Source organism: Bufo bufo, chromosome 2 (assembly GCF_905171765.1).
Source record: "Bufo bufo chromosome 2, aBufBuf1.1, whole genome shotgun sequence".
Taxonomy (NCBI): Eukaryota; Metazoa; Chordata; class Amphibia; order Anura; family Bufonidae; genus Bufo; species Bufo bufo.
This window is the reverse complement of record NC_053390.1, coordinates 618,533,948-618,606,036: the sequence shown is the minus strand read 5'-3', so window position 1 is coordinate 618,606,036 and position 72,089 is coordinate 618,533,948. Positions and strand designations below refer to the sequence as shown.

Genomic DNA, 72,089 nt, shown 5'->3' with positions numbered 1-72,089 from the left:
GCAGCCAGGAAATAGCTGTTTTTAACGTAATTAGCCGCAAATTTATTCAAATCAAACCGAATTTTTTTTAAAAAATCAGCAAACCGGCGAATCAAATTTTTGAAAAATTCGCTCATCTCTAATTATCATGCTAAAAATTTACATCAATGTGCAGCAAATAACATACATTTTTGGGATGGGAGAATAAATTCAATTCTAGAGTAAATTGCAAAGTTACATTACACTATAGAAAGATGTATCGGGATAGTTTGAGAAAGGCATATGCATATTGATGATTTCAAAATTATCCGACTCTCATTTCTTAAAAAAACTTATTTTCTGATTTTTAACTTTCAAAGCATTTATATCCTTACATGAATAGCAAAGAATGAAACATATAGTTACATATTGACATAAGGGAAAAAAAAATATCAATGGGGGTACATAATGTCACACTTTTTGTACAGACCATTAGGGTGCAAAATATTTAAGAAGTAAGAAGTCCAAATAAGAATCCAAAAGAATTCTCAATTTAAAAGGAATCTTTAATCACCTTCTCTTGATGGCTGGTTAAGGCCATTTGCACACGAACGTGTGCGCCCCGTGGTCATGCTGCGGCCCGCAAAATGTGGGCCGCAATGCACAAACACCCTCCGGGGGCAGCGGATTGCGGACCCATTCACTTTAATGGGTCCGCGATCCGGCCATTCCACAAAAAGATAGGACATGTTCTATCTTTTTGCAGAACGGAAGTACGGGACTAAAACTCACGGAAGCACTCCGTAGTGCTTCCGTAGTGTTCCGTTCCGTGCTTCCGTTCCGCATTTCCAGAGTTTCCAGACCCATTCAAGTGAATGGGTCCGCATCCGTGATGCGGAATGCCCACGGAACGGCACCCGTGTATTGCGGATCCGCAAATGCGATCTGCAATACGTCAACGGGGCACACACTTTCTTGTGCAAGAGGCCTAACCCTTCCAATGCCCTAACACAGAAAGTGTCTAGTGTCCCCATGATGGACTTTAGCATAACATTTAGATACAGAATCAGACTTTTTAGCAAATATCTTTAAATTTGTTTTGAAAGGTCAAACGTGCCCAATTGACCTGGTTTATGGCACTCTGAAGTCTCCTGTGACTCATATTTTTTTTCTCTTGTATTTCTCACCCCACCCCTTGGGTTCTTTAATGCAATGACAGCAATTGAAAATAATGTCACAGTGACACGGACATATATAGCGGTGGGTAAACGCATTGTTGACAGTGCTAACAATTAGCCTGTTTAAAAACACACTGTGCTTATTGCCTTTTTATGCTTTTTAAAATTTTAAAAGTTCCAAAAATCATATTATTAGGGGCAGATGCCTGTCGGTGTTTCTACACACATATTAGTATTTACTTTTTTTGAACAGCCCCCAAAAATTCTTACTTTTTTGGGAGCAGCAATGCATTGTGGAACCTGATGGACAAGGCAGCAAATATGAATCTATTTAGGAGTAGTAGTAGTGGCACCAAAGGGAGTAGCAGCTGCAGCAGCAGTATCTGTAGTACAGTATGGAACACTATGAACAAGCAGATAGTGGCAGTTGCATCATTGGCCACCATCAGCAGTTTTCAGATTGATTCATTGTCATCAGGTGGAGATGTGTTGAAATCCTTTGGACATTGGTAATGTTTCTGATAATTACACAGGTCAATTTTGCTTGCTTGGGTGTGAGAATGCCATCTGCCTTGCTACAAATTTTCTCAAGTACGCTGGAGACTGGACAAGACAGTCCAGTGATAGCAAAGTGGGCAAGTACAAGCCACTGTTCCAATCTGACTCTCCAGAGGACCATGGGATCAGGGAACAGGGTATGTGATGAGAAAGGGGACAGTCATTTAGAAAACAAGACATTGTAATAGACAGCTACCCAGAATTACTACTGCCTGATAAATAAAAATTGTGTAAAGGTGTAGAACTGCACTATACTTTGAGAACAATGAGAGAAGTTTTACAGACAGCTGGCAAAAAGTATGAATGCCACAGAGGAGAATTAAGTTTGAGGGAAGTGCGAACTGCGTTACATTAGCAGAACGACAAGACAATTCTTGCAGACAGCTGGCCAAAGTTACAAATGCCTGCTGAATGAAATTTGGGTGAACATTTCAGAGAGAGCAATGCAGTGCTGTACTCGTGTATAGAAGCTGTGGAATAGACTTCCTTTGGACGTGTTCACAGCAGGAACAGTGAACAGTTTTAAAAAGGGTTTAGATGAATTCTTAAAAGTAAACAAGATTAATGCTTATAAAACGTGTATAAATCTGAGTCTTAATTCTTTCTGGGATTTGCGTCCCCATCTATCCCTTGGTTGAACTTGATGGACTTATGTCTTTTTTTAACAGTATTAACTATGTAACTATGTAACAGGAGCACTGTACATGCAGTAGCACACATCGCTGCCCCTGCCCATGCCTCCTCAACTTGGCTATATACCCTGTACAGATGTGCTATGCCAGGATTTAGCTTAGCTGAGCAAACTCCTACCTTAGCCTGCTTCGCTCAGTTGAAAGCACATCGGTAAAGGAGACCCTGCACAGATGGCTTTCAGCTAAGTGAAGCAGGCATGTATGCAATGTGTGCTCCTGCTTATACAGTGCTCCTGTGGCCCCAGTGGAATTTGTACACCATACACGGTTTTATTCAGCGATGGACTGGCCATCGGGAGTACCGGGAGAATCCCGGTGGGCCGATCGAATTATGGGCCGCCGGGCCGGCCATCAGGGGCAGGGGGGTAAAGCTCCAGTAACAGCAGGGTAGTGTGGGGGCGGCGGCGCGGCGCTCACTCACTGACGTCACACGCCTGCTCCTCCCACTAGGCGGCGCAGGCGCGTGACGTCAGTGAGTGAGCGCTGCCGCCCGCACTTGTTACTGGAGAGGCTCAGGCTGGAGGCGGGAGCTGAATGAATGTAAGCCTGTAAGGTACTGTCTGTAGTAAAGACTAAAGAGATGAGATGAGCGCTGCCTGTGTTAAAATTAAAGTTACTGTCTGCAGCCTGCACTGCAGCCGGATCGGATACCGATTTATTAATGTTATACTACTGTGATGTGAGTGGCGGGGAGGGGGATCTATGGATGACGGCACTGTTATAGGGAGGGGGATCCGTGGATGGCACTGTTATGGGGGGGGGTCTGTCATGTGGATGACACTTATGGGGGGGGGGTCTGTGGATGACACTTATGGGGGGGATCTGTGGATGGCACTGTTATGGAGGGTATCTGACTGTGAATGGCACTGTTATGGAGGGGTATCTGTGGATGACACATAGCATAAGATGCTATATACGGTATGTGTCATCCACAGATCCCCCTCTATAACAGTGCCATCCACAGATCCCCCCATAACAGTGCCATCCACAGATCCCCTCCATAACAGTGCCATCCACAGATCCTCTCCATAACAGTGCCATCCACAGATCCCCTCCATAACAGTGCCATCCACAGATCCCCTCCATAACAGTGCTATCCACAGATCCCCTCCATAAAAGTGCCATTCACAGATCCCCTCCATAACAGTGCCATCCACAGATCCTCTCCATAACAGTGCCATCCACAGATCCTCTCCATAACAGTGCCATCCACAGATCCCCTCCATAACAGTGCCATCCACAGATCCCCTCCATAACAGTGCTATCCACAGATCCCCTCCATAAAAGTGCCATTCACAGATCCCCTCCATAACAGTGCCATTCACAGATCCCCTCCATAACAGCGCCATTCACATGTTTTTTTTTTAGTGTGTTTGGGAAAAATAAAGTGGGCCGGTCTGGCTGAAGTCCAGGGCCACTTTATTGTCCCAGTCCATCCCTGGTTTTATTTCAGGTGCTTATTGTGCTATGAAAATAGCTAAATCTTTTCTTAAAGTATATTACAACATCATGAAAACCAAGGAACACCAGACAGGTCAAGGATAAAGTTGTGGAGAAGTGTAAAGCAGGTTGAGGTTTTAAAAAAATATTGCAAGCTCTGAACACCTTACAAAGCACTGTGCAATCCATCATCCGAAAATGGAAAGAGTATGGCACAACTGCAAACCTACCAAGACATGCCATCTCCCAAAACTGACAGCACAGGTAAGGATAGCACTAGATGGAAGCAGTCAAGAGGCCCATGGTCATTCTGGAGGAGCTGCAAAGATCTAAAGCTCAGGTGGGAGAATCTGTCCACATGACAACTATTAGTTGTCTAATCCACAAATCTGACCTTTATGGAAGAGTGGCAAAGCAAGTCATCAGAAGTCCCATTTGCAGTTTGCCGCTAGCCATGTAGGGGCCACAGCAAACATGTAAAAGACAGTGCTCTGGTCAGATGAGACCAAAGTTGAACTCTTTGACCTAAATGCACAACGTGATGTGTGGTGGAAAACTAAAACACTGCACATCACCCTGAAAACACCATCACCATTGTAAATCACAGTGGTGGCAGCATCATGCTCTGGGGATGCTTTTCTTCAGAAAGGACAGGGAAGCTGGTCAAAATTGATGGGAGGTGGGTGGAGCTAAACATAGGGCAATCCTGGAGGAAAACCTGGTAGAGGCTGCAAAAGACTTGAGACTGGGGCGGCAGTTCACCTTCCAGCAGGACAACGACTCTAAACATACAGTACAGCCAGAACTACAAAGGAATTGTTTAGATCAAAGCATATTCAAGTGTTACAATGGTCCAGTCAAAGTCCAGACCTAAATCTCATTGAGAATCTTTGACTTGAAAATTGCTGTTCCCACCTCTCTCCATCCAATCTCACTGAGCATGAGCTATTTTTCAAAGAATAATGGGTAAATCGTTTAGCCTCTATATGTGCAAAGCTGGTAGAGACATACCGCAAAAGACTTGCAGCTGTAATTGGAGAGAAAGGTGGTCATACAAAGTATTTACTCAGGGGGGGCTGAATACAAATGCATGCCATACTTTTCAGAATTTTATATATAAAATAAAAATTAAAAAAAATGTATCATTTTCTTTTTACTTCACACATACTTGCAACTTTGTGTTGTTCTATCACATAAAATCCCCCAAAAATACATTTAAGGGCTCTTTCCCACTTGCGTTGTTCTTTTCCGGCATAGAGTTCCGTCGTCGGGGCTCTATGCTGGAAAAATCCTGATCAGGATTATCCCAATGCATTCTGAATGGAGAGAAATCCGTTCAGGATGCATCAGGATGTCTTCAGTTCAGGAACGGAACGTTTTTTGGCCGGAGAAAATACCGCAGCATGCTGCGCTTTTTGCTCCGGCCAAAAATCCTGAACACTTGCCGCAAGGCCGGATCCGGAATTAATGCCCATTGAAAGGCATTAATCCGGACCGGGCCTTAAGCTATACGTCGTTTCGGCGCATTACCGGATCCGACGTTTAGCTTTTTCTAAATGGTTACCATGGCTGCCATACACTAAAGTCCTGTTTGCCATGGTAAAGTGTAGTGGGGAGCGGGGGAGCAGTATACTTACCGTCCGTGCGGCTCCCGGGGCGCTTCAGAGTGACTTCAGGGCGCCCCACGCGCATGGATGACGTGATCGCATGGATCACGTCATCCATGCGCATGGGGCACGCTGACGTCATTCTGGAGCGCCCCGGGAGCCGCACGGACGGTAAGTATACTGCTCCCCCGCTCCTTACTACTACTATGGCAACCAGGACTTTAATAGCGTCCTGGCTGCCATAGTAACACTGAAAGCATTTTGAAGACGGATCCGTCTTCAAATGCTTTCAGTTCACTTGTGGTGTTACGGATCAGGCGGGCACTTCCGGCAAATGGAGTACAAGGCGGATCCGGACAACGCAAGTGTGAAAGAGGCCTAAGTTTGTGGATATAATATGAAAAAAATTGGAAAAGTAAGGGTGCATTCACATCACCGATTAGCTTTCTGTTCTTCTAATCTGTCAGAAGAAGAGAGAGGAAAAAAAAGGATCCTGTAAAAAATGGACCATGTTGAATCAGTTAGTACTCATGCAGACGAATGTATTTTCTTTCCGTGTCTCTTCCGTTTTTTTGGCGGACCGTATATTGAACCATTCATTTCAATGGGTCCGCAAAAAAAACGGAAGGTACTCCGTGTGCATTCCATTTCCGTATGTCCGTATTTCCGTTCCGCAAAAAAATAGAACATGTCCTATTATTGTCCGCATTATGGACAAGGATAGTACTATTCTATTAGGGGCCAGCTGTTCTGAAAAATACGGAATGCACACGGACGTCATCCGTATTTTTTGTGGATACGTTTTTTGCGGACCGCAAAATACATACGGTCATGTGCTTGAGGCCTTATGCATAGGATTGCCATACAGGATACATAAAAAAAACGGATCCTGTTGCATCAGTTGTCATCTGCTTGAGCCATTTCTGTCTGAGATACATTTTTTTTATGAAAACACAAGTGCTGCATGCATGACTTTTTTTCCCCGTCTATAAAATGGATCTCAGACGGAAATGGCTCAAACAGATGACAACTGATGCAATAGGATCCGTTTTTTTTTTCCTCTCTCTCTCTCTCTCTTTTTCTGACAGATCAGAAGAACGGAAAGCTAAACGGTGATGTGAATGCACCCTTAAAGGGGTATGAATACTTTTTCAAGGCAAAAAGTAGTTAAAAAAACATTAGTGATTTGAAAAGAAATCCTGCCAGTAGTCCACCAGAATTAGGAGTACAAAATCTGTCAGTTCCTAAATTGCAATAGTAAAGCAATTTCTGGGTAGTAGCCTACTATCAAAAGAGAATAGGGGCCTCCCGAGCAGATGTTGAGGCAGATAAGCATCGGGTGGTTGGTCTTCAACAGCCAAATCATTTTGTTCTCGGGTAGAAAAGTCACTGCCATAAGAGTCTGGCAGCAACTTTCTCGCTTTCTACCTACTGAGAACACATGCTTGCTTGGCCAAGACGAGCATGTATGCACATCGGGAATGATAGTTGTTGACCAACCAGTTGTTATTATTTTATGTCTCCACTATGTTGGCTGTACTATCAGAGAGGATATTTGGGCAAAGTTCAGGTGCTAGGAATTGTAGTACTAGAAATTCCGCATCTTTTTCCAAATATTTTGCTGAATTCCAGTGGAGATACTAGACATTTTATATATTAGGGCATTGAAAGTGTTTAACAGCCATCAATACTAGGCTCCTAACTGTAAATATAATGGAACTTATGGTCTGGGCAAGCGAGTGACTTTATACATCACAGTTGAACTTCTTTTATTGTATTGACACTTCTGCATGAATATCTAACTGTGTAACTAAGTTACACAGTCTGTGAAAATGTTCTTTAATCACTGGAAGATCCAGAAATGATAACTCGAGCCATGTGGTAACCTGGCAAATTTAGAAAATGGGTGACTCTTTACTATTGTATTGTAGTATATTAAAAATGTTCATACTCCACAATCATGAAGATTCTGTTCCTTACTGAAAAATAGATGTTGCTGATATTTTTATCAGCTGAGGGTAGCGGTAACTAGATTATTATAATTATCACCATGAAGAGAAAAGTATTTTTGAATATTCACTTTCACTCATTAATAAAATATGGAAGAATGAATTTGACAGGGTAATGGTTTGGTATGAACCTGGCTTATACACATACAAGATTGTTAAAAATAAGTCGACCATGTTTGGGATAATGTGATGAATTAGCCCAGAGATGGCTGGCTACATGCAGTTTGGAAAATAAAAAAATCTGTCATTCAGGGAAATCAAACATGGGAGCAAATAAAATCGTCAAAATCAGCAGAAGAGGGTCATCTATTTTCTGGTATGTGGATAATCGTGGGTGTTCTAACCCACTGATAGCCTGATATAAGAAAAATATGAAATGTATATGTTGTTATGGTTGTTATACTCTGTACGGTTTGCTGATCAATCAGTCCTGGCTAAGAGATGGAGCATTAGTTTGCAAGTCAAAGAAACCGCTGCAGTGTGAATGAATATGCTAGAGGTGTTTCGGAGTACTCTCTGCCCTCTCCTCAGTGGCTAACCACTAACTAACCACTGGGCTATACTATTTAAGATATCAAGCTATATAAGTGGATATATAAGTTGAGGGGAACAAAATAAGTTAAATTGCATACAAGGACTCTCTTCACAACATAAATGAGCGATAATACACTGCCTGTCCAAAAAAAAAATTGCCACCAAAAAAAAAAGGTCACACACTATTTTGTTTGACCGCCTTTAGCTTTCATTACGGCATGTATTCATTGTGGCACTGTTTCGATAAGCTTCTACAATGTCACAAGATTTATTGCCATCCAGTGTTGCATTAAGTTTTCACATAGATCTTGCATTGATGATGGTAGAGTCTGACCGCTGAGCAAAGACTTCTCCAGCACATCCCAAAGATTCTCAATGGGGTTAAGGTCTGGACTCTGTGGTGGCCAATCCATGTGTGAAAATTATGTCAAATGCTCACTGAACCACACTTTCACAATTTGAGCCTGATTAATCCTGGCATTGTCATCTTGGAATATGCCCGTGCCAACAGGGAAGAAAAAAATCCATTGATGGAATAACCTGGTCATTCAGTATGTTCAGGTAGTCAGCTGACCTCATTCTTGGAGCACATACTGTTGCTGAACCTAGACCTGACCAACTGCAGCAACCCCAGATCATAGCACTTCCCCACACAGGCTTGTACAGTAGGCACTAGGCATGATGGGTGCATCACTTCATCTGCCTCTCTTCTTACCCTGATGCGCCCATCACTCTGGAACAGGGTAAATCTTGACTCATCAGACCACATGACCTTCTTCCATTGCTCCAGAGTCCAAACTTTATGCTACCTAGCAGAAAATCCTTTTTTTCTGGTTTGCCTCACTGATTAGTGGTTTTCTTACGGCTACACAGCTGTTCAGTGCCAATCCCTTGAGTTCCCTTCGCATTGTGCGTGTGGAAATGCTCTTACTTTCACTATTAAACATAGCCCTGAGTTCTACTGTTGTTTTTCTTCAATTTGATTTCACCAAACGTTTAAGTGATCGCCGATCACAATCATTCAGGATTTTTTTCCCGCCACATTTCTTCCTCGAATACGATGGGTCCCCACTATCCTTCCAGTTTTTAATAATGCGTTGGACAGTTCTTAATCCAATTTCAGTAGTTTCGGCAATCTCTTTAGATGTTTTCTCTGCTTAATGCATGCCAATGATTTGACCCTTCCCAAACAGACTAACATATTTTCCACGACCACGAGATGTGTCTTTCGACATGGTTGTTTAGAAAATGAGAAGCAACTCATTGCACCAGTTGGGGTTAAATAACTTGTTGTCAGCTGTAAGATAATCGCCCATCCAGTAATTATCCAATAGGAGGCTCATAACTATTTGCTGATCATGCACAATGATAGTGATTGTGCAAGAAATAGTTTTTCAATATAATAATTACAATATTCTTTAGAGATTAGAGAATTAAAATTTGATTTGTCCAGTTTGCCCAATTTTTCCGAAAAATTTGCTTTGATCCGAAATGTATTTCTGCAGCCCAGAAAAACAGCTATTTCTGGGCTGCATTTAGCCTTTATAGGGGTGTAGAACACTGTGCCTTGTAGTAACAGCATTGGAAGTCTGCTATGGTAGTGAAACAATACTGTGAATCAGTGTGACAAGTACTTGACAGGCGTTGCTCTTATAATCACTGCACACTTCACCAAATAACTCAAGTATGAACTCAGCCTTACAGGTTGAGGTTAGTGTCAAGAAGAAGCGCACTCCTTTTACACCAGTGCCAGCTGATTCCACATAGATGTTATCTGAACCTGTTCTATTAAACAGGACAGAGTCACTGATTAATTTGCCCTTCCTCTGATCCGTCAGAACTATAACCCACAAAAAAAGGATCCTGTCTGTGGAGCATACGGCTTCACTCGGTCAGCATTTCCTTAATAATCCATCAGTATTGCTAATGCCAAAAAAAACAGGAGTGGATGTAAAACAGTTGTTAGGTGAATGGAATATTTGCATGTCTTCTGTGTTTTGTACCCACTCCTGATTTTGGCTACCAAATCATAAGCCAATTCTGATGGAACCATACAGGCCTTACAGTTGCTACACAGACAGAGGATCCATTGTGCGTCTCATTTTTCCTTCCTTCTGACAGATCGGAAGAAGGGTCAAATTAATGATGGAGTCAACCAGACCAAAAAGGCAAAATAGTGGCCCAGTCATGGAGTGGGGAGGGTGGTAACAGCATGAGAAGTGCACAGAGTGACCCTATGACATAGTGGTGGGGTGGAAGTAGCATGAGGAGGCCACAGAGTGACACAATGACAAGTCTGAAGGTGGCAGCAGCATCAGGAGGCCACAGAGTGGCACAATAACCGAGTCTGGAGGTGGCGACAGTAACAGCATCAGGAGGATACCACAGAGTGTGGAGATGGCAGCAGAATGAGGAGACCACATAGTGGCAAGGTGACATAGTTTGGAGGTGGCGGCAGCAACCGAATACCGCAGAGTGGCAAGGTGACATAGTGTGGAGATGGCAGTAGCAGCAGCAGCATCAGGAGACCACAGAGTAGCAAGGTGATATAATGTGGAGATGGCTGTAGCAGAAGCATGAGGAGACCACAGAGTGGCAATGTGATGTATTGTGGAGATGGCAGCAGCAGGATACCACAGAGTGGCAAGGTGACATAGAGTGGAGATGGCAGCAGCATGAGGATACCACAGAGTGGCAAGGTGACATAGTGTGGATATGGCAGCAGCATGAAGAGACTACAGAGTGGCAAGGTGACATAGTGTGGAGATGGCAGTAGCAGCAGCAGCATCAGGAGACCACAGAGTGGCAAGGTGACATAGTGTGGAGATGGCAGCAGCATGAGGATACCACAGAGTGGCAAGGTGACATAGTGTGGATAGTGCAGCAGCATGAGGAGACTACAGAGTGGCAAGGTGACATAGTGTGGAGATGGCAGTAGCAGCAGCATAATCAGGATCAAATTTTTATTCTGGCCACAAATCTAATGTGCCAAATAAGACTGGAATAAAGCAACCAATTGAACATATCAACCTTATTGGTAATGATAATTAGCCGACAAATAAGTTGATCACTGCTGCCCTATAAATATCACAGTATCCATCATAATCCTCCACTTACTGATGAAGGGACAGACTCCCGAAACGCGTTTAGGAAGCTGAGGATTACTGGAACATTCACCACTCGAAACAGGGCAGGAGGAACACTGTGAACAAGCTTGGAAAGGTTCGCGATCACGTGACCGCTTGCGTCATCCTCCAGATGCGTGAACCACGCCCCCCGGCGTCCTAAGCAACACGAGGCACGCCGCAGACTCCTGTGAACTGGACTGAATTGAAACAGCCTCCCAGGAACAGCCGATCACTACCAGAGGATCCAACACAATCAGCGCTGGGAAGGGTAAGTGACCTCTGTAGCCAGGGACGCCGCACTCAGGCACAGAGCATCCCTTTCCTCCACAGCTTGGCATATGGAATACAACAATTAACAGTTACATATTGTCATAAGCTTTGAATTGCAACTATATGTACATGCCTGCTGTTTTATCAAAAACATATTGAAAAGGCGCAATATCTATCCTCTGCTGAGCGGCGATTGATATCTATAAAATACCGTACAAACGGAGCCACAAGTACACAAAGGGGCACCATTCAATATTAATCCTCTGTTCAGCGATTATTTCCTTATGAAGGACTATCCTACTCATGGATTTTCAATCTTATAAGGCACATCTTTTACTCGATTTTATCCTCTGACCAGTGGCCACTATTATATGAAAAACTGTTTATGAAAGACTTTATGAACATTTTTATCTAGGTATTTTTTCAGGGTATCCATCACTTTCTACCTAGTGGTGATCACCTATTATTCTACATTTTTTACATTTTTATTACTATTTATTAAAAAGGACTTATAAAAAAATATACAATATACAATTATATTTTTTGCTCATATATATTTTTTGCTCATTTTATTATTTCTCAATTTATTATACAATATCCATCTATCAGATCTCACAATCACTAGAATACAAATAAATTAATAGATTGTACCCACATTAGAGTGTGCCTGCTTATCCTTTTCCTTTCAATCATCAATAAATCATTGATGGGGTTTCTCTGTTCGTATAGTCGGTCCAACATATGGAGGGTGGAATTCCAAAGGGTGGAAACGTCACATAGCCTATGTTGGGGAACGCCATTCTGCCGCTGCATCTCAAGGAGGGTGTGCTTTGCGATGTACGAGTGGCTGAAGTGCATGCAAAGTTTTCTGCCCAATTTTAGGATGTCTTGCAGATGGGTGGAAGACTTCAAGAACCGCTTGACATCCAGATTGAACACTAGTGCCATGTGGGGTGCATGGCTCAGCCTTCCTTGACGCAGCGCAGACACCATGTTCTTCCCATTGTCGGACAGCATGGTTCTGATTTTCGGTTAACGCAGAGAAAGCCAGGATTCAATTTCTTGATGCATGACACGGATCAGTTCCTCCCCTGTGTGACTTCATTCGCCAAGGCAAACCAGATACAGAACAGCGTGACACCACCGAGCCCTGCACATGTGGTATGCTGGAGGGGCACTGTGACTTGTCAGTGAAGTGGAGGCTGAGGATACGGTGGAGGATGAAGAGGCAGAGGTGGACATTGTCGCAAGACCTAGGCCTGACCGTAGTTACAGCTCCACACATCGGCGCTGCCGTGCACTTTGGCAGACACCGACAGGCTCAAGGACTGACCCACCTTTTGTTCTAAATATTTGTGCAGGGCTGGTATTGCCTTTTTTGCAAAGAAATGATGGCTTGGGACTCTCCAACTCGGCTCGGCACAAGTCATCAGTTCTCTGAAAGATGCAGAGTTCACCACTTGGAAAGGGAGGGACTTCCCGGCCAGTCACAGACATCGCAGGTAAGTATAATGCTTCTATTGCAAAGTAACCATGGCAGCCAGGACTGCAGTAGCGTCTTGCCTGCCATGGTAACCGATCGGAGCCCCAGCGATTAAACTGGTACTCCGATCGGAACTCTCTGCTGCCACAAATGATGGGGGAAGGTGATTTTAATTAGGGGGGGGAGAGGGGAGGCCGCACTGGACACCAATGATGGGGGGGGGTGATTTTATTTAGGGTGGGGGGGAGAGGGGAGGCCGCACTGGCCACCAATGATGGGGGAAGGTGATTTTAATTAGGGGGGGAGAGGGGAGGCCGCACTGGCCACCAATGAATATAATACTGGGGAGGGAGGAAGGGGGGCCGCACTGTCCACCAATGAGTTAAATACAGGGGAGGGAGGGGGGGCCGCACTGGCCACCAATGAATTTAAAACTGGAGAGGGAGGGGGTATGCCCCCTCCTGCCTGGCAGCACCTGATCTCTTACAGGGGGCTATGATACGCACAATTAACCCCTCAGGTGTAGCACCTGAGGGGTAAATTGTGCGGATCACAGCCCCCTGTAAGAGATCGGGTGCTGCCAGGCAGCAGGGGGCAGTCATGTACACAGTTCGTAGTATATTCTAACTTGAAGCGTCCCCATCACCATGGGAATGCCTCTGTGTTAGAATATGCTGTCGGATCTGAGTTTTCACGAAGTGAAAACTCAGATCTAAAAAGCTTTTATGCAGACGGATCAGCGGATCCGTCTGTGTGAAAGTAGCCTACGGACACGGATGACGGACGCGGATGACAATCTTGTGTGCATCCATGTTTTTTCACGGACCCATTGACTTGAATGGGTCCGTGAACCGTTGTCCGTCATAAAAATAGGACAGGTCATATTTTTTGGACGGACAGCAAACACAGATCACGGACGCGGATGTACAACGGTGCATTTTCAGAGTTTTCAACGGACATATTGAAAGTCAATGGGTCCGCAGAAACGGAACAATGGACACGGATGCACACAACGGTCGTGTGCATGATGCCTTACCCAGTAGAGTTGAGCGGACACCTGGATGTTCGGGTTCGGCCGAACTTTAGAAAAAAGTTCGAGTTCGGGACCCGAACTTGACCCAAACTTGACCCCGAACCCAAACCTCATTGAAGTCAATGGGGACCCGAACTTTTGAGCACTAAAATGGCTGTAAAAATGTCATGGAAAGGGCTAGAAGGCTGCAAATTGCATCAAAATGTGGTTAAAAGCATGGCAAGTACTCTGCAAAAAAATGGATACGGAAATGACTTTAAATAATATAAAATATCTAAAAATAAAAAATAATAATCTTGATCTAGGAGGACGAGGTCCATATGGAGTAGGATGTTGAGGAGGCGGTGGATTTGGCGGTGTAGGTGGAAGCGGCGGTGGAGGAGGAGGTAGCCTACACTGCTTTTTGGTTTTAATTTTTTTATTTTTTTTTAATTCGGGTACACCCCAAAACATTGGGAAATATAACCTGTGATAATCCCCTGCAGCCATGCTAAACACACGTTCAGACAATACACTGGCTACAGGGCAGGCCAGCACCTCCAAGGGGTAAAGGGCAAGCTCAGGCCATGTGTCCAATTTGGAGACCCAGAAGTTGCAGGGGCTGACCCCTGTCAGTCAGTTCGTTTAGGCGTGTGCAAACTTACTGCCCCACCATATCGCACGTCCCCGTGATGTTCACGATCCTATTTAATATATGCTCTATCAACTTTCGATGTTCTTTTCTGCGCCTACCATGGTGATCACGGGAGGCAGGGAATGAGGGTTCCACGCCGGAGAGGGAGCGTGAGAAAGAGAGACCACATCCAAGTGAGGATTAATTTTTTCAAATTTAAAATTATAGAGTTGAATTATGAGACAAATTATTAAATCATAAAAGTGTGACAACTTTTTAAAGTTTAAGCATTGAATGAAAGGATGTGGCGCGCATTAATTACTGAAGAATTTATTAAATTTTATTCCCTGTCAACTATGCAGAGCAGGGGTTTCTATCCGGCAAAATTTCAAAAATGTCACCTGACAATGTAATTGACGATTTATTTAAATTTATGTTCCTGTCACCTATGTAGGGGTGCCCCAGTGACATCCATCATCCATTTGGATATCTTCTCTATCAACTTTCGATGTTCTCTTCTGAGCCTACCATGTTGATCACGGTTATCGGCGAATAAGGGTTCTACGCCGGAGAGGGAGATAAATTTATTTTAAAAAATTGGGATCGAGCGGAAATGTGGGAAAAGCTGTTAAAGTGAAAATGTGGGACAAATTACAGAAGCCCAAATGTGGGCCAAAAGAGTAAAGCGGAAATGTGGGACAAAGTATTGAAGTGAAAATATTGGCCAAAAGAGTAAAGCGGAAATGTGGGACAAATTATTAAAGCACAAATGTGGTAAAACTTGTTAAAGTTTAAGCATTGAATCAAAGGAGGTGGCGGCCATCAATTAAAGAAGAATTTCTAAAATTTTCTTCCCTGTCACCTATGCAGAGCAGGGGTTTATTCACGTCTAAAATTGTATAATGTCAACCCAAGAATGTAACTGAAAAATTAGTGAAATGTATTAACCTGTCTACTTGGTAGAGCAGGGGTCTATGACGGAAAAAAATAGTTTATTGTCACCCGAAAATGTTAAAGAAAAATTATTGATATTTATTAAGCTGTCAACTAGGTAGAGGAGGAGTATATTACACCCAAAAATTGGTGAATTTCACCAAAAAATGTAACAGACAATATATATTTTTTTTTTTTACCTGTCTACTCGGTATAGCAGTTGGTACATCACACCCCAAAAATTTATGAATTTCAACTGAAAATGTAACTGACAATTTTTTTCTTTTTTTTTACCTGTCTACTAGGTATAGCAGTGGTACATCACACCCAAAAATTGGTTAATTTCACTGTAAAATGTAACTGACAAATTATATATATTTTTTACCTGTCTACTAGGTATAGCAGTGGTACATAACACCCAAAAGTTGGTGAATTTCACCAGAAAATGTAACTGACAAATTATATATATACTGTATATATATATATTTTTTTGTTTTAAAATATTTATTTTCATTTTCAATGAAACATAACAAAAGGTCGTAGACCAGAATGTAACTTGTTACAAGGTACAAGATATTGGTTGACAATGATAATCAACATCTGAGAAAAGAATGGTGACAAGTAGTGATGAGATTCTATTGAATCTAAGTAGAAGCAATATGAAAACAGGTCAAAGACTATAGTATGTAGTCAAGTAATCACTTCAGACATATTTATAAAGAGCAAGCACATATCTAGATGTATAGGTATATTAGTATGGTGTAGCAGGTGGGAACAGCAGGAGCCCAAATAGCAGAAGTATGACTACGTGTTAGTCTAGGGCTGTAGAGGTCTAGAAAATCTATATCTTGACCAAAGGATCCAGCGCTTAAGAAAGGCTGGACGTGAGCGGGATTCCCAAGAGGAAAGTTCTTCAAATCTATAAAGCTGGTCTACCTTGAGCTTCCACTGTTCCATGGAGGGTAGAGTGGTCTGGAGACAACACTTGGGGACCAAGAGACGAGCTGCAATTAGTAATTGTTTGAATAGGTAGGGAGGAGAGGGAGAACTTCCCTCATTAAAATTAGAAAGAATGGCTCCGTATGGGGACATCTTCACTGAAGACAAACAAATCTGGTTACTGATTCGAAAGATATCGGAACACCATTTGTTTATTAATGGGCAGGACCACCAGATATGGAGGAAAGTTCCCCTTTCCCTAAGGCACCTCCAGCACATGTCCGAAGAAGCATTGGCAAAGAGCGAGGATCTGACGGGGGTGATATACCACTGGGTTGGGTTTTTGTATCCATTTTCCTGAATGCGGACACAACGTGACGCTTTGTGTGGTGGGTTGAAGATTTCAGGGAGTATTGAGATTGGCAGTTCAATCCCTGTGTCTTTTTCCCAGTAACTTATGAAAGCTGGTTTGATGGTGAGAGGGGGAGAGCGTAATTTATTGTATAGTTGTGAGATAAATTTTTTGGGGTGGATTTTGATTTGTGATTAGGGCTTCAAACCAGACTAGGGGTCGAAAGAGTCCCCCCTGTGTGTTATACCTGACCACAAAGGATTTAATGTGTGGTATTAAGGTGGAGTCGCATGGGTGAGGGTTTAGCAAGTCCCGCAAAATGTCTGAGTTAACCAGGGTACCAGGCGTATCGAGTAGGTGGTTGATGGGGAGAGAGGATGATCTAACCTCTTTGGAAGAAGACTCGAGCATGGTTGGGGAAGATGTGCCTAAGATATCTCTGACCGTTAGTAATGGGGAAGGAAAGGGTACCGAACAGTGAGAGGAACCCATCCACCTCCAGGCGTCTAATGTCGCTTTTATGATTGGGTAAGGGGATAGTGGAATATGGGGTAGGGCTTGATGACCAAGTAGGAGGGTTCTTGTAGGTAGACCTAATATGCTTTGTTCCAGAGCCACCCAGGGTTTATGGCTTGAATTTCGTAGCCAGTCTACAGTTCTGGCTAGCAATATGGCTTTTCCATATAGTTCCGGGTCAGGAAGTCCTATACCCCCTGACTGGCGCAAATGGGATAGGAGCATGTAAGAGAGTCTTGCTTTTTTCCCAATCCAAATAAAATCTCTAAATTTTTGTTTAAGGGAGGTGTAGTAGGGCTTGGGTATATGGATTGGTAGCACCTGTTGAAGGTATGTAAGACGGGGGAGAATTAGGGAGGTAAGGAGATCTTTACGACCGAACCATAAGAGCGTTGGGGCAGAGATTTGTAGTTTATCGATTGCTTTGAATATTGATTCCTTAAGAGGGGTATAGTTAAGAGAAAAGAAGTCTGGGATGTAGGGGCTAATTTTAACTCCTAAGTATGTGATGGTTGGGGAGGACCAATTGAAAGTCTTTCATCAGTAAGTGTTTTATATGGAGAGGTATCCCAGTACTAAGTATTAAGGATTTACTAGCATTAATCTTAAAATTGGAAAGGGTGCTATATTGGTGTAGGTGTTTTTGTATATTAGTGAGAGATTCCTTTGGATTTGTAGCCATTATCATTACGTCATCAGCAAATGCTGCTATCTTGTGTTCTTTGCCTCCCAGGATCATGCCCCTAATACCTTGGTCTGCACGTAGAGTAGCTAGTAGAGGTTGCATTGCTAAAATAAAGAGGAGAGGGGATAGGGGGCATCCTTGGCGAGTGTCATTGTGTATGTGGAATGGTACTGACAGACCTCCATTGACCATGACTAAGGCTGTGGCTTGGGCATACATAGCGAAGACAGCTTGAACAAAGGGATCAGGTAGGCCAAAGTTTACTAGCACTTGTTTCAGATAGATCCAATTAATTCTATCAAATGCTTTCTCAGAATCGGTACTAAGGAGGAGAAGTCGAGAGGAGGTATGTTTTGCATGGCACAACACATTGATTACTCTGGTTGTGTTGTCCCTGCCCTCTCTCTTGCGAACAAATCCTACCTGATCCCCATGTACCAAGAGAGGGAAAAAATTTGCTAAGCGGTTAGCTAACATTTTGGCTAGTAGTTTAAAGGGGTTATCCCACTTTGCGTTTTTATACTTACCTGCTGCCACCGCGCGTTCACTTCCTGGATTCTGGCTGGGGGCGGGCTTCATCTTGATTGAAGTCTTTTCCCGGCCGGGCCGCGCGCTGGACTGAACGCGCACGCTGCCGCGCATGCGCAATGTGACTTATTTCTGGCCAGTATAGTACAGAGCCGGCGTGCGCGTTCGCAGCTCTGTACTATTCTGGCCGGGAAGAAGTCACCGTCGCGCATGCGCGGCAGCGTGCGCGTTCAGGACAGCGAGTGGCCCGGCCGGGAGAAAAGAAGAAGTCTTCTGGGCAAGCGCGACCATCGGGATTTTGCGGAAGAGCGGTGGTCGTAACCAGGGGAGACCGAGTCACAACAATAAGGTAAGTTGGGATGAATTTTCTCCTAATCGGTGGGAATTTGTTAATAAAGTATATTTACAAAAATGATCACTGTCAAATCATTAACAGATTTAACAGTGATCATTATGATGGGATAACCCCTTTAAGGTCAATATTTAGGAGGGAGATAGGCCTGTAATTTGAACATAGTTTAGAGTATTTTCCCTCTTTGGGTATCAGCGCTATGTGTCCCGTTGTCATGTCTCTGGAGAGTGTACTGCCCTGTAGGGATAGATTACAGACATTGAGGAGATGAGGTAAGAGTTGTTTTTTAAATGTTCTATAGTAAGAAGCTGGAAGGCCATCGGGGCCAGGGCTTTTGCCCAAAGGCATCTGAGAGAGGGCAGAAGAGAGTTCCTCAATGGGAAAATGAAAGGGACTGACAGCGAGCTTTTTTGGGGATTAGTAAGTGAGGGGAGGGTGATATATTCAAGGAAAGAAGCAATAAGGGCGAGGTGAGAATCAGGGGAGGGAGGTGGGAGAAGGTTATATAATTTTTCGTAAAAGTCCTTGAATCGATTGGCTATTTGGGTAGTGGAAAAGAGGGGATCTCCATTAGATGAAGATATCTGGTGTATGTAGTTGTTCGCTCTTCTGGCTTTGATTTTACTCATCAGGAACTTACAGTGGGATGCGAAAGTTTGGGCAACCTTGTTAATCGTCATGATTTTCCTGTATAAATCGTTGGTTGTTACGATAAAAAATGTAAGTTAAATATATCATATAGGACACACACACAGTGATATTCACTTCATTTCACTTCTCAAATATCACTGTGTGTGTCTCCTATATGATATATTTAACTGACATTTTTTATCATAACAACCAACGATTTATACAGGAAAATCATGACGATTAACAAGGTTGCCCAAACTTTCGCATCCCACTGTAGTTGTTTTATCCCCATGCGCAAAAAATTTGTGTTGCGAGTTGAGGTAATATTTGGCGGATTTAACTTGTAGCAAAGCTTTTAGTTCCGCTCTTAGATTAGAGAGATCCTGAAGTTGTGAATCAGCCAAGGAGCGTTTGTGTGTTGTCTCAAGATTTTTTATTTTTGAGAGAAGGGTTTCAACATTTTTCTCTCTAAGTTTTTTCAGGTGGGAACCTATACTAATAAATTGGCCCCTTATGAAGGATTTGTGTGCATCCAATAGTGTCTGGGGTGAAAGGGAGGGGTGGTAATTTAACTCAAAGTATTCGTCCAGTAGAGAGGCAACTTTGTCAATGGTGTTAGGGTCTCCTTGAATAGATTCATTGAGGCGCCAGTTAAAACGTGGGGTTGCGTCAAGGGGCTAGAATCGAGAGGAATATAGGGGCATGGTCAGAAATATGAATGGACATAGCTGGAGGTGCTCTCTGGAAATAAAAATGTAGTCTATGCGGTGGTACGTATTATGTACATGGGAAAAGAAGGTATAGTCTATGGCGTCTGGGTGTAGAGTGCGCCAAGAGTCTACCAAGTGAAGGTTCCAAAATGTGTCTATTATAATTCTTAGGGCACGTAATGAATGGATCGACTTGTGGGAAGATGAGTCAACTTGAGGATTAAGAGCGACATTCAAATCTCCTCCCACAATCACTATGCCCTCTTTAAATGATTCAATAGCCTGGGAGATATCAGCAAGCCAGGAGGCTTGTTTAGCATTTGGAACATATAGATTTATAAAGGTGTAAATTTGGGGGCCTATATTCCCTTTGACCATAAGGAATCTCCCTTCTGGATCTTGGATATGGCTCGTGTATTTAAAAAGGTATCTTTCTCTTAAACCCTATGCTTACTCCCCCAGATGCCGACGAGCCCCCCCTCCACCTACAGTGGAACCATAGAGGGTATTGTGAGAATTTCAATTTGGGGTAATGATTAAAGCTGAAGTGTGTCTCCTGGAGGAGCAGCACATCCAAGCTCTCTTTTTGCAGCATTGCAAAAATATGACTTCTCTTGGATGGGGAGTTGAAACCCTTTACATTGTAAGTGGCAACATGAAGATCAGCCATGGATCTGGGTCAGGCTAAAGATATAACGCTGCAGTGTGCTGGTCCCCCAAAAGAGAACACTTACAAATTGGATGGTAATCATCAGATCCGGAGGAGAAGCCAGGGTCCAGAGATCACTGTGCCACCTTCCATGGTTAAGGAATAGAAGCATCCTGTACCTTAAACCAAACAAGGCAAAAGGGGAAAACATGAGAACAAAAAACAAAACCAAATAATAAAAAACATGTGTGCGTGTCAAACCTACAACAAGCATGAGGGGGTTTTGGTCACTAGACCTGATTGTGAGCCGTCAGGCACATTATATAACAGCTAGTATGGTGAAATAGACATACTACAATGAGGGAGAACATTTGTGGCTCAAGGAGGGGGACATTAGGTAAGGCAGGAGTAGAGGGGTAGGTGAAAATGCTAGAATCAAGCAAACAAGGAAGACATATAGACATATAGGCTTGAAGACTGGGAGACAAGGAAAAGAAAGTGGAAACAATGGGAAGTCTGGAAATATTCAGTGTGGAACAGGTAAGTAACGCAGCAGAGAGACAGAGAAAGAGTTTTAAGCGCCATGTAGCTTTCTTCACGTGTCTGTTAAAGTCTCTTCTTGATCTTTCTGCATTGGTGGAATATGCTGGTGTGTTGGTGATCAACGGATCCGGAGTATTAATGGTATTCTGAAGAAAAGTTCACAGGAAGCGAATAGCAGTGAGATAATTCCAGTTTGAGAGAGACCTATGGATCTTGAGCAAGTCTCTTTGGAGTTAACTGGCGTCCCCTTTTGCCAGTTTTTTGGGCTTTAGGAGTGTGCTGCAGTGTGAAAGGTACTATATATGGAACCTCTGGAAGAGCAGCGAGGTCTTGGAATAAGTCCCAGTTGTCTATCTTCAAAGGTGGTATTTGTAAAAAGTCATACATATCCTCCAGGTCAGAGTGGGCTGAGATGTTGAAGCTGCGCCCAGCCTGAGAAAAAGAGAGGCCGAACGGAAAGTTCCATTTATATTGGATCCTGTTGGCCCGTAGCCATTCTGTCAGGGGTTTCAGGGTTCTACGTTTCCTGAGAGTGGAAGGGCCCAGGTCTTGGTATATAGAGACCTGTGTTCCCTCGTATTGTATGTAGGGCCGGTTCCTAGCAGCTTTTTGGACTGCCACTTTTACTTGAAAGTTGAGAAATTTGCAAATCACGTCCCTGGGAGGGTCTTCCGGCCTAGGTTTAGGGCGCAGTGCTCTGTGAGCCCTCTCAATAACAATGTCAAGGGCATAATCTGGGCACAAAAGTGAGGTACAGAGTGATTTTACCGCCGCCGGGATATCCCCAGGTGCAACAGATTCTGGGATCCCTCTAAGGCACAATTTGTTGCGGTGCCCTCTGTTTTCCTGATCCTCCAAGGCGTTATGAAGCTCATTAAGGTACATGGTGCATTTCTGGAATGAGCTGGTAGTGGCCCTCTGATGGTTCAGGAACGACGTCTGGTGGGTTTGAAGGGTTTCTACCCGGTCTCCCACCTGCCTCATGTCCTTGCGTAAGGCTGCAATTTTGCCCAGCACCGGCTCCATGGCCTTACAGAGGGCTTGTTTCAAATAGTGCCTGGTTATGGGAAGGGCCCCTTTACCTTGCGGCTCTTCAGCGTCGCTGTCTTCCTCCGATCTGTCTGGCTCACTGGCTTTGTGCTGATGAGAGGGCGCCATCTTGGAGTCTCGGGCGACGAACGAGGAGGCCGCTTTCTTCATTAATTTGTCCATTTCACCCCCAGTAAGCTGGGTCTTGTTAGAGCTCGGGTGTTCTCCTGACTTGGGGTTTCACCATTTTTGAGCAGATAGCTGCAGTTATCAGGTGCTATTGACGGTCTGTGTAACGGAGCGTAGAAACAAGCAGCTATCTCTGACTGGCGCAAGCTCCGCCCACCCACAAATTATATATTATTTTTTTTCGGTCTACTAGGTATAGCAGTGGAACATCACCCCAAAATTGGTGAATTTCACCAGAAAATGTAACTGACAATTTTTAATTTTTTTTAACCTGTCTAGTAGGTATAGCAGTGGCACTTCATACCCAAAAATTGGTGAATTTCACCTGAAAATGTAACTGACAAAGTAGTGAAATGATATAAAATAAAATACGTACAATTAAAAAAAAAAAAATTTGATTTATGAGGTGGAGTTCCATATGAAGTAGGAGTTTGAGGAGGCGGTGGATGTAGTAGTGTAGGTGGAAGCAGTGGTGGAGGAGGAAGAGGTAGCCAACACAGGTTTTTGGTTTTAATTTTATTTTTTTAAATTAGGGTACACGCCAAAAGAGTGTGAAATATCAAAAATACAACAATGAGCAATTGTGCTGCAGTATAACAATGACTGGTTATTGCCAGTATACATGTCTATTCTGCACAAGGTACAGACAAGTCCCGTGGGATCCATGCCTGGTTCATTTTAATGAACGTGAGCTTGTCCACATTGGCTGTGGACAGGCGGCTGCGCATGTCTGTGATGACGCCCCCTGCCATTCTAAACACACGTTCAAATAATACACTGGCTGCAGGGCAGGCCAGCACCTCCAAGGCGTAAAGAGCAAGCTCAGGCCATGTGCCCAATTTGGAGACCCAGAAGTTGAAGGGGGTAGACCCATCATTCAGTACGTGTAGGCGTGTGCACACATACTGCTCCACCATGTTGCTGAAATGCTGCCTCTTGCTAAGACGTTCCATATCAGCTGGTGGTGCTGGTTGTTGTGGCGTGCTGACAAAGCTTTTCCACATTTCAACCATGCTAACCCTGCCTTCTGAGGTGCTGGCGGTGCCCCAGCTGCGTTGGCGACCTCTTCCTCGTTCTCTGCCTTCACCTTGTCCTTCCACTGTGCCCCCGCTGTCAGGTGGGAATGCCACCAGCAGCGCGTCTACCAGCGTGCGGTTTCTACTCGCGCATCTTACGATCACGCTCCAGTGGGGGAATTAAGGACGGTACGTTGTCCTTGTAACGGGGATCCAGTAGCGTGGCCACCCAGTAATCAGCACAAGTTAGAATGTGGGCAACTCGGCGGTCGTTGCGGAGACACTGCAGCATGTAATCGCTCATGTGTGCCAGGCTGCCCAGAGGCAACGAAAAGCTGTCCTCTGTGGAAGGTATATCGTTTGTGTCCTCTGTATTCCCCCAGCCACACACCAGTGATGGCCATGAGCTGGTCTGGGTGCCACCCTGCTGTGAACATGGTTCCTCCTCCTCCATCCCCTCCTCTTCATCCTCCACCTCATCATCCTCCAGAACTGTGCCCTGGGTAGACAATTGTGTACCTGGCGTTTTTGGGTGCAGGAACCCACCCTGGGAATGACTGGCTGGAAACCCTACGAAATGATCCCTCTGCCTCCTCCTCCTCCTGTGCCACATCCTCTTCCATCATCGCCAGCAGCGTTTTTTCAAGGAGGCATAGAAGTGGGATAGTTACGCTGAGAACGGCGTTATCGGCACTGGCCATGTTGGTGGAGTACTCGAAACAGCGCGACAAGGAACACAGGTCTCGCATGGAGGCCCTGTCATTGGTGGTGAAGTTGTGCTGTTCTGCCGAGCGACTCACCCATGCGTGCTGCAGCTGAAACTCCACTATCGCCAACTGCCGCTCGCACAGTCTAGCCAGCATGTGCAAGGTGGAGTTCCACCTTGTGGGCACGTCGCATATGAGGCGGTGAGTGGTAAGGCAGAAGTTACGCTGCAGCGCTGACAGGCGAGCAGCAGCAGGGTGAAAACACCGAAATCGCGCACAGACGGCCCGCACTTTATGCAGCAGCTCTGACATATCGGTGTAATTTTTAAGGAATCTGCACCACCAAATTTAGCACATGCGCCAGGCAAGGGATGTGCGTCAAACCGGCTAGTCCCAGAGCTGCTACGAGGCCTGGCTTGAGGCTGACTGGCACAAATCACTCATCGGTCTGTTATTTAAGGCCCATCCACAGCTCCTGCGTGGTGTGGGGTTTGTCCCCCAAACAGATGCGTTTTAAAACTGCCTGCTGTCGTTTACCCCTGGCTGTGCTGAAGTTGGTGGTGAAGGTGTTACGCTGACCGGATGAAGAAGCAGAGTAGGAGGAGGAAGAATCAGGAGGCAAACTGAAGCGCCCTGAAATCCTCGGTGGTGGAAGGACATGCGCCAAACTGTTATCTGCCTCAGGCCTAGCTGCCACTGCTTTTACCCAGTGTGCTGTTATGGAGATATAACGTCCCTGACCGTGCTTACTGGTCCACGTATCCGTAGTCAGGTGCACCTTGCCACAGATGGCGTTGTGCAGTGCACATCTGAATTTGTCCCCTTCTTGGTTGTGCAGGGAAGGGATGGCTCGCCTCACCATAAGGCCTTTAAAACTGTCCGTCTCCACTAGACGGAATGACAGCATTTCAAAGGCCAGTAATTTAGAAATGCTGGCATTCAGGGCTAGGGATCGCGGGTGAGTAGGGCGGAACTTCCTCTTCCTCTCCAGCATTTGGGAGATGGAGAGCTGAACGCTTCCGTGGGACATTGTGGAGATGCTTGGTGACCCAGGTGTTGGTGTTGCTGGAAGATCCTCTGTTTGCGGGGTGGCAGGTGCCACTGTCACTCCAGAGGTGGATGAAGAGGCCGAGACTGCAGCAGAAGAGGAAGCAGGAGGAGCCAGAGACCTTTCTTGGTTTTTGAGGTGTCTACTCCACTGCAGCTCGTGCTTTGCACTTAAATGCCTGGTCATGCAGGTTGTGCTCAGGCTGAGAACGTTTATGCCTCGCTTCGGGCTCTGATTGCACAGCGTGCAAACCACTCGTGTCTTGTCATCAGCACATTGTCTGAAGAACTGCCACGCCAGGGAACTCCTTGGAGCTGGCTTTGGTGTGCTCGGTCCTTTGCTGCGGTGGGCAGTAGCAGGCGTACTGTCTAGAGGATGGGCGCTCCGCTTTTGCACCCTGCTCCCTCTTCTGCTGTGCTGGTGGCTCTGTGCGACCACCGCCTCTTCATCCGAACTACATAGGTCACTCGCATGACGTTGATTCCATGTGGGGTCGAGGACCTCATCGTCATCCACATCATCTTCCACCCAGTCTTCACCCCTGCCCTCCTTGTCAGTCTGCTCACTTTCGAAAGCCCCATCAGTTGGCACCTGTGTTTCGTCATCATCCGAGACGTGCTGCGATGGTCCTCCCATGTACTCATCTTGAAAGATAGGTGGTTGGGCATCGGTGCACTCAATCTCTTCCACTTCTGGGGCAGGGCTAGGTGGATGGCCCTGGGAAACCCTGCTAACAGAGTCATCAAAAAGCAGAAGAGACTGCTGCATGACTTGGGGCTCAGACTGCTTGGCTGATTTGCAAGGGGGTGAGGTAGAAGACTGATGGACATCGGCTGCAGGTGCCAACTGTGGTCTTTCAGCATGAGACTGGGTGGGAGACAATGTGAAGTAACTGGAGCCACTGTCAGCAACCCAATCTACTATTGCCTGTACTTGTTCAGGCCTCATTATTCGTAGAGCCGCATTAGGCCTGACCAAATATCGCTGCAGGTTCTGTTGCCTACTCTCACCTGAGGAAGGGGTTTCACTTGTGCGTGTAGCTGGCACAGATCGACCACGCCCTCTCCCTGCAACAGGAGCTCCACCAGCAGCACCACGACCTGGGCCACATCCCTTATTTGACGCTTTCCTCATATTTCTCTAATTTAGAATCTTGCCCTAAATGGGTGTTTAATTAATAGTAGAATAGAACAACAGTATGTACAGGGTGTATCTCACACGCCCTGAAACAGACTAGGCCTCAATTAAATTTGTTTGCCAAAAATGGCTGTATTTCAAATACCTGAATAAAACCCCTGTATTTAAAGGGTGTATCTCACACGCCCTGAACCAGACTAGGCTTCAATTAAATTTGTTTGCCAAAAATGGCTGTATTTCAAATACCTGAATAAAACCCCTGTATTTAAAGGGTGTATCTCACACGCCCTGAACCAGACTAGGCCTCAATTAAATTTGTTTGCCAAAAATGGCTGTATTTCAAATACCTGAATAAAACCCCTGTATTTAAAGGGTGTATCTCACACGCCCTGAACCAGACTAGGCCTCAATTAAATTTGTTTGCCAAAAATGGCTGTATTTCAAATACCTGAATAAAACCCCTGTATTTAAAAGGAATTTCAAACGTCTTGATGATGTAAGGGCGCAACAATTGTGTATTTTGCCCCAAAAGGTTGTTTTATTAATAGAAGAATATAAGCCGTATATACAGGGTGTATCTCACACGGCCTGACCCACACTAGGCCTCAATTAAATATTTGTGCACCAAATGGCGGTATTTCAAATACCTGAATAGAACCACACTATGTAAAGGCTGTATCTCACAATGACATGCAGCAAAGGCTGCAAAATAAACTTTTTTTTGCCCAAAAGGGTGCTAGTTTAATAACTCAATGGGACAGCAGTATATAACCCTGGAATTTCAAACGTGCTGATGCTGCAAGGGCGCAACAATTGTGTATTTTGCCCCAAAATCTCTGTTTTATTAATAGAAGAATATAAGCCCTGTATATACAGGGTGTATCTCACATGGCCTGACCCACACTAGGCCTCAATTAAATATTTGTGCACCAAATGGCGGTATTTCAAATACCTGAATAGAAGCCCTGTATTTAAAGGGTGTATTTCACAATGACATCTGCAGCAAAGGCTGCCAACTAATTTTTTTTTGCCCAAACGGGTGTTAGTTTAATAACTGACTATGACAGCAGTATATAACCTTAGGATTTCAAACGTGCTGATGCTGCAAGGGCGCAACAATTGTGTATTTTGCCCCAAAATGGCTGTTTTATTAATAGAAGAATATAAGCCCTGTATATACAGGGTGTATCTCACACGGCCTGACACACACTAGGCCTCAATTATAGGTTTGAGCACAAAATGGCGGTATTTCAAATACCTGAATAGAACCACACTATGTAAAGGCTGTATCTCACAATGACATATGCAGCAAAGGCTGCAAAATAATCTTTTTTTTCCCCCAAACTGGTGTTAGTTCAGTAACTGAATAGGACAGTAGTATATAACCCTGGAATTTCAAACGTGCTGATGCTGCAAGGCCTGAAAAAGTTAGGAAAGAAGACTAATGAATCTTTTGATGCATGTGTCTTTACAGAGGAAGAGGTTCTAAGTCAGCTGTCTAAAATTAATACAAATAAGTCACAGGGGCCTGATGGGATACACCCAAAGCTATTAAAAGAGCTCAGCGTTGAACTAGCAAAACCATTAACAGATTTATTTAACCAATCGCTGGCAACAGGAGTCGTCCCAGAAGATTGGAAATTAGCAAATGTTGTGCCCATTCACAAGAAAGGTAGTAGGGAGGAATCGGGCAACTATAGGCCAGTAAGCCTGACATCAATAGTGGGGAAATTAATGGTAACCATACTTAAGGAGAGGATTGTGGAACATCTAAAATCCCATGGATTGAAGGATGAAAAACAGCATGGGTTTACTTCAGGGAGATCATGTCAAACTAATCTTATTGATTTTTTCGATTGGGTGACTAAAATAATAGATGGAGGAGGTGCAGTAGACATCGCTTATCTAGACTTTAGTAAGGCTTTTGATACTGTCCCACATAGAAAGCTTATCAATAAAGTGCAGTCTTTGGGCTTGGACTCCCATATTGTTGAATGGATTAGGCAGTGGCTGAGGGACAGGCAACAGAGGGTTGTAGTCAATGGAGTATATTCAGACCAAGGTCTTGTTACCAGTGGGGTACCTCAGGGATCTGTTCTGGGACCCATATTGTTTAATATCTTTATCAGCGAAATTGCAGAAGGCCTCGATGGTAAGGTGTGTCTTTTTGCTGATGACACAAAGATTTGTAACAGGGTTGATGTTCCTGGAGGGATACATCAAATGGAAAAGGACTTAGGAAAACTAGAGGAATGGTCAAAAATATGGCAACTAAAATTTAATGTTGATAAGTGCAAGATAATGCACCTGGGACGTAAAAACCCAAGAGCAGAATATAAAATCAGTGATACAGTCCTAACCTCAGTATCTGAGGAAAGGGATTTAGGGGTCATTATTTCAGAAGACTTAAAGGTAGGCAGACAATGTCATAGAGCAGCAGGAAATGATAGCAGAATGCTTGGGTGTATAGGGAGAGGAATTACCAGTAGAAAGAGGGAGGTGCTCATGCCGCTCTACAGAGCACTAGTGAGACCTCATTTGGAGTATTGTGCTCAGTACTGGAGACCATATCTCCAGAAGGATATTGATACTTTGGAGAGAGTTCAGAGAAGAGCTACTAAACTGGTACATGGATTGCAGGATAAAACTTACCAGGAAAGATTAAAGGACCTTAACATGTATAGCTTGGAAGAAAGACGAGACAGAGGGGATATGATAGAAACTTTTAAATACATAAAGGGAATCAACAAGGTAAAAGAGGAGAGAATATTTAAAAGAAGAAAAACTGCTACAAGAGGACATAGTTTTAAATTAGAGGGGCAAAGGTTTAACAGTAATATCAGGAAGTATTACTTTACTGAGAGAGTAGTGGATGCATGGAATAGCCTTCCTGCAGAAGTGGTAGCTGCAAATACAGTGGAGGAGTTTAAGCATGCATGGGATAGGCATAAGGCCATCCTTCATATAAGATAGGGCCAGGGGCTATCCATAGTATTTAGTATATTGTGCAGACTGGATGGGCCAAATGGTTCTTATCTGCCGACACATTCTATATTTCTATGTTTCTATGTATTTTGCACAAAAAATTGTGTTTTATTATTAAAAGAATCAAACCCCTGTATTTAAAGGGTGTATCTCACACGCCCTGAACCAGACTAGGCCTTCTTTTAATTTTGTTTACCCAAAATGGCTGTATTTTAAATACCTGAATAGAAGCCCTGTATTTAAAGGGTGTATCTCACAGGCCCTGATCCACACTAGGACGCTATCAAAGAATTGTGCCCAAAATGTCTTTGTTTCAAATAACTGAATAGAAAGACAGTATGTAAAGGCGGTATCTCACAATGACATCTGCAGCAAAGGCTGCCAACTAATTTTTTTTTTGCCCAAACGGGTGTTTGTTTAATAACTGAATTTGACAGCAGTGTATAACCCTGGAATTTCACACGTGCTGATGCTGCAACAGTGGTATCTGGCAAAAAAGTGTGTTTTTAAAAATCCTGAAAATTATGGCTGTATTGTATTAAATTTCACACTCACTAATCCAGATGTTGTATATTGCCAAAAAAGTGTTTTTTTTTGTAACAGAATATGAAAGCTGTATATATTAAACTCAAATTTAACATTTGCAGATCAGGAAAATAGTGGTTTAAACTTTTTGGCAAAAAAGTGTATTTTTAAAAACCCAGAAAATGATGCCTGTATTTCTAGCTTAAATTGCACACTCACTAATCCAGATGTTGTATATTGCCAAAAAAAAGTGTTTATTTGGTAACAGAATATGAAAGCTGTATATATTAAACTTGAATTTAACACTTGCAGATCTGGAAAATAGTGTTTTTTGGCAAAAAAAGTGTGTTTTTAAAAACCCAGAAAATGATGGCTGTATTTCTAGCTTAAATTGCACACTCACTAATCCAGATTAGAGATGTCCTGAACTATTCGCCGGCGAACAGTTCCCAGCGAACATCGCTTGTTCGTGTTCGCCGCGGCGGGCGAACATATGCGATGTTTGGTCCGCCCCTATATGTCATTATTGAGCAAACTTTGACCCTGTACCTCACAGTCAGCAGACACATTCCAGCCAATCAGCATACCCTCCCTCCCAGACCCTCCCACCTCCTATCAAAAAGCAAGGACAGCATCCATCTTAGATTCATTCTGAAGCTGCAGTGTTAGTTAGAGCAGGGAGAGTGCTGCTGCTGCTGAATTAATAGGGAAATCGTTAACTAGGCCAGTGTTCTGTGTCCACTCCAGTCCTCAAAGACTCATCTGCTGTAAGGACAGTGTCCTGACAGCACCCCAAAAAGCCCTTTTTAGGGCTGGTACATCAGTCTGCTTTTTTATATATATATATATATATATATATATATATATATATATATTGCAGTTGCCTGTCCGTGTGTGAGAGGCCACAGGCCCACAGACTGTACTGTGTGCACACCACTCATATAGGGTGGCACAGTACCTTGCAGATAAAAAAGTCATTTAATTTTTTCTCTGTAATATAATTGCAGTTGCCTGCCAGTGAGTGTCAGACCCACAGACTGTACTGTGCCCACTGCCAGTGCCCACCACTCATATCGGGTGGCACAGTACCTTGCAGATAAAAAAAGTCTATTAATTTTTACCCTTTAATATAATTGCAGTTGCTTGCCAGTGTATGTCAGGCCCACAGACTGTACTGTGCCCACTGCCAGTGCCCACCACTCATATCGGGTGGCACAGTACCTTGCAGATAAAAAAGTCATTTCATTTTTTCTCTGAAATATAAAAAAAATATATATATAAAAAAAGTCTATTCATTTTTACCCTTTAATATAATTGCAGTTGCCTGCCAGTGTGTGTCAGGCAGAAATGAGTGATGCACAACCATTATTGCCAGAGGATGTAGATAACAGGGATATGTCTCAGTCAGGCAGCATTACACACATGGACGTACGGTGTGATGATGATGATGTTGTACCCGCTGCTGCTTCCTTTGCTGAGTTTTCAGATACAAGTGAAGCGGTTGATGATGACGATGTGTCCGTGGATGTCATGTGGGTGCCCGCTCGAAGAGAAGAAGAACAGGGGGAAAGTTCAGATGGGGAGACAGAGAGGAGGAGGAAACGAGTTGGAAGCAGGGGGAGGTCGTCGCAAGGAGCTAGTGGCACAGTCAGACAGCATGTATCGGCACCCGGGGTCAGCCAGACAGCACGCCAATCAACGCATGCTGTTGCCACCACCAGAATGCCGTCATTGCACAGCTCAACAGTATGGCATTTTTTTTGTGTGTCTGCCTCTGATAACAGCGATGCCATTTGCAACCTGTGCCAAAAGAAACTGAGTCGTGAGAAGTTTAACACCCACCTAGGTACAACTGCTTTGCGAAGGCACATGATCTCACATCACAAACGCCTATGGGATCAACACATAATGAGTACAAGCAGCACACAAACTCAAAGCCACCATCCTCCTCCTGGTCCAGCATCTTCAGCCACGTCAACCACTGCTGTCCTCCTTGCCCCCTCTCAACCATCCGCCACTCCGCCTCTCACCTTCAGCAGTTCCTGCTCATTTGCCCACAGTCAGGTGTCGGTCAAGGAAATGTTTGAGCGTAAGAAGCCAATGTCACAGAGTCACCCCCTTGCCCGGCGTCTGACAGCTGGCTTGTCGGAACTCTTAGCTCGCCAGCTTTTACCATACAAGCTGGTGGAGTCTGAGGCCTTCAAAAAATTTATAGCTATTGGGACACCGCAGTGGAAGGTACCCGGCAGAATTTTTTTTTCACAAAAGGCAATCCCCAACCTGTACTCTATTGTGGAAAAGGAAGTCATGGCATGTCTGGCACAGTGTTGGGGCAAGGGTCCATCTGACCACTGATACCTGGTCTGCAAAGCACGGTCAGGGCAGGTATATCACGTACACTGCGCATTGGGTAAACCTGCTGACGGCTGCCAAGCATGGAATGCGTGGCTCTGCAGAGGAGTTGGTGACACCGCCACGACTTGCAGGCAGGCCTGCTGCCACCTCTTCTACTCCTCCTACTCCATCCTCTTCGCTAACCTCCTCAGCTGAGTCCTCTTCTGCTGCTGCGTCTTGCTCCACATCAACTTCACCCCCCCAGCTCCCCAGGGGCTATTCCACATCCCGGATACGACAGTGTCACGCCGTCTTGGGGTTGACTTGCCTGAAAGCAGAGCGTCACACCGGACCAGCACTCCTGTCCGCCCTGAACACACAGGTGGATCAGTGGCTGACTCCGCACCAACTGGAGATCGGCAAAGTGGTGTGTGACAACGGAAGCAATTTGTTGACGGCATTGAATTTGGGCAAGTTGACACATGTGCCGTGCATGGCACATGTGTTAAATCTGATCGTACAACGCTTTGTGCATAAGTACCCAGGCTTACAGGACGTCCTCAAGCAGGCCAGGAAGGTGTGTGGCCATTTCAGGCGTTCCTACACGGCCATGGCACACTTTTCCGATATTCAGCGGCGAAACAACATGCCAGTGAGGTGCTTGATTTGCGACACGTTGGAATTCAACACTCCTAATGTTCGACCGCATGCTCCAACAAGAAAAAGCCGTCAACGAGTATTTGTATGATCGGGGTGCTAGGACAGCCTCTGCGGAGCTGGGTATTTTTTGGCCGCGTTACTGAACGCTCATGCACAATGGCTGTAGGCTCATGCGTCCATTTGCGGAGGTGACAAACCTGGTCAGTCAAACCCAAGGCAACATCATCGACCTCATCCCATATGCGTTTTTTCTGGAGCGTGCCCTGCAAAGAGTGCTGGATCAGGCCGTAGATGAGCATGAAGAGGAAGAGTTGTGGTCACCATCACCACCAGAAGCAGCCTTGTCGTCGTCGATTGCTGCACCTGCGGCAACGCAGAGAGAGGAGTCTGAAGAAAAGGAGTCAGAGGAGGAAGGTGGCTTTGAGGAGGTGGAAGACCAACCACAGCAGGCGTCCCAGGGGGCTTGTTGTCACCTTTTGGGGACCCTTGGTGTTGTACGTGGCTGGGTGGAGGAAGAGACCTTCAATGACATAAGTGAGGACAAGGAACGGGACATGGCTAGCTTGGTATCCAACCTTGTGCAAATGGGGAGTTTGCGGTTGTGCAAATGGACTGTTTGCGGTGCGTTAAACGGGGAGTTTGGTCTGCCAGAGTTTGGCCTGTCACTGTTAAGTGGGCGTAACCCTTACACTACCTGATCGATACAACATCATACCTGATTGTATGCACACACTGGATGTTTTAAAGCACGTTATTCCAAACAATTTAGGAATGTTAGGTGACTTATGCCCTTTATGGATTAAAACCCGACTCTGCATCAACTAAGCAATTTTCCATGGGAGTTTTGCCATGGATCCCCCTCCGGCATGCAACAGTCCAGGTGTTAGTCCCCTTGAAACAACTTTTCCATCACTATTGTGGCCAGAAAGAGTCCCTGTGGGTTTTAAAATTCGCCGGTTCGCAATGTTGTATATTTCAAAAAAAGTGTTTTTTTGGTAACAGAATATGAAAGCTGTATATATTAAACTTGAATTTAACACTTGCAGATATGGAAAATAGTGTTTTTTGGCAAAAAAGTGTGTTTTTAAAAACCCAGAAAATTATGGCTGTATTTCTAGCTTAAATTGCACACTGACTAAGCCTGCAAATGCACCAGATGTTGTAAATTGCCCAAAAAAAATAGATTTTTTTTACAAACAGATTTGTGCTGTTTTTAAAGCTTGGATTTCAATGTCCCTAAAGCTCAGATGCAGTGCTGGTGCACTGAGCTTGCATAAAATGGCCGCCGCCCACCTAACTGACTTATAAAAGTGTTTTTTTTTCGGTCACTGGGCAAAGGGCAACAACACAGTGTACGTAGATTGCTGAGTTAGATTCACGTCTTTGAGAAAAGATTCTCTCCTATTCTCTCCCTGAAATCACCAGCAGCATCCTCTCCCTACACTAAGCATAGCAGAGGGACGTGCAGCACTACGTGACTCCAGCTTATATAGAGGCTGGGTCACATGCTACACTGGCCAATGGCTTCTAAGGGCACAGAGTTAAACGCTTGTTGATTGGCTGCTCTGCAGCCTTTCAAAAAACACCAAGAAAGCTCCGAACACCGAACCCGAACCCAAACTTTTACTGAAATGTTCGGGTTCGGGTCCGGGGTCCAAAAATCCTAAAGTTTGGTACGAACCCGAACTTTACAGTTCGGGTTCACTCAACCCTATTTCCTAGTGTTTTACCATTTATTATGTACGGGTTATACATTTGTCAGTGTTTAAGCTCATCTGCCACTTATCTGCCCAAGCCTCCAATCTATCCAGATCCCTCTGTAGTAGTATACTGTCCTCTTCATTGTCAATTATTTTACACAGTTTAGCGTCATCTGCAAAAATGTATATTTTACTGTGCAAGTCTTCTACAAGATCATTGATAAATATATTGGAGAATAGGGCCCAATACTTACCCCTGAGGTACTCCACTAGGGACAGTGACCCAATCTGAGTGTGTACCGTTAATAACCACCCTCTGTTTTCTATCACTGAGCCTGTTACTTACCCACATACAGACATTTTCTCCCAATCCAAGCACTCATTTTATATACTAACCTTTTATGTGGTACAGAATTAAATGCTTTGGAGAAGTCCAGATATACGACATCCATTGATTCGCCGCTGTCAAGTCTAGAACTTAACTCCTCATATAAACTGATTAAATTAGTTTGACATGACCGATCCTTCATAAAGCCATGCTGATATGGCGTTATTTGCTTATTTTCCTTGAGGTACTCAAAGAGAGCATCTCTTAGAAAACCGTCAAACAGTTTACCCACAACAGATGTTAAACTTACCGGCTTATAGTTTCCGGGCTCTGTTTTTGGACCCTTTTTGAATATTTGCACTATATTTGCTATGCGCTAATCCTGTGGAACACTCCCTGTCAGTACAGAGTCCTTAAATATCAGAAATAAGGGTCTGGCTATGACATTACTTAATTCTCTTAGGATACGGAGGTGTATGCCATCCAAACCTGGCGATTTGTCTATTTTAATCTTTTTAAGAAGCTGTACTTCTTCCTGGGTCAGACAGGGTACTTTTAATGGGGAATTAACTTTTACATTCTGCATTTCATCTGACAGTTTATTTAAAATATTTAACAGCTTTGCTTTCTCCTCATCGCTGTCTGCAACTCCTCCCTCATTAGTCTGTAGAGGCCCGACAACTTCAGATTTATACTTTTTACCATTTATATAATTGAAAAACATTTTAGGGTTAGTTTTGCTCTCTTTGGCAAATAATCTCTCTTTTTTCAGTGCTTCCTCGCCACCCTCCTGTTTTAGTGATTTAAATGCTTTCTTTTTTTCATTTATTGCTTTCTTTACAGTTCTATTTATCCACATTGTTTTTTTTCTTGTTCCTTAGCCTTTTATTCCCATAAGGTATGTACTTCTCACAATTAGATTTTAGGATCTTTTTCAAAATATCCAATTTTGTGGCTGTATTTTTATTTTTGAGGACTTTGTCCCAGTTAGTTAGGCATATGTTCTCTCTTAGTTGGCTAAATTCAGCTTTTTTGAAGTTATTGGTTGAGGTTATTACTTTATGGTCACTATTTGCCAGGTGTCCCCCAACCTGCACATCTGTTGTTTCCTTTATGAGATATACAAGTTTCAGTTACCCAGTCTATATCTGGGTAGTTGAAGTCCCCCATAATAACCACCTCATTATGATTTGCAGCCTCGTCTATCTCGTTTAGTAGCAGATTTTCTGTGGACTCTGGTATATTAGGTAGTTTATAATAAACTCCCATTAGTAATTTATTATTGTTTTTGCCTCCATGTATTTCTACCCACAGTGACTCCACATGTTCATGTCCCTCACTTATATCTTCCCGGAGTGTGGGCTTTAGACAGGACTTTACATAAAGGCAGACCACTCCCCCTCTCCGGTTTTGGCGATCCTTTCTAAACAAACTGTAACCCTGTACATTAACTGCCCAGTCATAGCTATCATCCAGCCATGTCTCAGTTATTCCCACTATATCATAGTCCTCCTCACACATCACTAATTCCAGTTCCCCAGTTTTATTAGTCAGGCTTCTGACATTAGTGTACATACATTTAAGAGGTTTATGTATATTTTGTACCCAACACTTTTCCTTCTGAGCTGTTCTAGTCCCTCCTTCCATTTGTCCTCCAGTCCCATTACCTTGCCCCCGCTCTCTATGTGCACTATCTTCCCATCCTATAACGTAATTGCCCCCCCAGTCCCTAGTTTAAACACTCCTCCAACCTAGCCATCTTCTCCCCCAACACAGCTGCCTCTTCCCCATTGAGCTGCAGCCCATCCCTACGATAGAGCCTGTAGCCAACAGAGAAGTCGGCCCAGTTCTCCAGGAACCCAAACCCCTCCTTCCTACACCAGGTTTTGAGCCACTTGTTAACCTCCCTAATCTCCCACTGCCTTTCTTGTGTAGCTCGTGGTACCGGTAGTATTTCGGAAAATACTACCTTTGGAGGTCCTTGCCTTAAGCTTTTGACCTAAATCCCTAAAATCATTTTTAAGGACGCTCCACCTACCTCAAATTTTGTCATTCGTTCCGATATAGACCATGACCTTTGGATCTTCTCCAGCCCCTCCCAGTAATCTGTGAACTCGATCTGCGATGTGTCGAACTCGAGCGCCAGGAAGACAACACACCGTTCGACGATCCTGGTCTTTGTGACAGATTGCCCTATCTGTACCCCTAATAATTGATTCTCCCACTACCAGCACCTGTATGGCCTGCCTTGCTCTCCTGGTCCCCTGCTTACTGGAGCTGACATTCCCCTGACTGGCTGCAGAAGTGCTCTCCCTGAACTGACATCCCCCTCATCTGCCAACCGTGCAAACTTGGAGTGTGTGAGATCAGGGCTAGCCTCTTTGGCATTATTTCCACCCCGCTTTCTAACTGTTACCCAGCTAGCTACCTCACTTTCCTGAGCCTCCTCGCTACCACCCTCCCTCACATCTACCCCATAGAGTGCTTGCTCAGTGAGTAGCAAACTCTTTTCCAAATTGTCAACGTTTCTCAGTGTTGAAATTCAATCGTTGTGTGATTCCAAACGGGCAATTTGCTCACATTTTGAACAAAGATATGCACCCTCAAACGACTATTCCAGGACTGCATACATTAGACAAGATGTGCACTGGACTGTGCTGTCAATAATGGAACACATACTAAGTGGGGATTACGCAGGAAAAGAGAAAAATATAATATAGTGCAGTGATAAGAATCTAACTTACTGTAGTCCCCTCCTTAAGTCCCTGAATCTTAAGTCACGTAATCTAAAGTCACACACTTAATACAAACACAATCTGGAAATCAAACACGCGAACGCTCACAAACTTGCGTTATTTGCCTGCTTGTATAAAATGCAGCTCCCAAACCAGCCTGCTTTTTTAAAAGCCTCTGGATTCAAAGGCCCGAGATGCCCTCCACCCTGGCTATTTATAGAGGACCTTTCACCTAAAAAAAAAATTCAAACTAAGACCATAGCTTTACTTACATGCCCCCATAATTTCTTGATCGTTATTTTTCTTTTCATACTGGGCCCCCGTTTGTCCGCTATGCTCCCCGGAATACTTCGTTTATGTTAATGAGCTAGCCTCAAATGGGCTGGCTTTAAAAGTTCTTCTCGGCATGCCTTACATCTTCTCCCTGGCACGGAGCGCATCCAATCAGCGCGCTCCGCTCTTAGCCAGGGAGAAGACGCTCCAGTTCTCGCGAGACTTCAGAGAACTGGAGCGATTTCGTCTATCCGGAGCCGGCGTCATCTTGCATTCCTCGGTGAGCATCGGAGACGGGAGCAGAAGCACCCGGATCCCGTAGGTAAGTTTGTCAAACACCCCTAGACAACGAGCAAAGTTGTTCCTATGTACCCCCCTAGACAAACGAGCATGATGGGGGTTATCCCCCCTCCCCTATGACAACGAGCATGATGGGGGGGGATTCACCCCCCCACCCTATGGCAATAATAATGATGGGGGTGATCCCCCCCCACCCTATGGCAATACTAATGATGGGGGTGATCCCCCCCATAGACAAACGAGCATGATGGGGGTTATCCCCCCTCCCCTATGACAACGAGCATGATGGGGGGGGATTCACCCCCCCACCCTATGGCAATAATACTGATGGGGGTGATCCCCCCCACCCTATGGCAATACTAATGATGGGGGTGATCCCCCCCCTAGACAAACGAGCATGATGGGGGTTATCCCCCCTCCCCTATGACAACGAGCATGATGGGGGGATTCACCCCCCCACCCTATGGCAATAATAATGATGGGGGTGATCCCCCCCACCCTATGGCAATACTAATGATGGGGGTGATCCCCCCCCTAGACAAACGAGCATGATGGGGGTTATCCCCCCTCCCCTATGACAAAGAGCATGATGGTGGGATTCACCCCCCCACCCTATGGCAATAATAATGATGGGGGTGATCCCCCCCACCCTATGCCAATACTAATGATGGGGGTGATCCCCCCCTAGACAAACGAGCATGATGGGGGTTATCCCCCCTCCCCTATGACAACGAGCATGATGGGGGGGATTCACCCCCCCCACCCTATGGCAATAATAATGATGGGGGTGATCCCCCCCCACCCTATGGCAATACTAATGATGGGGGTGATCCCCCCCTAGACAAACGAGCATGATGGGGGTTATCCCCCCTTCCCTATGACAAAGAGCATGATGGGGGGGATTCACCCCCCCCCACCCTATGGCAATAATAATGATGGGGGTAATCCCCCCCCCACCCTATGGCAATACTAATGATGGGGGTGATCCCACCCCCCTATGGCAATAATAATGATGGGGGTGACCCCCCCCCCCACCCTATGGCAATACTAATGATGGGGGTGATCCCCCCCCTATGGCAATAATAATGATGGGGGTTATCCCCCCCTCCCCTATGACAACGAGCATGATGGAGGGGATTCAACCCCCCCACCCTATGGCAATAATATTGATGGGGGTGATCCCCTCCCCTATGGCAATAATAATGATGGGGGTGATCCCCCCTCCCCTATGGCAATAATATTGATGGGGGTGATCCCCTCCCCTATGGCAATAATAATGATGGGGGTGATCCCCCCTCCCCTATGGCAATAATAATGATGGGGGTTATCCCCCCCTCCCCTATGACAATGAGCATGATGGGGGGGATTCACCCCCCCACCCTATGGCAATAATATTGATGGGGGTGATCCCCTCCCCTATGGCAATAATAATGATGGGGGTGATCCCCCCTCCCCTATGGCAATAATATTGATGGGGGTGATCCCCTCCCCTATGGCAATAATAATGATGGGGGTTATCCCCCTCCCCTATGGCAATAATAATGATGGGGGTTATCCCCCCTCCCCTATGACAACGAGCATGATGGGGGGATTCACCCCCCCACCCTATGGCAATAATATTGATGGGGGTGATCCCCTCCCCTATGGCAATAATAATGATGGGGGTGATCCCCCCTCCCCTATGGCAATAATATTGATGGGGGTGATCCCCTCCCCTATGGCAATAATAATGATGGGGGTTATCCCCCCTCCCCTATGGCAATAATAATGATGGGGGTTATCCCCCCCTCCCCTATGACAACGAGCATGATGGGGGGGATTCACCCCCCCACCCTATGGCAATAATATTGATGGGGGTGATCCCCTCCCTACCCCTATGGCAATAATAATGATGGGGGTTATCCCCCCTCCCCTATGGCAATAATAATGATGGGGGTTATCCCCCCTACCCTATGGCAATAATAATGATGGGGGTTATCCCCCCTCCCCTATGACAACGAGCATGATGGGGGGGATTCACCCCCCCCACCCTATGGCAATAATAATGATGGGGGTTATCCCCCCTCCCCTATGACAACGAGCATGATGGGGGGGATTCAACCCCCCCACCCTATGGCAATAATATTGATGGGGTGATCCCCTCCCCTATGGCAATAATAATGATGGGGGTGATCCCCCCTCCCCTATGGCAATAATAATGATGGGGGTTATCCCCCCTCCCCTATGGCAATAATAATGATGGGGGTTATCCCCCCCTACCCTATGACAACGAGCATGATGGGGGGGATTCACCCCCCCCACCCTATGGCAATAATATTGATGGGGGTGATCCCCTCCCCACCCCTATGGCAATGATAATGATGGGGGTTAACCCCCCTCCCCTATGGCAATAATAATGATGGGGGTTATCCCCCCTCCCCTATGGCAATAATAATGATGGGGGTTATCCCCCCTTCCCTATGACAACGAGCATGATGGGGGGGATTCCCCCCCCCACCCTATGGCAATAATAATGATGGGGGTTTTCCCCCCCCTCCCCTACGACAACGAGCATGATGGGGGGGATTCAACCCCCCCACCCTATGGCAATAATATTGATGGGGTGATCCCCTCCCCTATGGCAATAATAATGATGGGGGTGATCCCCCCTCCCCTATGGCAATAATAATGATGGAGGTTATCCCCCCTCCCCTATGGCAATAATAATGATGGGGGTTATTTCCCCCTCCCCTATGACAACGAGCATGATTGGGGGGATTCACCCCCCCACCCTATGGCAATAATATTGATGGGGGTGATCCCCTCCCCACCCCTATGCCAATAATAATGATGGGGCTTATCCCCCCTCCCCTATGGCAATAATAATGATGGGGGTTATCCCCCCTCCCCTATGGCAATAATAATGATGGGGGTTATCCCCCCCTCCCCTATGACAACGAGCATGATGACGGGGATTCAACCCCCCCACCCTATGGCAATAATAATGATGGGGGTTATCCCCCCCTCCCCTATGACAATGAGCATGATGGGGGGGATTCAACCCCCCCACCCTATGGCAATAATATTGATGGGGGTGATCCCCTCCCCTATGGCAATAATAATGATGGGGGTGATCCCCCCTCCCCTATGGCAATAATAATGATGGGGGTTATCCCCCCTCCCCTATAGCAATAATAATGATGGGGGTTATCCCCCCCTCCCCTATGACAACGAGCATGATGGGGGGGGATTCACCCCCCCACCCTATGGCAATAATATTGATGGGGGTGATCCCCTCCCCACCCCTATGGCAATAATAATGATGGGGGTGATCCCCCCCCCACCCTATGGCAATAATATTGATGGGGGTTATCCTTACTTCCTGCCACTGTTTTGTTGATGGTCATAATATATATATCGGACAGTAGAGGCATTGCCCGAAATAGCACCCCCATCGACCATCTCATTATAACTGTTACTCACACCTTATTACATGATGGAATTATGTTCCCTTCAAATGAATACCATGAATACTATTTTAATTATCAAAATCTCAAATTTTTTATTTTGTTAAAACAGGTATAAGAATGGATAGTGACTCGCATCAAGTATCATCGAGTGTGTCAACAACAAGAGCTGAAAAAGTAAAAAACGTATTACATTTGCATTTTAATTTTGACTAGAATTTATTTGATAATTCAGATTTTTTTTTTTTGTCATGTCTAGTTGGAATGGATAAAAAAGCGTCTCCAAGAAAAATATGGTTGTCCTGACAATTCAGAACCCTGTTTTCCTGAAAACCCCACTAGACCCTCAAACTCGGAGGACAACGTTGAAATTGAAGAGTCAGACTACAGACTTGGAAATAAGCTATGGTGTACTTGTAACAATTGTGAACCAATGCCAACGCCAGTCGAATCAATATGCTGCCAAGAAGTCTCAAATATTGAACCTTATTTAGAAGAAATGGGATGTATAATCGAACATGACTACTTTCATCAATTCTGTCAAGATCGAGGAAAAGTGGAGGTGTCGATGAGGTCAATAGGTCAAGTGTTGCATCCACCCCCGGACAAAGATTTGAACAGGTTAGTAAATGTTTGTAAAGGATGGTTCAACAGATTATTGAATTGATTCAGAAACCTGAATTTGGCTTTTCAGTTTCTATTCAATTCTATGTAAACCTGATAATTTGTTTAAAAATAAAAATTTTAAGTATTTACTATTTCATTATAGGTTACTCAGAAAAACAGCTTATCGTGGGTTCACATCGTGGACACATGGCTATCTTGGCGTGGCCAAAAGAAGACCAATTCCTTCTTGTGCTGTTTCCGTCATAAGAAAAGTTTTCCCTGACCCAGAGCAGGATTATTGTGGGTTTCTGATGTTTAGAGAAGAGCCAGCGGAGTATCTTGCCATGGAGTAGATAAAGGGCATCTGTCATCATAATTGAACCTATTACAGTGGCTGACCTGTTACGTGTATACTGGTTCCTTGATTTTTTTATTTGTCCAAAATTCACCAACGAATTATGTTGTAGTACACGCAAATGAGACTCTATTTGCAACATTTGGGTCGTCGTTAGACCTCTGCTCTCATCATGGATGCGGAACGGGACACCTTGGAAGCAATACCTTACTGGTTCAGGGGGGTTTCGTCCTATACTTACGGGCGGATCCATTAAAGTAAATCGATCCGCTGCATGGCAATGGGGCACACACGTACTTGTAAACTAGGACTAACAGCGACGACCATGTTTCTTATAGAGATTTTTTTCTGTGTCTATTTTCCCTTTTTCTCCCAAAAAATACTAAATAAATCTTATTTTATGACAATAAACTAACTTTTACTTGAATATTGTTATTTATTATATAATAACACTTGAACACGATTGTCGAAATATAATGAAACAGCATAAAACATGTCACCATTGTTACAAACTATTTACTATACAAATAAATACATTTCATAAAATTATTTTCAAAATGAAAACTTGGGCTCTTTCAAATGAACGTTTGGTTCTTCACGCTCGCCTATTTTCAGATACGCAAAACACGGATGCTGCCTGTGTGCCTTCCACTATTGGCTGAAGGCTCAGCCCATAATGAACAGACATATTCTTGTACTCAAAACTGCCAAGAAGAGGACAAGTTGCATGATTTTTGAAGGGACTCGTAACAGAGACGGATGCTGACTAGTGATGTCGCGAACATAAAATTTTCAGTTCGCGAACAGCGAACGAGAACTTCCGCAAATGTTCGCGAACTGGCGAACCGGGCGAACCGCCATAGACTTCAATAGACAGGCGAATTTTAAAACCCACAGGGACTCTTTCTGGCCACAATAGTGATGAGAAAGTTGTTTCAAGGGGTCTAACACCTGGACTGTGGCATGCCGGAGGGGGATCTATGGCAAAACTCCCATGGAAAATTACGTAGTGGACGCAGAGTCGGGTTTTAATCCATAAAGGGCATAAATCAACTAACATTCCTAAATTGTTTGGAATAACGTGCTTTAAAACATCCAGTGTGTGTATACGATCAGGTATGATGTTGTATCGATCAGGTAGTGTAAGGGTTACGCCCGCATCACAGACATTGACAGACCAAACTCCCCTTTTAATGCACCGCAAACAGTTCATTTGCACAACCGCAAACTCCCCATTTGCACAAGGTTGGATACCAAGCTAGCCACGTCCCGGTGATGTCATTGAAGGTTTCTTCCTCCACCCAGCCACGTACAACACCAAGGGTCCCCGAAAGGTCAATTGAATTGATTTTTCGAACGGGGAGATGGTTAAAAAAACGCTGGCTCCCTCCCCTTTGTTTTTATCCACGGTGACTGCGTCTGCGCCGTGCAATTTACTGTCACACCCGATATGAGTGGTATTTTCTGTAGTACTATTCTCATCAGTTTAATCCCTCTAACGTCCCCAATCTGGGTGCCATTTATTGAATAGATTTTTCGAACGGGGAGATGGTATCAGTGGTTGGCACTGGCAGTGGGCACACTACAGTCAGTAGAAGCGGGCCTGACACACACTGGCAGCAGGCAAGCAACTGAAATTACACTAAAGTGTAAAAATTAAATGCCTTTTTTATGCAAAGTCCTGTGCCAGCCGGTATGAGTGGTGGGCACTGGCAGTGGGCACACTACAGTCAGTGGAAGTCAGCCTGACACACACTGGCAGGCAACTAACCTTAGATTAAAGTGTAAAAATTAAGTGCCTTTTTTTAAGCAAAGTCCTGTGCCACACGGAATGACAGGGGTGAGCACTGGCAGTGGGCACACTACAGTCTGTGGGCCTGCAGCTCCTCACACACAGGCAGGCCAGGCAACTGCAATATGTATATAAAGGAAAAAAAAAAAGCAGACTAATGTTGCAGCCCTAAAAAGGGCTTTTTGGGGTGCTGTCAGGACGCTGTCCTTACAGCAGAGATCAGATGAGTCTTTCAGGACTGGAGTGGACACTGAATTCACTAGCCTAGCTATCGATTTCCCAATTAAATCAGCAGCAGTTACAGTCTCCCTCCTCTCACTAAGACTGCAGCTTCAGAATGAATCTAAAATGGATGCTGTGCAGGAGGTGGGAGGGTCTGGGAGGGAGGGTATGCTGCTGATTGGCTGGAATGTGTCTGCTGACTGTGAGGTACAGGGTCAAAGTTTGCTCAATGATGATGTATAGGGGGCGGACCGAACATCGCATGTGTTCGCCCGGCAGAGGCGAACGCGAACAAGCTATGTTCGCCGGGAACTGTTCGCCGTCGGATAGTTCGGGCCATCTCTAATGCTGACAGCACATGTAGTGCTGTCGGTATCTTTCACTGACCCATTAAAACGATTCTTTTGGATATACAGACCGTCTACATAAGCAAGTAAAAGGCCTGTAAACAGAACCATAAAAACGTTCTTTTTAAAGAGACCTAAGTCATACTACCTGTATACACTTGTGCATCCAAACAAAATTTAAAATAAAAATTTAGAACTATATATAAATATATATATATTTTTTAACAAGGCCTCCTCCATATCCCCTCATAGCCTTGACCAATCCTCACACATAATTTTTTTGGACATTCACATATAAATTTTATTTTTTTAAAAGAAAATACTTTCCCTTCCAAATATATATATTTATATAAATCTGTCCAAAAACTTATTAGATATTTATATATAATTTATTTTGCAAATATTACTTGATATATACCAGGGATGTCAAACTCGTGGCCCTCCAGCTGTTGCAAAACTACAACTCCCATCTTGCCTGGGCATACTACAGCTATCAGGGAATGATGAGAGTTGTAGTTTTGTAACATCTGGGGGGCCTTGAGTTTGAGATCCAAGATTTATACATATCATACAAAAAATTTTTAGTTCCTGACATGGTTACAGCAAATCTTAGTTGTAAAAAAAGCATCAGAGGTCTCTGCAAGGTTGGGGCTCTTCACACCGCTGTGTTCTGACATGTTGTCCGCTGTCTTGAGTCCAGGTGGTGTCAAGAATGGGTTGGTACTGGTTCTCCACCTGAGTGATAAAAGTACTGGTAAGGCATTGGATGGAGAGTTAAAGAAGCAGACACAAACCGGACCTCAACGGGATAGTCAAATAACTGCCACCTACCGTGGAGACGCTGATACAAATCACACTCCACGGCTAGAGAGCTTTCCTACCATGCGCCGGCTGTCCACCTGTCCAAAAAAGTCTGGAAAGGTCAAGAAAAAAAATATATTTATTAATAAACGCAACTGAAGCATCAGAGGTCTCGGCAAGGTTGTGGCTCTTCACACTGCTGTGCGCTCACATGTTGTCCGCTGTCTTGAGTCCAGGTCGTGTCAAGAATGGGGTGGTACTGGTTCTCCACCTGAGTGAGAAAAGTACTGGTAAGGCATTGGATGGAGAGGTAAAGAAGCAGACACAAACCAGACCTCAACGGGATAGTCAAATAACTACCACCTACCGTGGAGACGCTGATACAAATCACACTCCACGGCTAGAGAGCTTTCCTACCATGCGCCGGCTGTCCACCTGTCCAAAAAAGTCTGGAAAGGTCAAGAAAAAATATATACTTATTAATAAACGCAACTGAAGCATCAGAGGTCTCGGCAAGGTTGTGGCTCTTCACACTGCTGTGCGCTCACATGTTGTCCGCTGTCTTGAGTCCAGGTCGTGTCAAGAATGGGTTGGTACTGGTTCTCCACCTGAGTGAGAAAAGTACTGGTAAGGCATTGGATGGAGAGGTAAAGAAGCAGACACAAACCGGACCTCAACGGGATAGTCAAATAACTACCACCTACCGTGGAGACGCTGATACAAATCACACTCTACGGCTAGAGAGCTTTCCTACCATGCGCCGGCTGTCCACCTGTCCAAAAAAGTCTGGAAAGGTCAAGAAAAAAAATATACTTATTAATAAACGCAACTGAAGCATCAGAGGTCTCGGCAAGGTTGTGGCTCTTCACACTGCTGTGCGCTCACATGTTGTCCGCTGTCTTGAGTCCAGGTGGTGTCAAGAATGGGTTGGTACTGGTTCTCCACCTGAGTGAGAAAAGTACTGGTAAGGCATTGGATGGAGAGGTAAAGAAGCAGACACAAACCGGACCTCAACGGGATAGTCAAATAACTACCACCTACCGTGGAGACGCTGATACAAATCACACTCCACGGCTAGAGAGCTTTCCTACCATGAGCCGGCTGTCCACCTGTCCAAAAAAGTCTGGAATGGTCAAGAAAAAAAATATACTTATTAATAAACGCAACTGAAGCATCAGAGGTCTCGGCAAGGTTGTGGCTCTTCACACTGCTGTGCGCTCACATGTTGTCCGCTGTCTTGAGTCCAGGTCGTGTCAAGAATGGGTTGGTACTGGTTCTCCACCTGAGTGAGAAAAGTACTGGTAAGGCATTAGATGGAGAGGTAAAGAAGCAGACACAAACCGGTCCTCAACGGGATAGTCAAATAACTACCACCTACCGTGGAGACGCTGATACAAATCACACTCCACGGCTAGAGAGCTTTCCTACCATGCGCCGGCTGTCCACCTGTCCAAAAAAGTCTGGAAAGGTCAAGAAAAAAAATATACTTATTAATAAACGCAACTGAAGCATCAGAGGTCTCGGCAAGGTTGTGGCTCTTCACACTGCTGTGCGCTCACATGTTGTCCGCTGTCTTGAGTCCAGGTGGTGTCAAGAATGGGTTGGTACTGGTTCTCCACCTGAGTGAGAAAAGTACTGGTAAGGCATTGGATGGAGAGGTAAAGAAGCAGACACAAACCGGACCTCAACGGGATAGTCAAATAACTACCACCTACCGTGGAGACGCTGATACAAATCACACTCCACGGCTAGAGAGCTTTCCTACCATGAGCCGGCTGTCCACCTGTCCAAAAAAGTCTGGAATGGTCAAGAAAAAATATATACTTATTAATAAACGCAACTGAAGCATCAGAGGTCTCGGCAAGGTTGTGGCTCTTCACACTGCTGTGCGCTCACATGTTGTCCGCTGTCTTGAGTCCAGGTGGTGTCAAGAATGGGTTGGTACTGGTTCTCCACCTGAGTGAGAAAAGTACTGGTAAGGCATTAGATGGAGAGGTAAAGAAGCAGACACAAACCGGTCCTCAACGGGATAGTCAAATAACTACCACCTACCGTGGAGACGCTGATACAAATCACACTCCACGGCTAGAGAGCTATTCTACCACGCGCCGGCTGTCCACCTGTCCAAAAAAGTCTGAAAAAAAAATACATTGAAAGGTACAAGCATTTTCAATTTCAAGTGTTTGTGGCACTTTACGATTCACAAATCGCTTTTTCTCAAAAACCACTCTGTAAAGTACATGAAGTGTAAAATATAGATTTTCTAGATTTAGAAAATAGAAAAATAAAATAATAATACTTACCTTATAAATTCTTGATGTTGAGTTGATACCGCATATCCTCTACTTCATTGTTGAGCTGCACATATAAAATAACTTTTCAAATAGTAAAAATTAATAACAAGAATAACTAGTAAACGTAACTAAACCGGAAAGTAACGGATGAGCTAAACAAAATTTTGGAACTTAATTTAAAAATGAATAATTTTTGGTTTTTATGGATTTTAAATTATTTATTTTTTGCCAAATCTAGACCAATGTTGACGTACAATATCAGCTTTTTTTTGGCGCTCAACATTTGCTATGTTAGGCGGAAGATCGGGTATTCGACTGTTCCATTCAGGAGTTATGTCTCCCAAGGCTATTTTCAAACAGTCGACTAAAATATTCTCGACATGTTGTACACTCATCAGTTCATAGACGTTTTTCACCGTCCAGCGTTTTTTTCCCTTTGGCAGAATTAATTTTGTTTGTTTGGTACCGATGGGTGCGGAGACTGATGTTGGTACATGAACAACAGCTTGATCTCTTCCTATATTATTATTATGTGCCAGGATGGCTAGTTTTGTTCGTGCTTCCATGCCGTCAATACCAAAATGTATCCTTTTAGTACGATATTTTAATACTAGACTATGGAAGGCTTCTAATGGTCCCGTGTGGCAATTACGGATCAAGTGGGGAACATCACTGTTAAACTGTTAACAATCTCTTCTAATCTGTGAAAAGCATTGCTTTTCTTTTTTAACCATAAAACAGAACTGTTTGGAATTTCTAATTCTGCATGGGAACATTTTTTATAGTGTTCTCCATCCTCCCACTCATGCTTGTTGACTATGTGATAGAGAACAGAATTCCAACGTTCCCTGAAGAAAAGTTTGTTGTAATCACAAATTTTCACGGTCCACCAGAAATGGTTTACAATTTTATCAATCCATGGTTTGAGTTCCTGTCCAGTTCTTCCGTTACTTGCCTTTATCAACTTTTTCTTTATTGACTTTGCGTAATGCCAAATGTCAAACTGATGATCTATGTCAGGGTACAACTCACGCATCACCTTTTGTATACTGACATGTCGATCAGAGACAAAGACACAAACGTCAAAGCCATTGGTAATCACTCTTTCCATAACTGTTTTAAAACCGAACTTCTCCATTGCAACCGAAGAATTGCACTGGCTGCGATGAACAACTTCAAAATCGATAATTTTTTCAGTATACAGTTCCATAACAGTATAAATACAATATTTAGCTGAGTGACCAGGACTATCACATTGGCCATCTCCAGCTAAACACATTGGAAAAGTATGCATTTCTTCTTGAAATTTTCTCTTTTGTTGCTGCCAGGCAATATCGATTGCAGGGAAAATAAATCTCGTTTGATATCTATAGAAGGTTGTCTCTGAAAATGTTGTCAAACCAAAAATATTAAACAACTCGTCCACCTTTTGAAAGTTTAGTCCACTGCACAAGATTGATGCTGCCAAAAGGACATTCCCACTCCAAAAACAACCAATTTTTGGTTGGGTATTCCATAATAAAGACTGGTGCCCTTTCCTGCAACTCCCGCGAACTATTAAAGCACTACCCTGTCTTTGTTTGGAAAATGAATTGACGGTCAGATTGCAACCTTCGGGATACTGACACTTCACCTGCCGCAAGAGGATATTTAGGCAACTTTGGTTAATTATGAATTTAGGTTCATTAACCATGTCGTCAACATGTTGTTCATGAAAGGAAGATTCATTATCAGTTTCATCAAAGGACTGTAATGCTAACAAATCAGAGGAACAGTGGCTAACCATCAAAGGGTCGTACGAGGTATCCCTACAATCAAGAACTTCGCCTCCGTCTACATGAGAAGTAGTGTACTCATTATCCGACTCATCCATTTCAGCTGTCAATGGAAATATTCCACTAACATTATTATCATCACGGTTACCCACCTGTTCTTGTTGCACCAAGTTGTGGTCATTTTTCCCACAAATTGGAGAAAGAATATTACCAAATGGAATTATATTTTTAGGTTGATTTACAGTAGTGGAACACTCCGGCAAAGGTGTAGATTCTATAACTATATTGGTAAACGGACGTACAGGGGACTGTTCTTCCGTAAGCACAACATTTCGGTCAATACCAATAAGTATAGAATTGGTCAGATCAAAATCTGTCTGAGTGCAAGCGTCCATGAATTTGGTAGTTGGAATTTCAACATTGTCTGTAACATGTTGAATTTCATGGTATGAAACCGAAGAAGTTTGACCACTAGACTCTAAAGTTGCAGATGATTCAGATGATAAGTCTCTGTTGTCTAATTGTGGTTCTGAAACTTTTGCTTTAGTCGTTTTTGTTTTAGGCACTTTTCGCTCAAAATCTGATAAATTTTCAAATATGGTTGGCTTTGCACTGTCACAAAGTGCACGGCCACCAACATTGACAATGAAATTATTAGGAGCAAAATGTAAAGAGCATAATCTATACTTATTATATCTTTTTTGCTTTAATACCAAAATTTCTTCTGCTAGATAATTAACATTCTCAATATCAGAAGGCATTAGCAGTGACAACCATTCTATAATTCTATCCTTACTGTATGGAAAGCTATGTAATTTTATTTCATGGCCATTGACCATTCGCCCTGGGACAAATGTGCAGTTTTTGACCCAACACGTTGAAGGCATTTTGCAAATTCCTGTGAAAAAAAAAAAGGGATTAGTAAATACATTCTGAGTGCGTACATAATGAAAATTAAATGTTAACTTACCATGTATGTTGTCCGTAAAAATAAACTTGGTATCGTCAAAACGTAGAACTCTTAAAAGATGTATTCCAACGGGGAATAAATTTTGTGCGCAAACAAATTGGGATAATCTTCTTTTTTCCATTGTCGATTCTTTAAAGGAATATTTTTCCGTTCGCTTCTTGTTCAATACTTACCTAATGTATTTACTTACCATCATTCGTGTTAAAAAGTATAAACACAAAGAACAGTTTAACAGTTGAACCGCCAAATAAACTTTTGAAACCATGGATAGGGTTTCCGAATCCAAAACTTTACGGAACATGTTTCTTCTTCCAGCGAGGAACGTTGGATTGAAACTTACCGGTCTGGTTGTAAAACGCAAATCCTTACCAAAAAAATTAGAAATATTAAAAATGAATGAAGAATAATGAGTATATGGGTTTCTATTATTATCATTACTATTTTTTGCTTACTATAACAGACATAACCGAAAAAGAATTTTTGTATTATAATTACCTATTTCAAATGGTTTAAATTTGGAAAATATGAATAGATTACTAACAGTGTAGAGATCCTAAAAAAAACAAATAAAAAAAAAACGATGATACTTGATGCGTCACTATACATTCTTATACCTGTTTTATGGATCTATTTTGATGAATAAAAAAATGCATTTATGTTATTCATTTGCAGGGTACATAATTCAATGTAATAAGGTGTGAGTAACAGTAGTAATGCGATGGTCGATGGGGGTGCTATTTCGGGCAATGCCTCTACTGTCCGATATATATTATGACCATCAACAGTGGCGTAGAGTAATGTCCACAACTTATGATTGGAAGAGGGCGGTGGTTGTGAAGCGTATATTTCAATAAATTTGTCCAAAAATGGCTACTATGAATGTACTATGAATGGCTAATATTTTTTTTCTCACAAAATACTTGCAGTGGTAAAACCTGAGGCAGCAGTAATGTGACAGAGGCTAAAGTGATGATTACAAGCTGGTAAACACAGCTTGGAGTGAAGATTTCAAAGACACCAGAAGTAAAGAGATTCCTCCATCAACAAGTAGTTGGAACAGCTTGTCTGGGTGTCTGAAAATAGCTTTTAGAAGCAGGAGGGTAAACCATGGCAGATTATGATAACAGGTGGGGCCACAGGGCTTATTTTATACAAAAAAAAAAAAAAAAAAGGACTTGGGGTCCCCCCTAGTTTTCATAACCAGCCAAGGGGCTGTGTGTTGACATTATCAGGGTGAGAAGGTCCATGGTTTTTGGTGCCTTTTCAGACTATTAATAACAGCTCACAGCCACCACAAGAGCAAAACAATAAAATAAAATGGTTTCACACTTGGAGGCAACCTGGCTCTTCACCGGACCCCTTGGGCTTTGGGTACCGGGATAATTGTCTTGGGGTTTTACTGTCGGCACAGTTATGACACTATACCACACGCTGGCTGACAATAAGACCCGGTAAAAGTTATGGTAGCGTCTGGACAGAAGCAGCCATTACTACCACTGCAAGTACTGTAGAGCAAGAATACAAGTAGCCATTCTCTGAAACAAGTTTATTGAAACAAAGTAAAGTAAGACCCTGTTGACCATTTTAATGAGTTAATTTTTAAATTTACTATTTTCTGCTCTTCCTCCGCTCAGATGAAGTCCAAGGAATAATCAAAAAAAAAAAAATAAAAAAAAAAAAATCAGTGGATCAACATATGGATCCACATATGGTCATACGGGAAGACAGTTTTTGGGAATTCACAGACTAGAATGGGTTTCGTAATGTCCCAGACTAAGAAAAATTAGTCTAAATGGCTTCCTCCATGCAGTGCTATGAGAGGAGGGTGGGGGGGTTTGTATAACCCCCATCATGCTCGTTGTCATTGGGGAGGGGGGATCACCCCCATCAATATTATTGCCATAGGGTGGGGGGGATCACCCCCATCATTATTATTGCCATAGGGTGGGGGGGGATCACCCCCATCATTATTATTGCCATAGGAGTGGGGGGATCACCCCCAGCATTATTATTGCCATAGGGGTGGGGGGGAACACCCACATCATGCTCGTTGTCATAGGGGAGGGGGGGATAACCCCCATCATTATTATTGCCATAGGGGAGGGGGGATAACCCCATCATTATTATTGCCATAGGGGAGGGGGGATCACCCCCATCATTATTATTGCCATAGGGGAGGGGATCACCCCCATCAATATTATTGCCATAGGGTGGGGGGTTGAATCCCCCCCATCATGCTCGTTGTCATAGGGGAGGGGGGATCACCCCCATCAATATTATTGCCATAGGGTGGGGGGGGATAACTCATTATTATTGCCATAGGGGTGGGGGGATCACCCCCATTATTATTATTGCCATAGGGGTGGGGAGGGGATCACCCCCATCAATATTATTGCCATAGGGGAGGGGGGATCACCCCCATCATTATTATTGCCATAGGGGAGGGGATCACCCCTATCAATATTATTGCCATAGGGGAGGGGGGATAACCCCATCATTATTATTGCCATAGGGGAGGGGGGATCACCCCCATCATTATTATTGCCATAGGGGAGGGGGGATCACCCCTATCAATATTATTGCCATAGGGTGGGGGGGTTGAATCCCCCCCATCATGCTCGTTGTCATAGGGGAGGGGGGGATCACCCCCATCAATATTATTGCCATAGGGTGGGGGGGTTGAATCCCCCCAATCATGCTCGTTGTCATAGGGGAGGGGGGGATAACCCCCATCATTATTATTGCCATAGGGGGGGGGATTACCCCCATCATTAGTATTGCCATAGGGTGGGGGGGGATCACCTTTATCATTTTTATTGCCATAGGGTGGGGGGGTGAATCCCCCCCATCATGCTCTTTGTCATAGGGGAGGGGGGATAACCCCCATCATGCTCGTTTGTCTGGGGGGGGGGTCACCCCCATCATTAGTATTGCCATAGGGTGGGGGATCACCCCCATCATTATTATTGCCATAGGGTGGGGGGGGTGAATCCCCCCCATCATGCTCGTTGTCATAGGGGAGGGGGGATAACCCCCATCATGCTCGTTTGTCTAGGGGGGGGGGATCACCCCCATCATTAGTATTGCCATAGGGGAGGGGGGGATCACCCCCATCAATAATATTGCCATAGGGTGGGGGGGTGAATCCCCCCATCATGCTCGTTGTCATAGGGAAGGGGGGATAACCCCCATCATGCTCGTTTGTCTAGGGGGGGGGGATCACCCCCATCATTAGTATTGCCATAGGGGAGGGGGGGGGATCAAGCCCATCAATAATATTGCCATAGGGTGGGGGGGTGAATCCCCCCCATCATGCTCGTTGTCATAGGGGAGGGGGGATAACCCCCATCATGCTCGTTTGTCTAGGGGGGGGGATCACCCCCTTCATTAGTATTGCCATAGGGGAGGGGGGGGATCACCCCCATCAATAATATTGCCATAGGGTGGGGGGGTGAATCCCCCCCATCATGCTCGTTGTCATAGGGGAGGGGGGATAACCCCCATCATGCTCGTTTGTCTAGGGGGGTACATAGGAACAACTTTGCTCGTTGTCTAGGGGTGTTTGACAAACTTACCTACGGGATCCGGGTGCTGCTGCTGCCGTCTCCGATGCTCACCGAGGAATGCAAGATGACGCCGGCTCCGGATAGACGAAATCGCTCCAGTTCTCTGAAGTCTCGCGAGAACTGGAGCGTCTTCTCCCTGGCTAAGAGCGGAGCACGCTGATTGGATGCGCTCCGTGCCAGGGAGAAGATGTAAGGCACGCCGAGAAGAACTTTTAAAGCCAGCCCATTTGAGGCTAGCTCATTAACATAAACGGCGGGAAGTATTCCGGGGAGCATAGCGGACAAACGGGGGCCCAGTATGAAAAGAAAAATAACGATCAAGAAATCATGGGGGCATGTAAGTAAAGCTATGGTCTTAGTTTGATTTTTTTTTTTAAGTGAAAGGTCCTCTTTAACTTCTCCTAATTAGACAGCCTCACCCTAATTACTCACCTGTTCAACAACCTGGATAAGGAAGAGAAAAAAGAATGCAATCACAGTATACTCTCAGCTGCTATGCAATAAACCTGGCAGCAAAAGCAAGTCACAGTGTTCGATAAAGTCAGGCACAGCCACTCAGCAATGCACACAAATAATTTAGCTCTCACAGATACTCCCTCACGTAATCTAAAGTCACACTCTTAATACTAACACACACTTGAACTCAAACTTACACACTTACAAACTCGTGTTATTTGCCTGCTTGTATAAATGCAGCTCTCAAACCAGCCTGCTTTTTTTTCCTCTGCAATGATAAATAGTTTTTTCTATCTTTTTTTTTCCACAATCATTTTTCCACTTGCTGTCCCTAGCGCCTTCACACGTCTGTCCCTGCACTCTGAACGCTGGAAAATGTCTGACTGTAAGATGGCCGACGTATTCATAGAGCTGTGACATCACAGGGCTGGCTGGATGCTGATTGACTGCATGCAGGCATAACAATCTGGGTGATCCTGTCTTCCCAGAGTTCCTTGCCCCTTGTCCTCAGTCCTCACATGTGTAGCTGCCATATAGTCACTAAATTAGCGATTCGTTACCACAAAGCGCAAGGAAATTAGCATTTGTTGCAAATCGCATTTTTCCCGAAATTCTAATCGAATTCCACTTTGTCAGCTTCGATTCGCTCATCTCTACGGAAATTCACTTTTTTGTACCATAGTTTGTAAACGCTATAACTGTTACCCAAACCATTTTTTTTTACCCAAACATTTTTTTTTAATCAAAGACATGTAGAACAATAAATTTAGAGAAAAATTTATATATGGATGTCGTTTTTTTTGCAAAATTTTACAAAAAATCGTTAAATTTCGATTAATAACAAAAAAAGTAAAAATGTCAGCAGCAATGAAATACCACAAAATGAAAGCTCTATTAGTGAGAAGAAAAGGAGGTAAAATTAATTTGGGTGGTAAGTTGCATGACCGAGCAATAAACCGTTAAAGTTGTGAAGTGCCGATTAGGAAAAAAGGGCCTGGTCACTAGGGGGGTATAAACCTGTGGTCCTTAAGTGGTTAATAAATCTGTATTAAAGAATTGATGAGTTTATTATATTATACAGTTGCAATAAAAAGTATGTGAACCCTTTGGAATGATATGGATTTCTGCACAAATTGGTCATAAAATGTGATCTGATCTTCATCTAAGTCACAACAATAGACAATCACAGTCTGCTTAAACTAATAATACACAAAGAATTAAATGTTACCTTGTTTTTATTGAACACGCCATGTAAACATTCACGGTGCAGGTGGAAAAAGTATGTGAACCCCTAGACTAATGACATCTCCAAGAGCTAATTGGAGTGAGGTGTCAGCCAACTGGAGTCCAATCGATGAGATGAGATTGGAGGTGTTGGTTACAGCTGCCCTGCCCTATAAAAAACACACACCAGTTCTGAGTTTGCTTTTCACAAGAAGCAATGCCTGATGTGAATGATGCCTCGCACAAAAGAGCTCTGAGAAGACCTACGATTAAGAATTGTTGACTTGCATAAAGCTGGAAAGGGTTATAAAAGTATCTCCAAAAGCCTTGCTGTTCTTTAGTCCACAGTAAAACAAATTGTCTATAAATGGAGAAAGTTCAGCATTGCTGCTACTCTCCCTAGGAGTGGCCGTCCTGTAAAGATGACTGCAAGAGACAACGCAGACTGCTCAATGAGATGAAGAAGAATCCTTGAGTGTCAGTTAAAGACTTACAAAAGTCTCTGGCATATGCTAACATCCCTGTTAGCGAATCTACGATACGCAAGAATTGATTTCATGGGAGGATACCACAGAGGAAGCCACTGCTGTCCAAAAAAAAACATTAACATTGCTGCACGTTTACAGTTTACACAAGAGCACCTGGATGTTCCACAGCAGTAATGGCAAAATATTCTGTGGACAGATGAAACCAAAGTTGAGTTGTTTGGAAGAAACACCCAACACTATGTGTGGAGAAAAAAAAGGTACAGCACACCAACATCAAAACCTCATCCCAACTGTGAAGTATGGTGGTGGGGGCATCATGGATTGGGGCTGCTTTACTGCGTCAGGGCCTGGACGGATTGCTATCATCGAAGGAAAAATGAATTCCCAAGTTTATCAAGACATTTTGCAGGAGAACTTAAGGCCATCTGTCCACCAGCTGAAGCTCAACAGAAGATGGGTGTTGCAACAGGACAACGACCCAAAGCATAGAAGTAAATTAACAGAATGGCTTAAACAGAAGAAAATACGCCTTCTGGAGTGGCCCAGTCAGAGTCCTGACCTCAACCCGATTGAGATGCTGTGGCATGACCTCAAGAAAGTGATTCACACCAGACATCCCAAGAATATTGCTGAACTGAGACAGTTCTCTAAAGAGGAATGGTCAAGAATTACTCCTGACCGTTGTGCACGTCTGATCTGCAACTACAGGAAACGTTTGGTTGAAGTTATTGCTGCCAAAGGAGGTTCAACCAGTTATTAAATCCAAGGGTTCACATACTTTTTCCACCTGCACTGTGAATGTTTACATGGTGTGTTCAATAAAAACATGGTAACATTTAATTCTTTGTGTGTTATTAGTTTAAGCAGACTGTGATTGTCTATTGTTGTGACTTCGATGAAGACCAGATCACATTTTATGACCAATTTGTGCAGAAATCCATATCATTCTAAAGGGTTCACATACTTTTTATTGCAACTGTATATTAATCAAACTGACAAAAAGTGAGAGTGCCAACGCATAACATATAGGGAAGCAAACAAGCAGAAGCTTATGAAAATTTATCTTGACATTACGGAATGCAGAGAGATCCACAGGCTGTGAAACTACCCTAACATATGAAGAGGTGCAAGCCTCATTATAAATTAGGTGCTTCTTCTGGCAGTCTGTGTGCCAGAATGAAATCTATGGAAGCTCAGCGCTACTGTAGGTTTCTGTATTTATTTACGTCTGAAAACTCGAGCAAATGATAAATGTTGCAGATCGACTAACCCTGGCTATTCCCCACCCTCGCCACTCCCCCTTTTCAGAAAGTGGCAGGAGCCGCACAGAAACGGCAATTGCCGCATATTCTGTCACAAGTGGTGTTTAAAAGTTGCAGACAAGAGGTTTGCAACTTTTTTATACAAAAAAATTGGCACAGGCAGATAATAAATCTTCCCTATTTTTCCAGATGATTAAAATACAGCTTTTTTTGGGCATGGTAAATGTTGCTTTCAGTGGGCCCAATAATGTTAAAATAACAGAAAATAATGCACAATAGATGCAAACATTATATATGACTAAGCCCTCACTCTAATAATAAAATCTGAGACTCTCAGACAATTTATTTTGATCAAAATACATCTGTGCCCACCTACCCCCGCCCCCCAAGGTTGTCTCAGTGAGGCAGGTCCTACGCTAAACCTATCTATGCTGTTGGGCGTCTACATTCAGGAGAGCAGACCCTGCACATATAGTGTGCTGCTCCTAGTTACCTTTGTGTGCATCAGCAACTAATGAGGAGGAGCACACATAGCTATATGTACCACCCTAATCAAGGTTGCCTGTGGGATAGGCAGGGCAAAAAGTGCACAAGAATGCTACAAGATAGAAGCACATTCAAACCTGAAGGTGCTACTCCTTCAAGAATATAAATTTATCAAAAATCATACAAAACATCCTGCACAATATGATAACTAAATATGCGGATGTAGATGGCAACATTTTATAAAGGAAAAAAATCATGGAAAATAATGTGCTAACACAATAGATGCAAACATTATATATGGACTAAGCCCTCACTCTGATATGATAACATCTGACACTCTCAGCCAATAGATTTCTGTCTTTATTTGCATCTGAAAACTGGAGCAAATGATGAGTGTAGTAGACCAACTGACCCTGGCTGCTCCCCACCCTCGCCACTTCCCCTTTTCAGATAGCGTCAGGGGCGGAACAGAAATGGCAATTGCTGTAAATTCTGTTACAGGTATTTAAAAGTTGCAGACATAAGGTTTGCAACTTTTTTATACCAAAACATTGGCATAGGCAGATGATAAATCTCCCCTATTTTTCCAGATGATGAAAATACAGCTTTTTTGATCATTGTAAACGCTGTTTTCAGTGGGCTCAATAATGTTTGCTTAGTATTGGCAGAATTCACAGTAACATACTTGTTTAAAGGCAAGATAAAAGGAGATTGTGCAAAATGATCACAATTTTATGCACGGTCACATTACAAGGGTTCTTAGGAAAGAAAAGCCTACAGATATGCATTTACCCATCAATGTAGTTACGTCATATGCTAGTAGCCTAACTACTGAGCTCCTTAATTCACCTCATCTGTGAAAGCGCTAAGGACATGGTTGGTTACCGGGTTCCCGAGTGGTTGAGCCACACAACTTCAACTCAGTAAATATATTAGAAACTTTCTTCCACAAGCAAGATATGAGTAATTAATTTGGGTTTGCAGGGCGCATTGTGTGCCCTAAAAAAAACTTTTACTTATCAATATTTTATCAGAGTATGGGATGAAACTGGAGAGAGCCCATGCAAATACAGGAAGAATATACACATTCCATGCAGATGTTGCCTTAGGTTGGAATCAAAACCAGGACCCCAATGCCATAAAGCAAGCACCAGCAACCTCTGGGATTCCAGTTGTTGTGAAACTGAACTTCAACAGGGCCACTACCACTCCCATGCTTTGGATAGGCTCCTCCCAGGCAATTGCATGCAGCGAGCCCTGGAGTAACCGGTGTAAAGAATGGGAGTGGTAGTGGCCCTGAAGCAGTGTTGTGTCATGGTGTACTCCTTCAGACCATTGCTCCCTGGGGATTGGTGAAGCGGAAATGTAGTATTGAAGAATGAGGCCAGAATTGTATGTAACAAGGTTTTTTAAACCAAGTGCAGCATGGAACTTCAAATATAATGGGCTCAATAATGTTTGCTTAGTATTGGCAGAATTCACAGTAAAATACTTGCTTAAAAGCAAGATAAAAGGAGATTGTACAAAATGATCACAATTTTAACGCACAGTTGACTTTTGCAATTTATGCACGGTCACATTACAAGGGTTCTTAGGAAAGAAAAGCCTACAGATAACCATTTACCCATCAATGTAATCAGGTAGCTCACTGATGGTACTAACGCTTTGACATCCTACCTGCTTTAAGTGCACCTAGGTAAAAAACTCAACCACTACAGAATTCAGGCGTTTATGAAGCTTATTTAACAGTATTACATAACACTTGTAGGTAACCTTTATGTAGGTAAGACCAATTGCATGTGACATACCAAATGCGAATACATGACAAATATTTTTAGATATTTCTGATTATATACAGTAGTTATGTTCTAATAGAGATGTCTTACAGTAACATTCAGCACACAGCAGGCGGGTAATAACACAATTACATTTCTGAACTGCCTAAAATTAGAAAATCCATGAAATGCATGAAGCAGTGGAAAGCTGTTAAGAAAGTCACTGTGTGTGGAGCAAGAGCAACATCAATTGAAGAAGCTTCTGAAGATCAAATGCTGATTATGTGTATCTGCTTAGTTCAGTGATGAAAGGACACGCTCTGCTTGTGGGTTCTGTTATTGATCAAAGCCATAGGAGCACAACTAAAGACCTCTTCTACAGTGTGGGAGAAGTATATATATTATCTAGATTGTACAAAACAGTAGAAATCTAAAGAAATATGAATTCACAAATATATGTTTGCTTCATGGATTTATTCACATAAGCGTGAACATAAAGCTCAGTATGGACATACTGCCAAGAGCATTTTTAGAAATGGTTGTCCCCAAAGAAAAAACATGTCAACCTATACTCTCTTTAAAGTTATTGATCCAAATGACCAACCCATAACTATATGACCTTATGCATATCCCCTCTCTTTTAGCCAGAGCAGAGAACTGCTACAAATAGCATCTTCCACTATGGTAGCCTCAACACTTACGTACCTGGTGTTACATAACCACCAATTAATTTGAATAAACGCATATAATACGAAATCTGCTCATGACTGCTGGAGTTTCAGCATCCAGACTAGTGACAATCATATGTTTGTTGGGGAAACTTGCTTTAGATAAAGGGGCTATCCAGTTCAGATCACTTTTTGAGTGACAGTTCAAGGAGTTTTCCCATCTCAACATTTACGTCATATGCTAGTAGCCAGAAATATTCCTCTCACTGGCACATAAGCAAACTACTGAGCTCCTTAATTCACCTCATCTGTGAAAGCGCTAAGGACATGGTTGGTTACCGGGTTCCCAAGTGGTTGATCCACACAACTTCAACTCAGTAAATATATTAGAAACTTTCTTCCACGAGCAAGATTTGAGTAATTAAGTTGGGTTTGCAGAGCGCATTGTGTGCCCTAAAAAAAAACTTTTACCTATCAATATTTTATGAGAGCATGGGATGAAACTGGAGAGAGCCCATGCAAATACAGGAAGAATATACACATTCCATGCAGATGTTGCCTTAGGTTGGAATCAAAACCAGGACCCCAATGCCATAAAGCAAGCACCAGCAACCTCTGGGATTCCAGTTGTTGTGAAACTGAACTTCAACAGGGCCACTACCACTCCCATGCTCTAGACCGTTGCACCCTGGGGATTGGTGAAGCGGAAATGTAGTATTGAAGAATGAGGCCAGAATTGAATGTAACAAGTTTTTTTTTTACTAAGTGCAGCATGGAACTTCAAATACATTTACTAACATCAGATTTTGAATGCAATCTTCTCTGGCAACAGTAAGTATTATGAAGGCAGGTTGGATGGCTGTAATGTATCACTTACGGTAGGTTATACTGGCCTGGTAATGTTCTGAGTCATGGGTGTCGTAGCCGTAGTCCCTTAACTCACAGCACTGTCTTCAAATGCTGGATGTACTGTAACATTCACTCTGCTGTCTTCTCAAGGATTTACTTGAGGCAGTCTATAACTATAATTTACTTTGGAGAATCCTCTTTAGGAGCAGGAGCTCAGACGTGTGCTTCCTCTCCACTCTGTCTCAACAGGAACTCCCCCTCCTGACATTAAGCATGGCCAGCCCACTCTTACCAAGAGGGGAGGAACAAGGTGGTTAGCCCTGGTCCTGGTTAACCCTTGCCATCCATATCCTCACTGGTGCAAAGTGCCAAAACATGCAAAATACATAACAATACATAATAAAATACACAACAAACTATGTACAATGGTTGTACCCCCATTTTTGGGGTACTACATATACTTCCATATGCTACACATGTAAATACAAAGGAAGACTTTATTAATCAATGTATATAATCACATATGTTATGCATAATAAATGCACAGTATTAGATAAGAATATCAGTCGAAAATTGTGACAATGAAAATATGTGGGTGGTTATCTGTTCTTCCAGACCATTTTAGAACACAGCAATCTGTTTTTACTGTAGCATATTGTTTGGGATACAGTACATGAACATAGTTCCAGTGTTTTTTGACAGTTCTGACTAGTGTAAAACATAAGCCTGTCAGTTCAGACTGAGTTCTTGAATCCCTGTTGCTTTTGATTCAGTGCTTTGCAACAACAGCAGTTTTAAGAAGTACCTCATAGAAATCATTTTCTGTAGAAATAGCATTGGGACCAGTTTACTACATTTGAAGATATAATAAAAATTCTAAATGTAGTTAATGATATCATTGAATCTTAAAATCTTCTTTTCATTATTTCATAATATAAAAGTCTTCATAGTTTAGGCATTTCACAGAAACCATGGCCTTATTTTCCATTAAATAGAAACAAAAATATTAAAGGGGTTTTCCAGCCCCTTCCCCCCCAAAAAAATAAATACAATTCTGAATGTCAGGAATAGTTTAAAATATAAATGAAACTATACTCACCTGCAAGATCCTTCATTCTTCCAGCACTACCCCTCTGATTCTCCAACTTATCTTTCCAACGCTGCAGAGATGACATGCCAACTGTAGTCATCATGTGGAGTAGCCGGTGACATCATCACTACTGCACTGGAAACCATGATGAGTACTCCAAAAAAATGATTAAGGGCTCTTTCACACCTGCGTTCTTGTCTTCCGGCATAGAGTTCCGTCGTCGGGGCTCTATGCCGGAAGAATCCTGATCAGGATTATCCCCATGCATTCTGAAAGGAGTGAAATCCGTTCAGGATGCATCAGGATGTCTTCAGTTCCGGAACGGAACGTTTTTTGGCCGGAGAAAATACTGCAGCATGCTGCGCTTTTTGCTCCGGCCAAAAATCCGGAACACTTGCCGCAATGCTGGATCCGGAATTAATGCCCATTGAAAGGCATTGATCCGGATCCGGCCTTAAGCTAAACGTCGTTTCGGCGCATTGCCGGAGCCGACATTTAGCTTTTTCTGAATGGTTACCATGGCTGCCGGGACGCTAAAGTCCTGGCAGCCATGGTAAAGTGTAGCGGGGAGCGGGGGAGCAGCATACTTACCGTCCGTGCGGCTCCCGGGGCGCTCCAGAGTGACGTCAGGGCGCCCCAAGCGCATGGATCATGTGATCGCATTGGACACGTCATCCATGCGCATGGGGCGCTCTGACGTCACTCTGGAGCGCCCCGGGAGCCGCAGGGACTGTAAGTATACCGCTCCCCCGCTCCCCGCTCCTACTATGGCAACCAGGACTTTAATAGCGTCCTGGGTGCCATAGTAACACTGAAAGCATTTGGAAGACGGTTCCGTCTTCAAATGCTTTCAGTACACTTGCGTTTTTCCGGATCCGGAGTGTAATTCCGGCAAGTGGAGTACATGCCGGATCCGGACAACGCAAGTGTGAAAGAGCCCTTAGCTATTTATTACACTCCTAGCATTCCCTTCTCCAATCCCCATACATGTCTAAAATTCCATGTTTATCTAAAAAGAATTAGAGTTGAAACAAAATCCAGCTTTTAGTAATTTGCCTGAGCAAATACAAGTAGTAGTCTTTAGCTTTACAAATTTCTTTGTAAAGAGTATATGAAAAATAGAAGGAATTCACACCAGTCTTATAAAAACAGAAAGCAGTTGTGTTCTTCACAGATTTTATATGCTATTGCTAGTGACTTAGATGCAGTTGTAACGTCCTTCACAAGCTAGTACTCCTCAACCTTTGTGCCTCTAATAGCAATAATTCTCATTACTTCATGTTACCAGTCTTATTTTTTTTCTGCCTTATATATTTATGATCATTTTGGATTTATTCTTTCCCTGTTCTTCTCAGTTTAGTGTTTGCAGTTCTTTGAATGTGAGATAGGTTTGGGTGAGTTTGATAAGGAAGTTTGTCATTATCATTATTGCACCTGCGCAGTTTGACTGTGTGCTGGCGCATGCACCTCAACAAGCTGAGGACCAGACTTGAAATATGTTTGCAATGCCACTGATGTACATGTGCAGCAAGCTTCAAGGAGGCAGAGAACATGGGACTAGTTGTAATCATGGAAATAGTCCTCACTATGTCGCTCCCTGGCTCATGCAGCTATGAGAAGGTCGCACCTATCTTCTCTTCGGCGCACTCCCTGGCTTTGGGAATTCTCCTGCCTGATGGTAGTTCGAAGTGCCCCTGATGGTGTTAGGGTTTGAAGGGAAAGGCAGGATCCCCCAAACTGTGAGTCAATGATGAGGCCAGGTTTAACCACCTCCGGACCGCCTAACGCAGGATCGCGTTCCGGAGGTGGCAGCGCTGCGCACAGTCACGCATATACGCGTCATCTCGCGAGACGCGAGATTTCCTGTGAACGCGCGCACACAGGCGCGCGCGCTCACAGGAACGGAAGGTAAGAGAGTTGATCTCCAGCCTGCCAGCGGCGATCGTTCGCTGGCAGGCTGGAGATGTGTTTTTTTTAACCCCTAACAGGTATATTAGACGCTGTTTTGATAACAGCGTCTAATATACCTGCTACCTGGTCCTCTGGTGGTCCCCTTTGTTTGGATCGACCACCAGAGGACACAGGTAGCTCAGTAAAGTAGCACCAAGCACCACTACACTACACTACACCCCCCCCCCATCACTTATTAACCCCTTATTAGCCCCTGATCACCCCTAATCACCCCTGATCACCCCATATAGACTCCCTGATCACCCCCCTGTCATTGATTACCCCCCTGTCATTGATCAACCCCCTGTAAAGCTCCATTCAGACGTCCGCATGATTTTTACGGATCCACTGATAGATGGATCGGATCCGCAAAACGCATCCGGACGTCTGAATGAAGCCTTACAGGGGCATGATCAATGACTGTGGTTATCACCCCATATAGACTCCCTGATCACCCCCCTGTCATTGATTACCCCCCTGTCATTGATTACCCCCCTGTAAAGCTCCATTCAGATGTCCGCATGATTTTTACGGATGCACTGATACATGGATCGGATCCGCAAAACGCATCCGGTCGTCTGAATGAAGCCTTACAGGGGCATGATCAATGACTGTGGTGATCACCCCCCTGTCATTGATTACCCCCCTGTAAAGCTCCATTCAGATGTCCGCATGATTTTTACGGATGCACTGATAGATGGATCAGATCCGCAAAACGCATCCGGACGTCTGAATGAAGCCTTACAGGGGCATGATCAATGACTGTGGTGATCACCCCATATAGACTCCCTGATCACCCCCCTGTCATTGATTACCCCCCTGTCATTGATTACCCCCCTGTAAAGCTCCATTCAGATGTCCGCATGATTTTTACGGATGCACTGATAGATGGATCGGATCCGCAAAACGCATCCGGACGTCTGAATGAAGCCTTACAGGGGCATGATCAATGACTGTGGTGATCACCCCATATAGACTCCCTGATCACCCCCCTGTAAAGCTCCATTCAGATGTCCGCATGATTTTTACGGATGCACTGATACATGGATCGGATCCGCAAAACGCATCCGGTCGTCTGAATGAAGCCTTACAGGGGCATGATCAATGACTGTGGTGATCACCCCATATAGACTCCCTGATCACCCCCCTGTCATTGATCACCCCCCTGTCATTGATTACCCCCCTGTAAAGCTCCATTCAGATGTCCGCATGATTTTTACGGATGCACTGATAGATGGATCGGATCCGCAAAACGCATCCGGACGTCTGAATGAAGCCTTACAGGGGCATGATCAATGACTGTGGTGATCACCCCATATAGACTCCCTGATCACCCCCCTGTCATTGATCACCCCCCTGTCATTGATTACCCCCCTGTAAAGCTCCATTCAGATGTCCGCATGATTTTTACGGATGCACTGATAGATGGATCGGATCCGCAAAACGCATCCGGACGTCTGAATGAAGCCTTACACGGGCGTGATCAATGACTGTGGTTATCACCCCATATAGACTCCCTGATCACCCCCCTGTCATTGATCACCCCCCTGTCATTGATCACCCCCCTGTCATTGATCACCCCCCTGTCATTTATCACCCCCCTGTCATTTATCACCCCTCTGTAAGGCTCCATTCAGATATTTTTTTGGCCCAAGTTAGCAGAATTTTTTTTTTTTTTCTTACAAAGTCTCATATTCCACTAACTTGTGTCAAAAAATAAAATCTCACATGAACTCACCATACCCCTCACGGAATCCAAATGCGTAAAATTTTTTAGACATTTATATTCCAGACTTCTTCTCACGCTTTAGGGCCCCTAGAATGCCAGGGCAGTATAAATACCCCACATGTGACCCCATTTCGGAAAGAAGACACCCCCAGGTATTCCGTGAGGGGCATATTGAGTCCATGAAAGATTGAAATTTTTGTCCCAAGTTAGCGGAACGGGAGACTTTGTGAGAAAAAAATTAAAAATATCAATTTCCGCTAACTTGTGGCAAAAAAAAAAAAATTCTATGAACTCGCCATGCCCCTCATTGAATACCTTGGGGTGTCTTCTTTCCAAAATGGGGTCACATGTGGGGTATTTATACTGCCCTGGCATTCTAGGGGCCCCAAAGCGTGAGAAGAAGTCTGGTATCCAAATGTCTAAAAATGCCCTCCTAAAAGGAATTTGGGCACCTTTGCGCATCTAGGCTGCAAAAAAGTGTCACACATCTGGTATCGCCGTACTCAGGAGAAGTTGGGGAATGTGTTTTGGGGTGTCATTTTACATATACCCATGCTGGGTGAGAGAAATATCTTGGTCAAATGCCAACTTTGTATAAAAAAATGGGAAAAGTTGTCTTTTGCCAAGATATTTCTCTCACCCAGCATGGGTATATGTAAAATGACACCCCAAAACACATTCCCCAACTTCTCCTGAATACGGCGATACCACATGTGTGACACTTTTTTGCAGCCTAGGTGGGCAAAGGGGCCCATATTCCAAAGAGCACCTTTAGGATTTCACAGGTCATTTACCTACTTACCACACATTAGGGCCCCTGGAAAATGCCAGGGCAGTATAACTACCCCACAAGTGACCCCATTTTGGAAAGAAGACACCCCAAGGTATTCCGTGAGGGGCATGGCGAGTTCCTAGAATTTTTTATTTTTTGTCACAAGTTAGTGGAAAATGCTTATTTTTTTTTTTTTTTTTTCATACAAAGTCTCATATTCCACTAACTTGTGACAAAAAATAAAAACTTCCATGAACTCACTTTGCCCATCAGCGAATACCTTGGGGTCTCTTCTTTCCAAAATGGGGTCACTTGTGGGGTAGTTATACTGCCCTGGCATTCTAGGGGCCCAAATGTGTGGTAAGTAGTTTGAAATCAAATTCTGTAAAAAATGACCTGTGAAATCCGAAAGGTGCTCTTTTGAATATGGGCCCCTTTGCCCACCTCGGCTGCAAAAAAGTGTCACACATCTGGTATCTCCGTAATCGGGAGAAGTTGGGGAATGTGTTTTGGGGTGTCATTTTACATATACCCATGCTGGGTGAGAGAAATATCTTGGCAAAAGACAACTTTTCCCATTTTTTTATACAAAGTTGGCATTTGACCAAGATATTTATCTCACCCAGCATGGGTATATGTAAAAAGACACCCCAAAACACATTCCTCAACTTCTCCTGAATACAGAGATACCAGATGTGTGACACTTTTTTGCAGCCTAGGTGGGCAAAGGGGCCCACATTCCAAAGAGCACCTTTCGGATTTCACAGGTCATTTACCTACTTACCACACATTTGGGCCCCTAGAATGCCAGGGCAGTATAACTACCCCACAAGTGACCCCATTTTGGAAAGAAGAGACCCCAAGGTATTCGCTGATGGGCATAGTGAGTTCATGGAAGTTTTTATTTTTTGTCACAAGTTTGTGGAATATGAGACTTTGTATGAAAAAAAAAAAAAAAAAAAAAAAAATCATCATTTTCCACTAACTTGTGACAAAAAATAAAAAATTCTAGGAACTCGCCATGCCCCTCACGGAATACCTTGGGGTGTCTTCTTTCCAAAATGGGGTCACTTGTGGGGTAGTTATACTGCCCTGGTATTCTAGGGGCCCAAATGTGTGGTAAGTAGTTTGAAATCAAATTCAGGAAAAAATGAGGAGTGAAATCCGAAAGGTGCTCTTTGGAATATGGGCCCCTTTGCCCACCTAGGCTGCAAAAAAGTGTCACACATCTGGTATCCCCGTACTCAGGAGAAGTTGAGGAATGTGTTTTGGGGTGTCTTTTTACATATACCCATGCTGGGTGAGATAAATATCTTGGTCAAATGACAACTTTGTATAAAAAAATGGGAAAAGTTGTCTTTTGCCAAGATATTTCTCTCACCCAGCATGGGTATATATAAAATGACACCCCAAAACACATTCCCCACCTTCTCCTGAGTACGGAGATACCAGATGTGTGACACTTTTTTGCAGCCTAGGTGGGCAAAGGGGCCCATATTCCAAAGAGCACCTTTCGGATTTCACAGGTCATTTTTTACAGAATTTGATTTCAAACTCCTTACCACACATTTGGGCCCCTAGAATGCCAGGGCAGTATAACTACCCCACAAGTGACCCCATTTTGGAAAGAAGAGACCCCAAGGTATTCGCTGATGGGCATAGTGAGTTCATAGAAGTTTTTATTTTTTGTCACAAGTTAGTGGAATATGAGACTTTGTAAGGAAAAAAAAAAAAAAAAAAAAATCATCATTTTCCGCTAACTTGTGACAAAAAATAAAAAGTTCTATGAACTCACTATGCCCATCAGCGAATACCTTAGGGTGTGTACTTTCAGAAATGGGGTCATTTGTGGGGTGTTTGTACTGTCTGGGCATTGTAGAACCTCAGGAAACATGACAGGTGCTCAGAAAGTCAGAGCTGCTTCAAAAAGCGGAAATTCACATTTTTGTACCATAGTTTGTAAACGCTATAACTTTTACCCAAACCATTTTTTTTTTACCCAAACATTTTTTTTTTATCAAAGACATGTAGAACTATAAATTTAGAGCAAAATTTCTATATGGATGTCGTTTTTTTTGCAAAATTTTACAACTGAAAGTGAAAAATGTCATTTTTTTGCAAAAAAATCGTTAAATTTCGATTAATAACAAAAAAAGTAAAAATGTCAGCAGCAATGAAATACCACCAAATGAAAGCTCTATTAGTGAGAAGAAAAGGAGGTAAAATTCATTTGGGTGGTAAGTTGCATGACCGAGCAATAAACGGTGAAAGTAATGTAGGTCAGAAGTGTAAAAAGTGGCCTGGTCTTTCAGGGTGTTTAAGCACTGGGGGCTGAGGTGGTTAATGCAACAAGTCCAACAGTTCAATTGATGATTCACACAGGCACTGTAGACAAGATATGCAGTCTTTACAGTTGGCGTATGCAGTTCCCAAGGCTGTATCTGAGAGGCTAGTCTCTCTCTCTTTTCAATCAGGCTGTACAATCTCTAAGGGGTGCACTTTCTTTATCTCCAACTTCTGCTGCCTTCAGTAACTTTTTCCCTCAAGGGCTAGTTTATAGACTGTCATTTTGCTGCTTATAATCCATAGGGTACAGGTCTCCCTGTTTAACAATGCTTCTCGCTGCTTTTAGTTGTGATGTTCGACGTCTGTGCTCTCCTATTCAGCCCAGCAGTCATCCCTATGTCGCACCTTCTGCTGATGGGGACCAGGCCTTTATGAATGACAGACATAGTAGGCCCAAATTTCAGGCCCGAGTCTGGTGCTTTTGCTTCTTTTATCCATTATGGCCCAGGCCTTGCCTGTCACTATATACACAGAGTAATCGTGCAGTATTTCTGACCATTTTTATAACCTGTCTATAAGACAGTTGCCAAAGGTATGCTGGTGGTCTAACTGCTTGGATCCCTACCAATCACAAGAATGAGGGTTCCTGCATCCCATGTTTGAATAAAGCAGTGGGGCGCATATGTGACCACTGATCCATTCACTACTATGGGATTGCCAGAGATAGCAGAGCACAGTGCTAGCCAGACCCATAGATAATGAATGAAGCAATGGTCACACATGCATACTACTGCTCCATTCACACTGGGAATTTGTGAGCCCCCATTCTCTTGATTGGTAGGGGTCCAATCACTTGGATTCCCAGTGATCATCCATTTATTACCCATACTGTGGATTGGATTGTTGAATAAAGAGTGATGCCATTTCCAACAGGGGATTATATTCGTAATAGAATAATGTGATATAAAAATGTATGTCCACATTATTTCTATGTGATTTTAAATAATGGATTTAACATAGGTAAACTCTAGTATTCAGTAACCCTGTCAGGAGTGTTGCAGGGAAAGTTGAAAATAATTTCACCTTAAAAGACAAGATCAGGAAAACTCATCTCATAAAGAAAATGTTCGAAGTTATGGTATATAAAAAACTACTTTCTCAATAACACACTCTCCTTACAATTTATCTTTTATTGCATTTTATTGCAAAAATACAGAAATAGGAAAAAGAAATTGCATGGAAAAAGATAATAGTTTGCTTTTGCTTATACAAGTTACATGTGCTGTGATGCTTGAAAGGGTTCCAAGAATATTACTATATTTTTTTCATAATACTGGATTTACTATGTGATGCACAGCAACTTATATTGTATACTCCCTGGTAATGTCCCCAGATATATTTCACTGCATATCTGGCAGTATTATTATATTATTGTTCTAAGAATTGCTAAAAACAATTTTTTCATCTATACTAAGCATGAATGTCACATGTGTATAAGAGATGCGTGATTTTCATTTTTTTTCCGCTCTATCTGATTAAGTTTATTTATATAAAATTTTTCTCATGATTGAACTCAAGTTAGAATATATGGTTTGGTTTTACAGTATAATCTAATATTTACCATCTTTTGAGAAAAATGGGTGTTCCATGGTCCTGTGCCTTCATGCCCAACAAGACAAAATCATAAATCAAGTTTCAAGTGACCACGAGCATTACAAATGTTTTTATGATACCTGTATCTACAGCGGATGTGGAGCTGTTGTGTCACTCAACAGATATGATTTGGAACTACTCCTAAGAGCGTTTCCCTAGTGGTCCCCTGATCTTCACCCTTCCACTCCTATAAGAGGATCTGGTCTCTGCTGCAGGTGAACCACCACGCCGCTTAATCTTAGAGTAGTCTATGTTCAGTTATTGTTGACCCATTAGGGTTGAGAGAGACCAACGGATCAGGTAAAATCACAGTAAGGGACAAGCCATGTTCAAGGCAGGCAGCATACAAACAATATGATAAACAGTTCAAAGGTCAAGACAGGTAGCAAATGGTCAAATTCGAAATACATGCAGAAATTGGTACACAGTCAAACAGAAGGAACTATAGTACCTTTGTAGGGAAGCTAACCCATACCGTATATACCCATGCCTTATATACCCATAAGAAGGATGCCAAAGGCTGGGGACAGATGAGGGAGTTGTATGCTGGCCCCTTAAGAGGCGAGGGCCCACTCTAGGAGCATATATACTGTATGCACTATATGCAGGATATTTACCTATGGGACCTGTGGCTGGTCACTGTAATTCAGGAGAGACAGGAAGTAATACAGGAGAAGCAGAGTCTGATCCTCCTATAACAATGATCAAACACAACAGTGCACCACAGTCTGCTCCTCCTATAGCATAATGACTAAACATAACAGTGCACCACAGTCTGCTCCTCCTATAGCATAATGGCCAAACACAACAGTGCACCACAGTCTGCTCCTCCTATAGCATAATGGCCAAACACAACAGTGCACCACAGTCTGCTCCTCCTATAGCATAATGGCCAAACACAACAGTGCACCACAGTCTGCT

At 43.7% G+C, this 72,089-nt stretch overlaps 2 long non-coding RNA genes across 2 annotated transcripts; both read right to left on the bottom strand.

Moving 5' to 3' along the window:
* Positions 1–23,657: 23,657 nt before the first annotated feature.
* On the bottom strand, positions 23,658–61,391 carry LOC120989967. The gene is made up of 5 exons (XR_005776346.1): positions 61,379–61,391; positions 47,978–47,987; positions 45,493–45,610; positions 28,009–28,014; positions 23,658–23,668 (listed from the first exon to the last, which is right to left on the bottom strand). It is a non-coding gene; the product is annotated as an uncharacterized LOC120989967 (long non-coding RNA).
* LOC120989968 lies at positions 45,905–46,328 on the bottom strand. Its single transcript, XR_005776347.1, has 3 exons — positions 46,243–46,328; positions 46,087–46,146; positions 45,905–45,987 (listed from the first exon to the last, which is right to left on the bottom strand). It is a non-coding gene; the product is annotated as an uncharacterized LOC120989968 (long non-coding RNA).
* Positions 61,392–72,089: the final 10,698 nt, after the last annotated feature.